Source organism: Dermacentor andersoni, chromosome 1, assembly GCF_023375885.2.
Source record: "Dermacentor andersoni chromosome 1, qqDerAnde1_hic_scaffold, whole genome shotgun sequence".
In the NCBI taxonomy this organism is placed as follows: Eukaryota; Metazoa; Arthropoda; class Arachnida; order Ixodida; family Ixodidae; genus Dermacentor; species Dermacentor andersoni.
The window spans coordinates 318,628,210-318,700,298 of NC_092814.1; the positions used below are offsets into that span (position 1 = coordinate 318,628,210).

The 72,089-nt window shown below is 46.1% G+C and overlaps 2 protein-coding genes across 2 annotated transcripts; both read left to right on the plus strand.

The window, feature by feature from the left end:
- The first annotated feature begins 14,371 nt into the window (after positions 1-14,371).
- On the plus strand, positions 14,372-25,232 carry LOC129380232 (uncharacterized). Its single transcript, XM_055063433.2, has 3 exons — positions 14,372-14,948; positions 17,830-18,072; positions 24,081-25,232. Exons 1-3 carry the CDS (start codon positions 14,527-14,529, stop codon positions 24,256-24,258), a joined length of 843 nt encoding a protein of 280 aa, XP_054919408.1. The 5' UTR covers positions 14,372-14,526; the 3' UTR covers positions 24,259-25,232.
- Positions 25,233-40,749: 15,517 nt separating this feature from the next.
- LOC126548036 (uncharacterized) lies at positions 40,750-48,891 on the plus strand. The gene is made up of 3 exons (XM_055063434.2): positions 40,750-41,209; positions 44,225-44,467; positions 48,738-48,891. Exons 1-3 carry the CDS (start codon positions 40,788-40,790, stop codon positions 48,889-48,891), a joined length of 819 nt encoding a protein of 272 aa, XP_054919409.1. The 5' UTR covers positions 40,750-40,787.
- Positions 48,892-72,089: the final 23,198 nt, after the last annotated feature.

Sequence of the window (72,089 nt, forward strand, 5' to 3'; positions counted from 1 at the left end):
ATCGTTTCATTGTTTTCGTCAATTGTTATCTCATCTGATATGTTACCCGGACTGGCCTTTTTAGTGAATAGAGGCAAATCTGCTAGATGGATTTTCCAATTGCGTGATCTTAATCGTACTGCAGGGAAATTAGAGCTTTTCTTAATGACGGCAGGCATATGGTCACTACCATAGGGATTATCGATAGCACTTCATTGAAAAACGCCAAAGACAGATGGACAGCACAGCGCCAGATCTAGGCACCTAATAGCACCGGTGCACAGGAGGCAATAGGCTGCAGCACCAGTGTTAAATGGCATATGTCGTTTGTTAAGATAAAATCTTCAATTGTTTTTCTCCCGCTGTCGATTATTTTGCTACCTCATAACGTGCTAGGTGCGTTAAAATCACCCGCTATTAAAAAAAGGTTCAGGGAGCTGGCTTAAAATTAACTTTAGATTTCTTACAGTAAATTGCGAATGCGGTGGAATGTATATCGAACAAATGGTGATGGTTTTGTTTGCTAAAGTGGCGACAGCAACGGGTTCTATGTGGCTGTTAATGGCAGCTTCTCTAGCTGCGATACCACCCTGCAGAACAATGGCTGCAGTACCCGAAACGCGGTTCGCCTGAGTACGGTCGCACCGTACGACAGTACAGCCTCTTAAAAAATTTTATGGTTTTCGCTTAGGTTTGTTTCCTGTAAGCACAATTCCGCAGGATAGAAGGTACAAAACATGCACTTGATGTCACCTACGTGTCGTAAGAGCCTCCTGAAATTCCCCTGCATAATAAAATCCATTTTGAAACTGAAACGTAAAAAATGACAATACGAGTGGATAAGAGATAAGAACGAAGTACGGTGACATAGATACGAAGAAGACTAAAAGAAAAGAGCGATAACCTTTAGGTTTTCGCTTTCTTATTTAACGTGGTTATGGGGAACTTGTCCCTGTTTACGCGCTTAAGTGAGAGCTTGTCCTTCGGCGTCGATAACACTGGCTTTTTGCATCGACTTCCATCGCTCTCTCTCTCTCTCTCTGAGGCGCTGGAGAAGTGAGAGTTGCGCGCTGAGACACGTGTCTCAGGCATTGGGGTTCGGTTGATTTTAGAGCACTGCGGGTCTGGTGTCTGCAGCGCCTTTGAAGATGATGGAGCAGCACTGGCTCCTTCCACCATGGAGGCGGCAGGGGTCACAGCGAAACCACTATGCGTGGGATCGGAGAACTCCTGAGGCCTCTGAGATCCGGCCCCCACCAGCGTCACAACGGCATTACTTCTTCGCGAAAGCTATAATAATCGTTTATTAGCTTCAAAGAACGAGATTTTTTCTTTAACATTTAGTGCAAACACTTTTTTTTCCAGCAGTGCACAGTCCACAACGTAATGTATTCGATAATATTAAAAAAATATATTCGAATTTTAGAATAACGACTACTCTATTCCATAACCCACTGCGCTGGAATAATATTCGATTGTCACCTAGTAACGACGGTTACAATGGCTTTATAGTCACTGTGATGAGCACTGGTCTGCATACTCACAACTGCAAACACGTGCTATGATTATGTCAAATCGATACATGTACGCCACTGGTTGGTCGGTTGGGCCGGATCGTTGTCGCATCGCAAGCAATATTCCTACAACGCGAAACGAGTAAATCACTCCCTTTTCCGTCCCGAAACATAAGAATTGAAATCACCCACATCGACACCACAGATAGTACCAACGCAATTGAGTAGCCATTTACCTTACGCCGCTACTAGACATTGAATTTGCTTTCTTGCTAACGGGGGTATAAGCCATTTCCAACCGGGGTATGAGCCATTGATGATGACTGTTTTCGACATGGCATTGTGTATGTAGCATGCGTGATTAAAAATACTGTAAAAGCTGTTCGCTTCACATTGCTGAGTGCTTGTAGCCTCTTGCTTATAGCGGTATGAGCCATTGCATTTTTTGCTTACTTACGGGCGTATGAGCCATTGATAATGATAGTTTTGTATGCGGACACGAAAATTCTATGGCATCATAGTTACATACAGCTCCGTTGTAATAAGAGACAGTGTGAGAAAAAAAAAAAAAAAGGTAAGTAGGAGCGTTATGAGCCGTACCCTGCGGAGGGTGTGGGTTCGGGCATAACAATCGGCAAGTTATTTTTAAGTGTTAGTTTTGCTTAGCTCATTTCTTAGTTTTAAGTCGTTGGCGCCGTCCGCACAAGCGTGCTGAACCCAGATATTGTGCAGTATGCAGTTTCCAGGGGTGTGTGCCACTGGTTATGGGCCGTCGTCGCCTCCCCGTGCTTGTGACGCCGTCATTTCCCCATCGGCGTCGTCACACCAAGTCGTCGCCGAGCTATATCACGTAATCATCGTAATGTAATTATTATACAGTTCATGTCACGCCGTCATCGTTACGCCATCGTCGTCCTACAACGTCGTCAAACAAGGCTCGTCACGCGCTTTTCTTCACATGATCGTCATCATACAGATGTCGTGATTCCAACATCATCGCACACTCGTCCTCATCCTATTATCACAACTCTTTAGTCGTTTAATCGACGTCATTCCTACATCATTTCATCGCTATGACGCTGTCGTCATTCAGTCACGAACATGCCAGCGTTATGCCATCGCTGTCATTTTGGCGTTGACATACATTCATTTTCATGCAGTCCTTGTCATATTTGCGTAGTGAAGACATCATGGCCCTTCCATTGTCGTCATAGCCGATTCGTCATGCGATTCTCGTCATACCGTCATCGTCATGTCTTCGTCGTCAAGGCAACATCGTCATACGCTCGGTCGTCATCCCATTATCATCATGCCGTCGTCGTCGTACTGTCCTCGTTATACTGTCTTCATTATTTCAGGATCGTCATACCACGGTTATTCCGTCGTCTTCATAGCGCCTTCGGATGAGCTAAAGTATCCGTTGAACTCCTTCGAGCGCTCGAGAATTAAATATGAGCTGAGTAGTTTAAACGAGATCGCTATGAAACATTATTTTTCACATTGAAACGTCATGAAATAAGCGAGACCTTCAAGTTCCCAAGCTATTTATGGATTACGAGAGAGGGAGCGAAAACGCCTGGCCCATACCGCAGCCTACCGCTTGAATATTCGCACTACACACTCTAACCGTACTACGTATTCTTTCGTCGACTTTGATTTTCCGTTGGCTTATAAATTCTGCACTCCAAGCAAAACAAGAAATATTTCCCCTGTGTTTTCTTAATTTGATTATCTGTTGATTCCATATGGGGTAGGGTACCTTCAAAGAGCAGAGGTCCTATGAAGGAAGGCTTGGAGTTCGGCCAAGCTTGTACTTTTCGTGAGGTCTGCAGACCGCGTCTCATACATGAACTAGTCGTATGGAAACATGATATTTAACCCCAGGGACGCGTCTAGTTTTATTGGCTAACATCACTTGCACGTCACCTCATGGGCGGACGGCAAAGACAGGCTCACGTGGTCAAATCGTGGGTAGCCTTCTTTCATTTTCTTATCGTTCCACGGAGTGCATATGCCGTGCAAAATTTATCAACAAGAAATATGTTTTGTAAGTTCTATTACAAGATGTGCGAAAGTTTCGCAAACATATTTTAAAAAAAGCGAACCCAACGGACGCGACATCAGCTGAAGACATCCAACACACTGACATCAAACGCACGTTCTCCACCAAAAACGACGTAGTATACGTGGACGCAGCCGCGCAATATTCCGAACGAGGATGCATAATGGCCATGGTCATCAACGCAAGCCTTTCCGAAATTACAAGCGGCTATATAAACTAAACAAGCGTGACTCAAGCTGAGGAGCTATCGCTCTAGCTACGGCGGATGGCTTCAGAACCGGCAAATAACTAAGCATTCCAACTGATTCACAAGACGCCTGCCGACATTTACTCAACAACAGAATAGGCCACCGCGCACTCCGTGTGCTCCTCGAGCTATGGGGCGGCGTAACACTCACCACAACACAGCCACAGCTGATCCAACACAACATCCTGTGGATGCGGGGGCATGCAGGAATAGCGGGGAATGAAGAGACGGACAGGGTGGCTCAACGGTATACAATCCGAGTACCCGAAAGATATACACTCGAAAGTGGACCTTCTGTTCCACATGAATAGTCGGATTTGTTGGCACACTACTGCAGGGGAACCAGGATAGGATATCCTCCCGCACATAAATAATTCACGAGGGCGGAGGTCACTGATTCCAGACAGCTCCAGACAGGAACCTTGCCCAACTTAAATGTACCCAGTTAAACGTGTACCTCGCCAGATGCGCAGCTAAATACCCGGAGGCCACCATATATCAGATCACAGGGGAATGCCAACATATGACAGCAGTCCCCAAAATCATAAATCCAAGTGGGGAGCAATAGAAGGCTCTGCTGGCCGGCGACTGCTCCTAGGGCCAAATTGGTCTTGTGCAGCGAGCACGCAGGACTGCCGAAACCGCTGGAGCACTGGGAAAAGGGTCCCACCCCTGCTAAACCCAATAAAGACGCTCAAAAAAGACCCTGAAAGACATCCACAAAAGACCCTGCAAATAGAAACCAATAAATGTTTGGAATGATGATCATGATGAAGCAGACGGCGGGCTCTCCTGCACAACGATGTGTGCGTAGTGCCCGCGTGGGCACTTCTTGCCTTCTGGACGGGGAATGATACAATTGAACAATACGAGAATAACACAGCAATACAAGTCACTAGAAAGAGGTGATACGCCTTCGTAGGTGCAGGCTGCAGGCGCTACGGGGAGTCTGCAGATAGACAGGGAGGAATTCACGTTGACATCTTGCATTATTTGACTGCCCTGACGATTTCGCCACTTTGAACGCGCTGTACCTCTGTATAACAGTATGTGTGACATCTCTTAGCTTTAGCTCGGGAGCCCTCATCGTGTCATTGCAAAAGCCATTATATAGACACTTCCAGGCACATTTCCGCAGACACCCTCGCCATGATATTCCGTATAAAGTGGAAGTTCCATAACGGCGTGGCCGCGAGCTGCATTTTATAGGTGCAAGTGAGAGCGTGCAAGGATTAGCCGAAGATGGTTGCTCGATCTCACTCGTTCAAGGGTGGAAGGCGGGCAGCAAGCGCGCCGTCTTGCATCGTGCGCAAGGCACCGGGAGAGCGGCGAAGGAAGGAGAAGGCACGTTCTCCTCTGGCGGCGTCTGCGTATGGCACGGCTTAGAGCGGTCGCCCCGGCGCTATCGTGAAGGCGACAGGCGGTCGGTACTGTACATAGTCGTAGGTGTGCCAATGGCTGATGGTTTCGTGTGCGCGGTGCTTGCCCTGCTTAGTACGCGCTGAAGTGAGAGACAGCACGAAAGTCAATTCGCTCGCTGCATATGCCGCTCTTCGGGACGCCAACATTTTGACAGCGAGTGTCCGCGGTCACCTAGTGAGATGCGTTCATGTTTACCTATGCGCGCATAAAACCATTCTTGTTAATTTAGTTTATACGCGAATGTTTACAAGTTTACGGCCGATAAAAGTACTTACTATTGCTACGGAACAGCCGCCACAGTGTGGCTGCACTGAGGAGGACGAAGACGACGTGTGTGCCGGTTTGATATAGCGTCGCCATTTTGGCCTCCGTGAGCTTACCTGTAAATAAATTGTAAATAGTATTCGACTTCAGCTTCACGTAACATTAATTTGGTGGAGGTGGACGTTCCCCGTACCCGTCATGGAGCTTCGCAGCGGTCGCAACGGCGACAATGCAACTTCGGCTCCTGCTGGCGGCACTTCAACTGCGTAAGCGTCTCCGCCTGCAGCCCCGACCTACGTCGCCGTTTCCCCACCTCGGGATCCTGGTGTTTTCAACGGAGTCGGCAGTCCTGATGTTGACGACTGGCTCCGCTTATACGAACGTGTCAGCACCAGTCACAGGTGGGATCCGACTGTTATGCTTGCCAACGTACTTTTCTACCTCGACGGAGCTCCATTGGCGTGGTTCCAGACTCACGAAGAGGAGATCTCGAGCTGGGATCTCTTCAAAGACAAGCTACGCGACCTTTTTGGCAATCCGTTTGGTCGACAAGTCAACGCCAAGAAAGCCCTTGCCACACGTGTGCAGACGTCGACCGAGTCCTACGTGTCGTACATTCTCGACGTGTTGGCCCTTTGTGCCAAGGCTGACCCGAACATGACTGAGGAGGATAAGGTTAATCACGTGCTCAAAGGCATTGCTGACGACGCCTTCAATTTACTGGTGTTTACGAACGTCACCAGCATCGATACCATCCTCAAGGAGTGCCGCCGTCTCGAGCATGCTAAAAGCCGCCGGGTATCCCAGCACATCACGCGACTTCCCAACACAGCTGCCACGTCATCCTGTGACGACATCTTCCACCAGCCGTCGCGATGTGACAACTTGACCCGTATCATTCGTCGTGAGGTCGAAGCACCACAACCGGCGGCCCCTTCATTCCCGTTACCTGAACCTTCTCCGGTGACAATCTCCTTGATCCAGGCCGTCGTCCGTCAAGAGTTGTCCAACGTCGGCGTGCAATCCATTCGTCCCGTACGCTCGGAACCTTTGTCTCCACGCACGTCCCCACCGCGCTCTTCTTACTCCTCTTATGGACAGCGCAACCCCTCGGAATGGCGAACCGTAGACGACAAGCCAATTTGTTTTAACTGCCGACGCATTGGACATGTCGCTCGCCACTACCGCAGCTGCTGGACTTCTCCGACGCGCGATTATCCTGATTACCCCCCTTGCCCCTATACCGCATCCTTTTCCTTCGCCCCTTCTATGCCCGCTCCATCACCTGACCCTGCGACACCTTTGCCACGACCCCGCTACTCCCGCTCGCCTTCTCCCTCCCGCCGCCTATCTCGCTCGCCCCCGTCACGCCGTGCTCCTTCTCCGACCTACTCGCCGCACCCCCGACCGGAAAACTAGACAGTGCAGCTTCCGGAGGTGAAGCTGCATTGACGACATTGGCGCAAAATCCTCGCTGCACCTTACCCACGCACAAGAATCTTTTGGACGTTCTCGTCGACAATGTTCCTGTGTGCGCGTTGATTGACACCGGGGCGCATGTGTCCATTATGAGTGCTGCTCTTCGCCGTCGGCTCAAGAAAGTTCTGACGCCTGCCCCGAACCGAGTTGTACAAGTCGCCGACGGAGGGACTGTCGCTATTGCTGGCATGTGTTCTGCCCGACTCACCATTGCTGAGAGACACACCGTCGTTCTCTTCACCGTCATCGAGCATTGCCCTCACGAACTCATTCTCGGTCTGGATTTTCATGCCCATCATTCTGCCCTCATTGACTGTTCCGCCGGCTCACTTCGCCTTGACTTTCCCCTCCTTGCCGACCCTGTGGACCCGCCTCCAAGCCATCTGAGCTGCATAGATTTTATTCGCCTACCACCTCACTCTGTGACCCACGTCGACTTTTCCTCTCCAGCTGTACCTGACGGCAATTACGTGGCCGCACCAATTCCGGCCGTTATGCTTACGCATGGTGTTACCGTGCCGCACACTGGGCTGAAAATTACTGGCAACCGCACCTGCCTTCCACTTGTCAATTTCGCGCTAACCGCGCAAGTTCTGCCTCAGGGGATCTCCTTGGCTATAATTCGCGCTTTGCAGGATGATGAGGTCGAGCCATTCACCGTGGAAGATCGTTACAGCTCAGCCCATACCGTGACGTCATCGCACGGTACTGATGTCGACATTAAGACGATGGTCTCCTCTGACCTTACACCTGCTCAAGCTGAAGCTCTTTGCCGCGTTATTGAAGGCTATCGCGACATTTTTGACTTTGACAACAGACCCTTAGGTCAAACGTCCGTCGTGACCCATCGCATAAATACTGGCGATGCGAACCCTATTCACCGACGTCCATACCGTGTTTCTACGTCAGAACGCGCTGTTATCCAACAGGAAGTCACAAAGATGCTTGCAAAGGACCTTATCGAGCCTTCCTGTAGTCCCTGGGCATCTCCCGTCGTACTTGTCAAAAAGAAGGATGGAACGTGGCGCTTTTGTGTAGATTATCGCCACCTGAACAAAATCACAAAAAAGGACGTGTACCCTTTGCCACGTATTGATGACGCTCTAGACTGCCTGTACGGTGCCACCTATTTTTCTTCTATCGACTTACGGTCCGACTACTGGCAGATATCCGTCGATGACATGGACCGAGAGAAGACTGCATTTGTTACCCCTGACGGCCTTTATCAGTTCAAGGTGATGCCTTTCGGTCTCTGTAACGCGCCCGCCACCTTCGAACGAATGATGGACTCTTTGCTTCAGGGGTTCAAGTGGTCCACCTGTTTGTGCTATCTGGAAGACGTTATAGTTTATTCGCCCACACTCGACACGCATCTAGACCGTCTTTCAGCGATTCTTGACGCGTTCCGCCGAGCCGGCCTCCAGTTGAACTCGTCAAAATGTCATTTCGCTCGCCGCCAAATCGCGGTCCTTGGACACCTCGTAGACGCCAGAGGCGTGCGACCCGATCCGGACAAAATTCGCGCCGTTACGAATTTTCCTGTTCCGAAGTCTACCAAGGACGTTCGTAGTTTCGTAGGGCTGTGCTCTTATTTCCGACGCTTTGTGAAGGATTTTGCGACCATCGCACGTCCCCTTACCGACCTCTTGAAGAAAGACGCCCCTTTTTCTTGGGGTCCTGACCATGCCTCATCTTTCTCGCAGCTGACTACTCTCCTTACCACGCCTCCGATTTTGGCCCACTTTGACCCGTCTGCCTCAACGGAAGTTCGAACTGATGCCAGTGGTCACGGCATAGGAGCAGTGTTAGCACAGCGCCAGCGTGGACATGATCGCGTTATAGCCTACGCCAGCCGACTCCTATCACCCGCCGAGCGCAATTATTCAATCACAGAGCGCGAGTGCCTGGCTCTTGTGTGGGCTGTTGCGAAATTTCGTCCATACTTGTACGGACGCCCCTTCTGTGTCATCACTGATCACCACGCTCTCTGCTGGCTATCCTCGCTCAAGGACCCCACGGGACGACTCGCTACTGGGCGTTACGCCTGCAAGACTATACCTTCTCCGTGGTATATAAGACGGGACGCTTGCACCAGGATGCCGATTGTTTGTCCCGCTACCCCGTCGACAAACCGGCTGATGCGGACGCCATCGCTTGCGTTTTCTCTGTGTCCCAGTTGCTTCAAATCGGCAACGAGCAACGGCGCGATCCTTCATTACGCGCCCTCATCGACCGTCTGGAGTCAACTCCTGGCGACGCCTCTCTCCGGATGTTTCTCCTTAAGGAGGGGACATTACACCGCCGTAATCTCGATCCACACGGCCTTGACCTTCTGCTCGTCATTCCATCGCACCTGCGTTTGACTGTCCTCCAGCAACTTCACGATGCTCCCTTAGCTGGACACTTGGGCGTATCACGCACATACGACCGTGTACGCCGTCGATTCTTTTGGCCGAGTCTCGCCCGCTCCGTGCGGCGCTACGTTGCCGCTTGTGAGCCCTGTCAGCGCCGGAAGAAGCCCTCCACACCTCCAGCTGGATATCTCCAGCCGATCGACATCCCACCGGAACCCTTTTTCCGTGTTGGTCTAGACCTGCTTGGACCGTTTCCTCTCTCGGGCTCCGGAAATAAATGGGTCGCCGTCGCTACCGATTATGCTACGCGGTACGCAATCACGAGAGCGCTCCCGACAAGTTGCGCTACTGAAGTCGCTGACTTTCTGCTCCATGACATCATTTTAGTGCACGGTGCTCCGCGCCAATTACTCACTGACTGTGGCCGCAGCTTTCTGTCGGCAGTCGTCGAGGACATACTCCGCTCCTGCTCGACAAAGCACAAGTTCAGCACGTCCTACCACCCCCAGACCTACGGCCTCACGGAGCGCCTCAATCGAACCATCACCGACATGCTTTCCAAGTACGTTGCGACCGACCACCACGACTGGGATCTTCACTTACCATATGTGACGTTCGCGTATAATTCATCGCGTCATGACACCGCCGGCTATTCACCGTTCTATCTCCTATATGGCCGAGAACCCGTGTTGCCCTTGGACACTTTGCTGCCCTCGGCCACACGTTCCACCACTGAATACGCCCGCGACGCGATCGCACACGCCGACCACGCGCGCCAGCTCGCCCGCACCCGTCTCGAGGCCTCACAGGAGCATCAGAGATGCCTCTATGATTGCCACCGTCGTGACGTGCACTTTTCTCCGGGTTCTCTGGTGCTTCTCTGGTCACCCGTTCGCCGTGTGGGCCTTTCCGAAAAGCTGCTGTCGCGCTACACAGGCCCTTACCGTGTGGTACGCCAAGTGACCGATGTCACGTATGAAATCATCCCCGCCGATCTCTCAGCGTCATCATCAGCTGCAAGTGACATCGTTCACGTGGCAAGACTAAAACCCTACCACACACCTTTCACCGCGGATGTGTAGATTAAGCACCGGGACGGTGCTTCTACAGCCGGGGGTGATGCTACGGAACAGCCGCCACAGTGTGGCTGCACTGAGGAGGACGAAGACGACGTGTGTGCCGGTTTGATATAGCGTCGCCATTTTGGCCTCCGTGAGCTTACCTGTAAATAAATTGTAAATAGTATTCGACTTCAGCTTCACGTAACACTATCTTCCCTCCGTATAGCAGCCTAATAATTTGCCATCGATATCGATGCTTCGCCTCGTGCGAAATTACCAGATTTCTTTTTACTCGGCAACCACAACAGTAATTTCGATGCGGTTTGTTGCATTTCAAAGAAAAAGACAACATCAAGTGCAGTAAATACATTTCTTACTTACTCCGCCAGTGTTTATATAATGTTTTTATAACCTTTACTTGAATATGCCTCAGCCATCTGGAGCCCACATCAGAAAGAAATGACTACAAGGTTAGAAAAAGTTCAACGTCGTGCCGCGCGCTTTATATGCTCAAAGTACCGCCGTTTAGATTCCATCACACTGATGTTGCCGTCTTGTGAACTGGAAATACTAGAGGTACGAAGACAAAAAATTCGTCTCAAAGTGTTTTTAGTATACTACATGGACATTTAAAAATCAAGAAAGATGAGTATGCGCAACTTCCAGGAAAACGAAGCAGTTGTGTTAATCACCAATATGTTTTACGCCCATACTACGCCCGCTTGCCTTTTTTCCCTACGGTTAATGAATTTTGGGACGCGATACTAAGCTTTGTGGCTAATGCCAATGATGTTTGTCAATTTGAAAAATTGTGAAACATTTATTTTTGTGATTCCGCTGCCGCTTGATGACCTGTATATTTGGTGTGCCTGTATTTAAAGCCCTCCCTGTAAGAACCCTCAGCAGAGGGTTGACATTATGAAGAAATAAATAAATATATAAATAATAATGTTCTATATCTTCAAAATACCAGAAAGCCAAGCGCCATGTTTACAACTCTGTAATTCAGTATTGAAAAACAATATTACCAATCACTAAACTTCACCTAATAATACGCATAGACCAGATAAACGTGATATGTGACACACCTTTCCCAACTATACCACTATTTTTATTATGAATTTCACAAGACACTTGTAAACATTGTAATAATTTCACGTAGACTCTGTTTTCATATATCACGTTTGCCCGCTTTATACGCTCTAAGAAATGCACTTGATAGAAGCGCGTTGTCTGTTCTTGCTGTAGAATTATGGGCGACATTGCTCCGATTCATAAAAGCGGGCCCCGTGACAATGTCATAAACTATAGACCTATATCCTTAACATCTGTGTGTTGCAAAACCCTGGTGCACATAATTTACACGAACATCTTTTCCCACCTTCAAAACAACAGTTTCTTTGTTCGTTACCAACACGGGTTTACTGCTGGTCACTCATGCGTAACTCAGTTAGCGGAATTTACCCATGACATATTCACATCATTTGACAAAGGTTTACAAACAGACTGCATACTATTAGATTTCCAGAAAGCGTTTGACAAAGTGTCCCATGTTTTCTTACTTCATAAGCTTTCACTTCTTGGTTTACCAGAAAAAATACTTTATTGGCTCAAGAACTACTTGACAGGTCGTTTACAAAGAGTGGTACTTAATGGCACAGAATCAGAATATGCATGCGTATCTTCTGGCGTTCCGCAGGGTTCCGTCTTAGGTCCTCTTTTATTTCTTATAAATATAAATGACATTGGCACAGGAATCACCTCGAAAATCCGGCTGTACGCAGACGATTGCGTCCTTTACAGAGAAATTAATAATGGTTCCGACCGCGTAGCATTACAGACAGACCTAAATAAGATTTCTTCATGGTGTGACAGGTGGCTTACGTCCCTCAACATCTCAAAATGTAAGCATATTTGTTTCACCCGCAAGCGGCAACCAATCCGTACACAGTATTACTTGAACGGCTCCCCTTTATCAGAAACACGCGAAGCTAAATACTTAGGTGTCACATTTTCCGCCGATCTGACATGGAATCGTCACATTCAAAGCATCACTTTAAAAGCAGGGCGAGTACTTAATTTTATCAAACGGAACTTTAGGCACGCGCCACTAGATGTCAAGAGAACACTTTACCTAAGCAACGTTCGCCCGATTCTCGAATACGCGTCTGTTGTGTGGGACCCGCATACACAAATTCTTGTGAATAGCTTAGAAGGGATACAGAAACGTGTGGCCCGTTTCATAACCTGCATTTACTCCTTTCCAAGCAGCATCACAGAAATAAATCGGCACATATATTTGGAAGATCTTTCACTACGCCGCGTTGTTTCCCGCCTCTCTTTCCTTCGAGATATCGTCTTCAATCGCACACCACTAAACAAAGAGACTTATCTACAACCACCAACATACATATCCGGGCGCCGCGACCACTTAAGATAAAAGAAATATGCGCGCGCACAACAACATACCAAAACTCCTTTTTTTCCCCGTACAATACACGAATGGAACCTGCTGCCTCCTGAGCTAATTGAAGTTGCTTCTGATGTCTCATTCCCCACTGCTCTCCAAGCATATATTTGCAGATAAAAATGCACTCGCCATTTGAAATCTTCTTTCATGTTTATGTTTTGCAATGTTGGCTAGCGTGCTGTGACAATGAGTGTATCTTCTTACCTGGGCGAAACTTGTTCTTTGTGCTGTCTCATGCGATCCCTCAGAATGTAGCATGTATGATTGGTATTGTACCCATGGTCTGAAGTGTTTAACCTTTTAAGAGTGTGCATTCTCTTAGTTTATATTGATTCTCTGTCCTCCCTACTGTAATTCGCAATGGGCGAAGTAGGTACGCAAATAAATAAATAAATAAATAGATGTGTAAAATTTGCGTGTGTATATTTTTTGGACACACCCGTTCTCATCAATCATGTTTAGAAATATGCACAGCCATAATTTGATATTGTGCTTCCCGAACTAGATAGCCTGAAACTTTATCTAATAAATACAACAAGTATTGCCCAAATCTAAACAGCGGTTGTCTCATAAAAGTATTTCAGCGTTTGACATGCCTTTCAATACGGAAATCCCAATAGTCAACATGCGTTGTGTCGACCCCCTCCCCCCCTTTTTTTTTACTGACTGCCGGTTTTATAAATGGTTTTATAATGTTTAACAGTCTCGGAAGAGAACAGCAATTTGCAATAGGTAGCTAGGCACTGGAAGTGGTAAGGGAATACATCTAGTTAGGACAGGTAGTGACTGCGGATCCGGACCATGAGACTGAAATAATCAGAAGAATAAGAATGGGCTGGGGTGCGTTTGGCAGGCATTCTAAGATCATGAACAGAAGGTTGCCATTATCCCTCAAGAGAAAAGTTTATAACAGCTGTCTATTACCAGAACTCACGTACGGGGCAGAAACCAGGAGGCTTACGAAAAGGGTTCTACTTAAATATAGGACGACGCAACGAGCTATGGAAAGAAGAATGATGGGTGTAACGTTAAGGGATAAGAAAAGAGCAGATTGGGTGAGGGAACAAACGCGAGTTAATGACATCTTAGTTCAAATCAAGAAAAAGAAATGGGCATGGGCAGGACATGTAATGAGGCGGGAAGATAACCGATGGTCGTTAAGGGTTACGTACTGGATTCCAAGGGAAGGGAAGCGTAGCAGGGGGCGGCAGAAGGTTAGGTGGGCGGATGAGATTAAGAAGTTTGTAGGGAGGACGTGGCCACAATTAGTACATCACCGGGTTTGTTGGAGAAGTATGGGAGAGGCCTTTGCCCTGCAGTGGGCGTAACCAGGTTGTTGTTGATGATGATGATATTGACGATGATGATGACGCTGATGATGATGGTGGTGGTGGTGGTTTTATAAACTCTTATTTCAGCTAATTTCACTCATGGCTAGAGGTCGCAAGTGGGCCAAAATAGAATGTATCAGCAAAACGCCATGACTCGCTAAGCAACGTTCTGAAATGGAAGAGAGGAAAAAGAAGAACGACACGGAGGCCACGCCCTCGCGCGCTGGCACGCGAGGCCCACGCGCAAAGGAGAATCTCTCTCCCGCTTTCGAACACGCAGCTCATCGTGGCGGACGCGCTTGGAACGATCGCAGAAAGGAACGGCATCGTCCTACTACCTGTCATGGGGATCGGTGCACCTGGCGGCATGGAAATCCACCGTATCCTCCAAGGCTCCCTGTCAACCATCTCGGAAGAGACGCCATCCCGCAAGACGCCTTCCTCGTTTGCACTCGCCGCACTTCCAGATGCGGCCAAGGATGACGTGTCTTACGTGTTCGGCAACTTGGCCATCCAGGACGTCCTCCCAGACAATCGGGACCTTGTGCTCAAGCCGTGGTCCAAGGTCGACGAACGCAATTGCGGCAGCCTCACAGGACATTACAGCAGGCTGTTCCCGAGGACCGAGTGGTACCCGCTCGTTGATATGGGCGTCAAGGACACCGTGGCTCAGTGTGACACCATGCAACTACCATGGACCGTGCAAAGAGCCTGGCACCAGATGGTGGTAGCCTCGAGGGTCACCGTTCGCCTTCTAATATACAGGTAACGAATAATTCGGTATTTTCTAATTCATATATCAGGACCACTGCGAACATCCACAGTGGACAAATTTTATTTTCTTTCTATAGTGTTGTCAAAATCCAATGGACGGATTGTTTTGCCTCGCAAAAAAAAAAAAAAAAAAAGACGGCGTGTAACTTGTTGAGGAGTACACAGTAGCACAAATTAGTAATACCTCTGATATAGCAATTGGCTATGTAGCGCATTATTCAGCTTGTATTGCGCAATAACACGATCGATGGGCGAGATTGTACACGTTGTAACACGTTAAGCTAACAGACGGTTTTTGTATGGTTGGAATGAATTCACTTTCATAACAGTACGCTTAATATTAGAACATTTACGATATTTAAAGAAATCAAATGCGTCGGATGCCGCACACATTGCACACTTGCGCAATGTTTAAATGCCCAAATGATTATTAAGCGAATTCATTATATGTCCCTTTAAATTAGTCTCTCGCACGATTAGCCGACACATCTATGTGCGGTTATTCAGCATCTGCAACTATGCGTTGATCGTGGTCAATTTCGGAGGAAGAGTATGCAACTTCCACCAATGTTGCTGCTTTGACACGTCTGTTGCTGATTAGCCGTAACGTTGGCGTGCGTTCTATCGTCTGCGTTTTCACCAGCATTGGTTGCTTATTGACTTTGGTGTTGTGCTTTAAGCACGAGGTAGTCGAATCAAATCCCGGACGCGGCAGCCGAATTTCAGTGGGGGCGAAATGCGAAAACGCCCATGTACTGTGCATTGGGTGCTCTGTAAAAATCTCCAGGTGGTTGAAATTAATCTGTAGACTGTAGAATTAATCTGTATATCTGCAGTTTCTTGCACTACGCCGTGCCTTATAATCAGATCGGAATTATGGCGCGTAAAACCGCAGAATTTCATTTTATCCTCGATGCATTGCCGCTGGTAAAACGCCATATGCATCGCGAAATTCACGACGATGCGTAGCTGCTTCAAGTTACATTGCTTTATATAATTCGAGGTGTCTACGCTATTGTCTCTGCTGGAATCCTTCATTTCGAAAGTGAGGAGATCCAATCGAAATTCATTGGAACGGAGAGTATTTGTTGCTTTGCATGCAATATATCGGGAATTTCATTTTTGTTGCATTTTAATGAAACACGTTAGAATCTCCGGACTCTCTGAGGACGATTCTTAAATTAAGTAGTCCATGTTAAGTTCAACAATAGCAATTACAACGAAAAAAAAAAGAACGATATCGCAGTTAGGTAAGCTTATGTAAACGCTGATAAAATAAAGTGGATAAAGATTATATTTTAGAAACCGCTCTGTAAAACAACGCTAATTTGTGGGTTGGACTAATGCAAACGAATAGTAAATACTGGAACAACTTAAGATAAGCTATAAATTCCCAGGGCAGATTTATCCGTTTCAGGTAACCGTGATAACAGGAACGGCATACAAAAAAATGGAGAAATCTTTTTGCTGCAGAGTTAAGAATTCGTTAACTTTGTGCAAAATTTTTACGAACGCATTTGAAATATTTTTGTACACGCGTTTACGCTTCAAATGAACATGTGGGCTCACTCAGTCCGTCATATTCCACTATATGCCGTAAATATAGCCAATTTCATCGCTTAATCCTCACGTCCCAAGGCCAAGCAAGGAGTTACGATCCAGGGCATCGAATGGATTTGTGCGAATTCGGCAATGTCTCGCATCGGCACTTGTCTGGGAGAAGGAAGATAAAGCCTGCGGAAAGGGCAATTATTGCTATTCTTCTACAAAAAGACTGGAGAAGGAACGAAGAACACGATATGTGCCAAAGAGAACCCCTCCGCAAATTGGGAGTTTCTTATCACCTACGCGTGAATATATCGTCTATCATTATTATTTATCCATTCGTTCCTTCGTAGGGTTGCTTTCCAAGCTGATTTCAACTCTCCTCACAGCTAGATGACATCACTTGTTTGGATAGAATTGTTTCAGGAAGGGTTCCAGCCTATGGGCCAAGAAATTAGCACGGTTGCATAGAATAATAATAATAATAATAATAATAATAATAATAATAATAATAATAATAATAATAATAATAATAATAATAATAATAATAATAGTAATAATAATAATAATAGCCACGAGAACAACATATGCAACAACATTTTTGGGTGCGTGCTAAATTGGACCTCCTGTTTATATACAATGCCGCCGTCTGCTACCATAAAAATTGCGTAAGAATCAAAACGGCAATTAAATAACTAAGAAACGCGCATTGAGACATTTTTTTATCCCAAAGGGTAGCTTTCCCGACACCACACTAAGTCACATAGAGAAAAGCGGGGAATAAAAGTATGAAGTTGAGGTTTTTGCCCGTTTATGAAGAGAATGCCAAAATTGAACACAACAAAAGTGCTCGATTTCTTTATTGTTCGTTTTCTTTTTGGTTGGAATGAAGGCGTGCCTGAATAAATCAAGTCGAATAAAAGAACGCTAACCTTGAGTACCGCTCCTTGAGCACTTTTCGATCGTGCCTTAAAAACAAGTTTTAAACACAAGGGAAAAGACCAATTCCTGGAACTCACAGAATAACGTTTTTGCAATCCATAAAACCTTTTCGGTATGGTTAGGATGAGTTATAATAAATTATGGTGTATCTTAAAACATGGCAGTTGGATTTTCATAACTAACATTACTGTGCGTATTCAGCACAATGTTTCTTGCTAACCGGATGGGTGATCACATCGTTAGTGTTTTGATTCGGAAGGCGCTGGTTACTTAGTATAAATCAGCACACGTTTCGTGAGACGAGCTGCAGCGTTCCTCGGAGCCTTGCTTGACGAATGTGCAGTTCAACGTCAGTGTTCAGAGTCGTCATGTGTTGTCAACGCAGTGCGCAACATCCGAGTATGCTTGGAGCGGAGGCGGCCGCGACCATGAGTGGCCGGTTCGTCGAATGCGACCACGTGCCTTCTGCCGAGTACCGCCTCGACGTCTTCGGCTGCAGGCTACGCATCCACCCACGTGACACGCTGCCGTGCGCGTCGACGATGCTGAACGCCTTCAAGGCTGAGAGCAACGGCGACACGTACGGCGTGGCTGGACCGAGCAGCTGCATTTGGAGGCTACACGCGAGGTAGGCCAAACACCAGTCCAGCTAAAACACCGCAGTCAATGTGCGGCCTCTTTTATTAGTATCCCATTTACGCCATCTTATCTCGTAAGAGACGCCGTGATTGTAGGTCACATATATGCTCGTGTAAGTCAAGGTGTCACGATGGACTACTGCCTAGGTCTGTTTGAGGTAATCATGTAGCGTAATCTCTCAACGTGAAATATACGTTCAGCGAAGGGATTGTAGCAGTTTCCTCAAATACCGATGTGGGAGCTTGTAGAGGGGCACGTAGCCTGTTCGTTAGTACCCTGTTCTGGGCAATTTGGCCTTACAGTCAAAGCTGTTAGGAGATAGAAAGATAATGTATAAATATACGGAATGTGAAGAGCAAATTTCTCGTTCGCATAATCAGCCTTTTCTTTCAATCACATCAAACTTGATATCTTAGAAAAAAAAGATACAAGAAAAAAAAGCTGCGCCAAGTCTACAACTTAAACGATATATAGACGATATATTTGTAAAGGCTGCATGTATTGAGTCATAAAGCGGACAGCACCATTGCTAACCTTTCGTGAATTCATGTGTGGCTTCTCTATGGACACCTGACCCATATACATCTACCATGAAAAAGGCACAATATAACAGGGGTAATAGATGCGTGAAAGTTCGTACGAAATTACGTGTTATAGATAAAAGGCTTGCTTTTATCTATGACGTGCAGGATGAGAAATAGAAGTACGACACACTCGCCGTAATTGCTTAGTGGCTACGGTGATGGGCTGCTAAGCATGAGGAAGCAGGATCGAATCCCTGTCACGGCGGACGAATTTCGACGGGGGCGAAATGGGAAAACACCCGTGTACTTAGATTAGGTGCACATTAAAGAAACCCTCGCGGTCCAAACTTCCGGAGTGCTCCACTAGGGCGCGCCTTATAATCAGGTCGTTGTTTTGGCACGTAAACCCCCATAAATTATTTTATTTTAGAAATACCGTAAGCATACAACTGATATGTAAATATTTGGAAAAGAAAGAAACAAGCAGGCCAACTTAAGAATGAAGCGATGGAGAAAGTGTTGCAGCGCGTTGTCGGTCCGCTTTTGCCTCGAAATCTGTAGTCTTCCGTGAGACCAGTAGCTAGACCATGTGGTGGTCAAGGATGGTCTTACAAAGATAGTATCGCCCTGTGGAGGCTACGAGTCACTGTCACTGTGTCCTCAAAGGAGCGAAAGAATAGCAAAGTTGTTAGCCACCCGACTGTAGAACGAAGCGATGAAGGAACCGCAAGCATGTTTCTCAGCCTAGGCGATGTGCCTTGGCTGACATCCGGTTCCCGATGTCAACAGCCACATGCACAGCGTATAATGTGGCTGCACTGAAGACATTAGAAAGTGGAAGAAAACGCGCCACGCAGGAGAACGCGTCACAAAGTGATTAGGTTCTCTTATACGAGGCATATATTGCGCAACTGATTTGCCCCGTCATTAGTCTTGAGAAAATCCAGAATCTCAGCTGAGTGACCAGTCCCTCGTGCAGATATATACATCTGGATGCCGATGGAAAAGTGAGCCCTGACTCATACTCTGCGCCCCCCGAAGCGTCGAGGGCGCTTCGAAACTCAAGTATTCAAAACGAAATGACACTGTATGTCCCGTTTAAAGCCCTGCCGCAAAGAAGTTTCAACTTGGTTACTTTGATTTTAAATGGCTAGCACCAGGCTATCATAGCAGTGTTGGCAAAGATTACCTGGTAAATTCCACGTTTCTTTTTTTTTTTTGTATTAGATCCCACAAGTAGCCGCCAATCCCAAACCACGGCCAGCGATATTTCAATTGTGCCCGGGTGATGCCTAAACTCTGAGATTTTGCCAAAGAGTCAAGCGAGTGCGGTCTCAGTGATTTGAGGTCTGCGCCATTACAGCGAGTAAGAGGCGTTCTTGTCGGTTTCGCTGTGGAAAAGGCTTAGTTTTCTTGATACAAACAGGCCTAATTGTATTTCAAATATACTATTTTGAACGAACAATGGTTTTAACCGCGCTTGTCTAAACAAGGGTATTTTTACAGTCCGAAGTTTTGATGCGGTTGTTCTTCAAATGAAATGGCAAATTAGTAAGTCGTTAAGGTAAAATAATGTATCGTTCGTCTAAGAGGCAGTGAAGTCGGATGAATCCTTTTGTGAAAGGAATGCCTAGCACAAATTTGTTATTTCTTACATTTTGCTTGTCTTCGCTTCAGTTGGTCCTGACCTACCCAAAGATCACGGGGCGCAATATCGTGAAAATATTCCAAATAATTATATTCCATTTCTGCAATCAGGCCTCGACGATTGCTCGAAATTTTTTCGGGCCACCCCCACTTCGATTGTCTGTCACGTGATATGTCAGGAAGACTCTTCAACCCATATGACGTATTATGATTGATTAGACCGAACAAACGAAAAATACCCATTTCGGATTCTGCGCCTTTTTCACCATCAGCCGTCCGCTATTAGTCAAATGTGTTTGGAATGTGCCCACTTCGTCTGCTGGTCCCGAAATGTCACAAAACCACAAAAATTCGCCACTGCAAAGTGACGTAACAAAATTAAATTTTTTTCGAAATAGCTGGAGACTCACCGGTTGCGAAATGAATAAATGATGGCTCCCCGCCGATTGTTTCGGCACTGGATGCTCGGACCTGCAGTGGAGAATTGATTTACATGTGTATAATATGTCTTGAGTGGCAGATGATGCTTTCGAGCCAATTCGGCACCCACGTGCGTGACTAAAATTGTACGGAAAAGGGATTGCCGAGAAAATTCATTTCCTCCTGTATCTGTGAATGCAGAATGAAATTAAAGAGTTCAGTCCAAACTTGGCAATACGAGTTTTCTAGTGCACTCATTAGTTTGCGTTTACGCATGTTAATTACGAAGAAATTCCGTCTTGTTGGCGACCCTGTGATCCGCATGCTTTTTCCACGGGTACGCGACATTGCTCTACCACCTTTATTATCCTTAGGGTTCGTTTAAGCGGCATTTTTACCCTCCCATAGCATGTTCCCACATTCTTCTACCACAAAGCGAAAGCTAAGCAAAACGAAGCGGATCAATCGCCGACGCCGGCTCTGCCACCACGTCCGGTTCTATACTTTCACGGCGGTAGTTCGGCCCCACTGAAACACTCTCCACTTCTATGTACTCCTCTGCACTAGTCCGCTAATTAGACAAGAAAAATGTGCCATGGTTGGCTATGCTATTCCCTCCAGAAGCAAACCAATGTGACGTCCTATAACTACGAGAGCTTTCCATTGACCTCTGTAAACAACACCACGGGTCACCGAACTATGCTTGTGTCGACGGTTACGTAAATATGACGTCAAGAGATTGGAATAAAAACACATTGGAATAGATTTACTTTATTGGGCCCCCGTTTGCTATTTCACTTCTCTGAAGCAATTATAGAGGCCTGTATAAGCGGCGTTCGAGCAACGTATGTTGCTTGCTCTCAGTGGCGGGGCAAAATTCCGCGTTTTAGGTGCATTGCGGGCATGAAATGGCAAAGTAGCTTTTCTTTGTCTTTATGTTTTTACATACGTAGCACAAAGACGCATGTATGTACCTAGGTATGTTGTCGAAGGAACACACTCTTACAATGAACGCGAATAATTATTAAATATGCAACAGATTGCTACGACTTTTCCAAAGCAATATATTAAACAATATTTCAACAGCAACACTGTAAAAAAAATAATAGAAGTGAGGTTTGAGTTTTTGTTTCCATGCTCTGGTGCGAGACTGTAGAACTAAGTCGTGTCTGTCTGAAAAAAAAATAAATACCGTGGAAGTAAAGACCTACCCGCTTCACATGCAGCGATAGGAGCGTGCGATTAAACCACTGGGCCTCTGCTTCCGACGGTGCAACAATAAGCTTTGGATTAAGAAGGTGCCATGGGAGATTGTACGACTGTGTTTCCAGAATCGCTTTCGAGAACAGCGCTACGATGAGTGCGGAGAGTTGAGCCAGGCATCAATCAAAAGATCTTTTCGGACTACATAGAACTTATACTACATTGACAAGGAAGGTGTACAATCAGTGCATTTTACCAGTGCTGACTTATGGGGCAGAGATTCCCAAGCTGACAAAGAAACTTGAGGACAAGTTGAGGACCGCGCAAAGAGCGATGGAACGAAGATTGCTAGGCATAACGTCAAGAGACAGAAAGAGAGCGGTTTGGATCGGAGAGCAAACGGGTATTTACGATATTCTAATTGACATCAAGAGTAAGGAATGGAGCTGGGCAGGTCATGTAATGCGAAGTTTAGATAACCGTTTTACCATTAGGGTTTCAGAACAGGTACTAAGAAAAGACAAACGCAGTCGAGGACGACAGAAGACTAGGTCGAGCGATGAAATTAGGAAATTCGCGGGCGCTAATTGGAATCGCTTGGCGCAGGACAGGGGTAGTTGGAGATCGCAGGGAGAGGCATTCGTCCTGCAGTGGACATAAAAAGGCTGATGATGCTGCTGATTATGATTATTATGGTGGTGATGATGATGATGATGATGATGATGATGATGATGTACCCTCTATATCGACAGGTGCCTTAGTTTTATTAGTGACTGTTTTTGCCTAAAAAATCGAGGCAAGTGTTTCGTCATTTCCATAGGCTTCCAAAGCTGGATCTTTAACGCCTGTGAGAACGAAATTCCTGCTTCAGACAGCCTAATCGCTGCATTTCTCTCGTTTGGCTTGTTTTATAGAACGTCTCTGTCACCTGCCTTTTGCAATATTCGCCCTGTGCCTTCAGGTATTGATGAAAAACCTGCTCGTTCTAAAGAAAACGCACAAGCTTCGCCCAGCGGCCGTTTGGGGCGCTAGCTGTTACGTGTCCAGATGAGCTGCCTATATAAGAAAGCTACGCGATTAAGAAAAATTCATCCAGGTTCGCGGATCAAAACCAGTACCAACGCCTTTCCGGTGTGGTCTTTCAACCATCTGAGATAACGAGGGGGCCAGCTTAAGTACACGCAGCCTGAAGACTGATCAAGCGACAAACCGAAACACGTGGATTCGGGTGGATGACAATTTTCCTTTTGCTGAACCTTCCTCCACCTTGCGCGCTTCTGTAGAACTGATTTCCGATGTTTTCTATCAGCGCGCTTATACATGTCGATTAATTCACCTTCCTGCTTCCATCTGCTAACTTACTCTTTTAACTCAGACGGTAGAAAGACCGCCAATGAAAGGCGTTAGTCACGAGGTCGATCTCTCCGGACCAGGACGAACTTTTCATAAGCTGAGAAGTTTTGTTTCAGAAAAATGCTAAAGGGTCTCCTTTAAAGCGTCATACTTTAGTTAAACTTAAAATGAACAGTGAAAACTAGCTATCAGAAAGCGAAATTTAATTTAGCTACCAATTTTTTTTAATTCTGAAAAAATTCGGAATTTCAGGTCGATGACAATTTTCTCTTTCATGAGCCTTCCTCCATCTTGCGCGCTTCCGACAATTGAGTTTCCATGTCCGAAAAGCTCTTCAACGCCTATTTCTCTTCCATTGCTAATACGCTATACATATCGCAGAAAGCATTAGACATTGTGTTTTATTTCACCGTTAAGGGTTAGGTGAGGGAGTGGTTGAAGTAATTCGAATAGTATACGACCTCGTCTATGTTTTCGTACGCTGCTGTTGTGTATTACAAGCCCTGTCTCTTCTTCTACAGGCACGCTCTCTAAAGATTCTTCAGCAGATAACGATTCCTTTGGCAGACCTCCTTCATATAGACAAACCTTCTTTCCTAGATGTGTAAAACAGAAATGTTCTGAAGAGATTGAAAGTATCGTAGCTACTTTGAAGTCTATTCGGTTAATTGCGCAGAACACATCATTAGCAGCTTCACACGAGCTCAAACCATCAAAATGTTCTTTTCCTGGATAGAGTATACGTTCACTTGCTGTAACAAATTTTAAAATTTTTCGTTTGCTAAGAGGACATTGACTCTCCTCGTGGCTGAGTCACAAACAATTGGCATCGTTTTCCTTCTTCCATCAGGTTCGGCCCGAACGGAGCAGACGGCAGCACGACAATCCCGACAGCAGGGTCCATCGCCCACGTGTGGCTGCCGTCTGCTCGGCTGCACCTCGTCGCAGCTGCAGCGACACAACAGCCACAAGCTCTGCAGGCGGCCTTACTGCCACATCAGCTGCGCGTATCCAAGCTGAGTCGCTGACCGTGCGTTCTCTCCTGACCACGTGACCAGCGACTTCAAAGTGCATTCGTATGGCTGGCACGATGGCCACACCAGACGTACGGTAGAGCAGTGCCGGCTGCCCTGCGTTCACCCGATGGCCACATTGCGCAGGGTTTGGCGAGGACGTCCTCGGCAACCGCTGCGAGCTAGTCGCCGTGTCGCTATCCCGCGACGATAGTGCAACGAAACTGTGGCGCTGCTTGCCGGTAGTGGGTGCACTTCTTTTTCGTAACTTTTTACATTTCTTTCAGTGTATTTGTGCGAAATTAGTGTTGTCACATGTATTTAAAATACAGTTTTTTGCGATCGAAATATGTTGCTATGTTGATTCCTTGAGCGTGGTATTTGTGGGCGATGGTAATAGGCGAAATTGAATGAACCATGGCACTCTATTTCTCACTGTCGTTCTGATTTTTTTTTTTTTTATGGCTATACCGTTCAAAAGCTACGACGTGATCTCGACAAGGCTGCTTTGTTACATGGTGGCCAGAGCAGACAAGTGGTTATGTTCGTGTGCTCAGCTGTCATATCCTGCAATGTAATCGCATCCACGGAAGCACAGGGCTCTCTGGAATTGCATGCCGCTGTGCTCGAAACGTAGTCCTTCTAAAGGGGCCAGGATTCAGCCTTCCCTTTTTAAGGATTGCTTGGGGGATACCCGCAAGATACGAACACATACTCTCATGCATACAGAGAAATATGTTCGAATCGCTCATACCTAAGAGGGACTTGCGGACGGCAACTTCTGACGAGGTAATGGTTGCGAAGATGAAGTAGAAGCACGAGAACATGATTACCCATGTTATTATTATTATTATTATTATTATTATTATTATTATTATTATTATTATTATTATTATTATTATTATTATTATTATTATTATTATTATTATTATTATTATTATTATTATTATTATTATCACAAGTTTCGCCCCTGCTTAAGTTTTCCTTTAACTCTGGTAGCTCACAAACGCATTATCCGTTCTGATAAGAACACAAAGCGCAAAGGAAACTTTTCCCTCGGCTTGTACCAATATCTTCCAAACTAGCACTGGTCGTTCGTAGATGTGACAACTAATGTTGGTCTAATTGGTTTACGAAGGCCATCAAAGTTGGCTTGCGCATATTTGTACCGACAAAACGGCTCAAAATTATTCACTTGTTTTGTAAAGTACTATAAACGACAATAAATTTGAAAGACCGCGCACACAGAAAAGCGAGGCATATAAAGCCTAGATATGTAGAAGCTTGTATTTAGGCGCTTTGATTACCTTTGCAATTGGTGAATAAATTCATCCACATTGAACATGCTGAAGCCAGCAACAGAGGTAAATCAAGATATTTCTGGAACAACGTGTGCTCTCACTGTTGAAAAAAGAGAGCTCAAGACGTATGTAGTGATGATGAAAATGCCCATGTCTCGAACACTGCTGATGCCTTTGCGAGACATTTATGTTCTGTATTTGGTCCAAATATGCTCCGACATTAAGTAACCTTCATTCTCACTCTGGTACCGTGTGTTCGCGTGTAACGGATGTTACCTGAATGGAAGTAACATATGTCTGCTCCGATACGGGATAATACTTTCGCTAGAAGTCATTGTTTCGTAGCGATTAAATAGTCTACGAACAATTTTTAAGACCGTTTGGGTGAAGCCTAATTAAAAAGGATTTGACAATACTCGCCCTGTAGTGCTGAGAAGGAATGAGATCTTGTATATACAGCGTATCCACTTACAGTACAGACGATTATCCTAAGCAAAGCTGAACGCACGCACCTAGCATTTTCCGTCGTGTTTTTCCCGATTCTTGTTAAAACAACACTTCTTAGGCATGTCGATGGTAATGTAACGCCAATAATAAGATGCGGACCTTTTTCAAATCATATGGGCAGACGGGCAGTGACGCGATTTTGGAGAGCACGAGAAATTGTAGACAATTTGATCCAACAAGCGAATTGGCTCATCTTACGCACGAAAGCTACTGCGTGCACTATTGGACGTTTCACAAGCCTGACGGCCAAGGCGAGGTGCGTTAATTGGATCGGCTCCATTCGATGACGTAGGGTCGCAGACATCAGGTAGTGCTTCGACGTTTTCTTCTTCCAGGTGGTATTGGTAGAACCCAAGTAATCGCGAAATTGGTGAATGAACGCTCTGCCGCTCTTCGCTCGCGGTACCCATATATATATATATATATATATATATATATATATATATATATATATATATATAATTGGGGGGAGGGCGGGAGTGGGACAGGCGAAGTGAGAAGGCGAGGAAGCGCTACTACACACGACAGCAGTTACGGGCAAACTAATAAGTTTAGGTTCAAGGTCCGGTACCGTTTCTCCTATTTCTGAAAACTAAACACCACGCAAATATGTCAATACACGGCATACTAACGCAAAGCCGGAATAAAGTACTGTGGCATAAAGGCGAAAGTACGGAAACGGTCGCACGTGAAATCAACACTTCTGTGCCCGCCTTTGCAGCTGTGCGCCTATGACATTGTGCAAGATCGCGGGTTCCATCCCGAACGTGGCAGCCGCATTCCACGGGCGTGATAGACAAATACGGCCGCGCACTTAGATTTGAGGCCACATTAAAGACTCTAGGGGGTCAGAATTACTTCAGTGTTCGCCACTGAGTCGTGCCTCATAATCCGATTATGGTTGTGGCAAGTAAAGCCAATAATTCAAATACAATTTAAAATTTATCCCTCGATGCTATTTTTCGTGTGAGGCAATGACGATGCTAACCTTCTCGGAGGTTATGAACACTGGCGCACAACAACGCCTCAAGCAAACACCTCTCCGTGCATGTTCTGTGCAAGACGCGGACAAACAGCACTGGTGCCCGCAAAGTAACGTTTAACAAGTCACCCATCTCGTGTTAGACTGAACGTCGAAGAAATTACGCTTAAGCGTAAAAATTACCGCTAATTACCGTCAATTGAAGCATCGAGCACAGAAACCTTCGCTTACATTGATTCCCACAGTGCCTGCGATGTGCACAATTTTTTTAACTTGTGTTAAACTGTGCCAGCAGGTGAGCTCGACACCATTTCTTCCCTTAATGTAATTAACCGTGCGCGTAGCTCGGAGCATGTATCCGTGATTTCGTTCAGTTGTAATAGATGACATGCAAGGGAACACAAGAACTCGTCAGTCTCAGGCACAGTCTTTTGGATATGCTCGTCATTTCGATAATCAGAGCTCTTAAACCACCCATAAATATTTTGCACTTGCGCTTACTGCTGTCTCGTAAATTCGGCTGATACTGCATTGAGGTCGTCGTGGCGGTGGTGGGAGGGGGGAGATGAAAACAATTTTTTTTTTCTTTTTTGAAGGAAAGGGGCAGAGGGATAGAAGGGGGAGGCTGCTACGCATGATAGTCCCTCGCCGCCTTCTCAATTTGCCCACGATATCGCGCCTGGAGCATCGCAAGGCAGCCTCCCCGTGCTCTTCGCTGCCTATTAATTTACGGAGGAACAAGGGTGGGGGGGGGGGGTGCTTAGAGTACCCCCACATGATGTGATTAAATTTGGCTTTGGTTGTGCAGCAAAATTTACAGCTAGATGTGTGGTAGAGAGTGGTGTCGATGAGGTGGAAGGAGAGGGCAAGGTGTGAGTGCAGCTGTCGCCACACCACCTCGCACCTGCGCGAGCATTTGTTTATTAGCTGCGGGAACATTAAACGCTCCAGGCGGTAGCGGCTACAGATTTCGCGAAAAGTTGGAAGGCGATACCGCGCAGTTAACGTATCCTCTGTCACAGCGGAGTCTGGCTCATCTAATGCCTGCGCCCGGACCGTAAATTCTCGGGCACTGGCGTGAGCCGCTTCGCTTCTGGCAAGACCAGCGTACGCGGCTGTTCAAATTGTTATATTCGCATTCCATGAAACGAAGTGCGCCATTGCAGTCGTATACACTTCAACATGTGTCATCGGATTGGTGGGAGTGGCGATAAAGCAATTGGAAAGTTTGTCACGTCAAGGGAACTTCTCATTTTATTTGTCCTGTAAGATGTCACAAGTTCACTGCATCAAAGGGAACTAAACCAACTCCCTCACAGTAGTTTAACGAAGCGTTCAGCATAAATTATTTATCACCAAATACGTCACTGCACTTTTCGTAGTATGAACTGACTGTTTTTATCAACGAAGCGTGCTGCCTTTATCGCGCATTGGAATCAGCTATAGGACTTTTTTGCAACAGGCGAAAATTTTCAGTATTCCAGATTTTTTCACAAACTTAAGAACTTCAAGTATCTCTTCCATAAGACAACTTGGGATCAACCCAGGTAGCAGAAAATCGAGGGGCAAATAAACGCGTGGCTAGCTTTGAGCATTGGGTCATATAAGCCGTGTGGGATATTTTGGTATGGAATATTTTAGAGCGCAGCTCTTTGGCGTCCGTTCCTGGGTTTCGCGTCGTCGTCGGCGTTGTCGTCGGCCTCGTAACCAGCTCCGCCCCCCTTTCATCCCCCCAGCGCTAGCAGCGACCGACTGATACCGCTGGATGCCGCTGACGCCGGTAGAGAGTCAAGATAACGTGACTGCATAGAACACCGTCGCCGCCATGCAGAAAGAGGAGGAAAGGGTCCCCCCCCCCCTGTTCTTGTGTGGCGGATAGGGTGCTCTTCAGTTGCCGACGCGCCGGTTATTTCACGTAGGCCCCGGCACGTCGACGAATACGTGACCACCTTCCCACGGCTAGACCTGGTTCTTAGCGCTGCGGAAGCGAGGGTATCATATTGTTTGTGTCGGCATCGGCGGCGTTGTCCCTGAAACCAACTCCGCAGCTGGGGTTGACTCACTATCGGCGTCAGCGGCATCAGTCAGTCGCTGCTATCTCTTCCCTCCTCCCTTTATCGTGTTGTCCGCTTGCTGCGCGCGCTTCTGCCCCCATCGTTTGCCGCTGGGTGTACACGCCGCCCCCCTCCCCCCTCTTCCTGCGAGTCTCCGGTTGTCAAAGCGCCGGCTCGAACTTAATTCCTTTCTTCGCTCCTCCTCCAATGCAACCCCTGTGCGGTGGCAATCAGAGAGCCAGATCGGTGGCGGCGGATCTGTATATGTGCACCGCCCGAGCCGAAATTGCCGCTGCCGTTCGCCCTGTGCGGTGGCAATCAGAGAGCCAGATCGGTGGCGGCGGATCTGTATATGTGCACCGCCCGAGCCGAAATTGCCGCTGCCGTTCGCCACTGCGAAATTATCTGCCAGTTCTTTCTGAGCCATGAGCGAGACGACCGATGGAAGTCCTCCGTCTGCTGCTGCTGCTGCTGCTGCTGCTAAACGAGCTGCCAGAGCAGAGGCCCAGCGCCGTCGCCGTCAGAATCCAGAGGTGCGTGCCGCCGAAGCAGAAGCTTACCGTCGCCGCCGTCGAGATGATCCAGGAGTACGCGTCGCCGAAGCAGAGGCTAAGCGCCGCCGCCGAGAAGACCCTGCCGTTCGCGCCGCCGAAGCGGAGGCTCATCGCCGCCGTCGAGAGCAACCAGCAGTAAGCGAGGCTGAAGCAGAAGCTCATCGCCGCCGCCGAGAAGACCCTGCAGTTCGCGCCGCCGAAGCGGAGGCTCATCGCCGCCGTCGAGAGCAACCAGCAGTAAGCGAGGCTGAATCAGAAGCTCATCGCCGCCGCCGAGAAGACCCTGCCGTTCGCACCGCCGAAGCGGAGGCTCATCGCCGCCGTCGAGAGCAACCAGCAGTAAGCGAGGCTGAAGCAGAAGCTCATCGCCGTCGCAGAGAAGACTCTACCGTTCGCGCGGCCGAGGCCGAGGCCAAACGCAAACAAAGGCTCGCAAACAGTCAGGGTGAAACAGCTTATTTGCTGCGCTCAAATTTCGCATTAGGAAGTAACGTAATCGTCGGTAATTTTTTTTTTTAACTTTCGCAGACCAGGTCTTATAGCGACAGCGTTACACTACTTTAGTAATGAACTGTAGTCCTTCGGTCACTTCGATTTTCCCAATGGTTTCCCATTCAACGAAACCGACTTGTGACGAAAGCTTCGCAAACTTGCGTTGATCTTGTGTTGTGCTCCTGCATTTAACATCGGTGTTGGGCTATAGCAATTGATACGTTTTCCAATCCATCTCCGATTACCTCCCCGAAAGTGGAAGATTTTCTTGTAATTGTGTTGATATATTATGCTGTCCCTACCATATTTCCTTGATTTATTTCTCATGAATATAAATACGCAGATTCAAAGAGACAGATTACAACAATTTTACCCAGTTGCGATATTTAGAATCTGCCTCTTTCAATCTACCGGCAGAAATTATTCCCGTAGCCGCATTTCTATCGAGGTCAAAGGAATTTTCCAGCGCGCATTACCAACGAAACCTGACATAATCACTGTATGGAACAGCGAACACGAATCTTGTCACGGTAACTAGTGCGTACATACTATAGCTAGAACACGCAGAACACGAATATTCCCCCAATAAAACACTAGTCTACAGGAGTATCGCCTCTCAGGCCAAATTTATTCCCGGCTTCCTTGGAGTTGCTCCATCTCCTTGGAGCAACTCCAAGGAGATGCGCTATCTTGGGTAGGGTGCGAAAAAAAGCGGTAGCTGATATATACATTTTTTTCTTACGCCGAAGATATTAGCCTCTAGTTCTTCGGGATTTTTCGTGACGGTGTCCCCACGGGAAAAAAAGAATTTCACCGATGATTACAATACTCCCTAATGCGAAATTTGAGCGCAGCTCTATGCACGAAAGTAGTATGCTTGTGAATATTTTGTATTACAGTTATAAACGTACAGCGATTATGTTAGCAAGATAACGCTGTGGGCAGTGTGGCTACCGTGGACCATCTGTCTCAAGCGGCACATTACAAATGGATGCCTTCTCGATGACGTCATAGGTGAACAGTCAACGGCGCGCTCCTCTGGCGTGATAGCGTTGCGGTCGTCTCAGCTGAGCCGGTCGTGTGCGGCACTACGATTTTCTTCTCATGATTTCACCATACCCTCCTCCACCTCTTTCCGCTTTATGGTTCGGCTGCACCTCCTCATCCGCGTTCCTCATCGCGCTCTATGCGCTATCGCCATCTTTCATCCCCCTGCTGCGGTTACTCCGAGCACGCCGACACTCAACGCAGGAACAGGCACCTTAGAGCTGCGCTCTAAAGAAACCTTAGCGATTGGAGCTAGAAGCGCGTACAAGCTTTAATATCCCGCATACGACATACAACACAACATTGATGATAAACAACGTATTGATGATAAGGCGCTCCTACCAACAATGCGAAACACGTAGCGCTCCCCGCATTCGTTTCCCTTAAAGCGTTCTCTTGCGCAAGCTGCCACAGAGAGGGTAGCTTTCGACGTGGTGTGTGACGTCACTATCCTTTCATATATAATAGAACCGGCCTTGCAACTTATCTCATTGTTGTCCCTCAATCGCTATGGGTAGGCAATGGATAGTTAAGACTCCCGATGAGCAGCGCGAATATGCGGACTGCCAAACGGAAAGAAACGGCAATACGACCTACGGCAGCCCGCTGCCGCTACTCGTATTGACCCTATGGCTGAATAATGCGCAGCAGGATGAACCGAGCAATGAAGCATTCCATACCCTCCTGAGGCCTTGCAGTGGTGGGGGTTTTGAACAGCTCTGCTGGATTTCCCCTTTCGCAGGGCCGGAATGGAGAGTCATTTCTTTTATTGTTGCGATAGGAACTATAATATGGACGATCCAGTCACATTTCTTCTCGGCCTGGATGTTCTGTATGCACGCCAAGTGTGACAAGAAAGAGCCGTCACAGTGCGGCGAGATATGCTGCGAGGGCATGGCTGCGGGTGCGAGGGCAAGTTCGCGAATGTGAGGTGAGAAAGATGGTGTCTTGATGTTCGCCGTCTTCCTGCGCGCCTATTAACGCGACACGGTTAAGGAGCACGTGTCTCAGAAAAGGCGGTGTCTGCGGCGTCGGTCGTGAGCGAAAAATCACGGAAGGAAATTCATAAATAAAAGCAACTTGCAAGATGGGAATCGAACCAGGGTCGCCGGTGTGAGACGGAGACGCTACAACTCAGCCATGAGTTCGATGGTTCAAAGCGTGACGAAAACGCCTCAAGTGAATGCCGTGTTGCCCGTAGAAATTTATACTGCGGTGTATATCGGTAATTATGAGCATGTAAATTACAGAAGCCGCAGTTAAATGAGTAGCGAAGTACGTTTTCACTACATTTCTTCGGCGCTTGGCGCACACTCAGAGCCATCTTACGGCAAGCACAGAAGACCCCCTCCTCGCAATGTGCGGCGCTGCCCCGACAGATGGCGCGCCACTCGCCTGCTTCTCCCCTTCGTCTCGTTTGAGCGCACTGGGGCCGTGCGGGAACAGGTGCGAGGATGTCTCAATACCCTCTCTCCCCTTCCAACTTCCAGCGTGCGTTACTCGAACCCTCGTGTTTAGGCGACGCGGCTCCTCTTTCCGCTCACAGCGTGATTCCTAGGTGCAGCGTCCGATGCGGGACGCCTCTGACGGGATCGCTGCGCCGTAGCGCGTCTGGGGGGAAAGCGTCCCCTGCGATGTGTGCCGTGCTGCTAGCGAGGAGTCATGTGTCTGCGTGGTGCTCCCAAGCGAGATAGAGGACGATCCCATCGAGGTAATGCATTACAGCGGGGAGTTCCAAAGTGAAGTGCGAGCCGAAATCGTTCGAGCGTCGGAGATCGCGTAATCCAGGTTTCCCAGGTGGGGTGAAACCAGAGGACGCAGGAAGCGTTGTCTCGCCGCTACCGGCGCACCTTATCACGCCGGCGTTGTGGCAGTGTGTGCTGCGAATACGCTGGTGTGTTTAGGAGCATCACTATCGTCGGCTTATCTTTGTCCCTATGGGCGTCCCACCATGACTGTTTGGTAAGTTAGAAAATTATTCAAGTAGGTTATTGTTGCGATAGTTGACGGGCGGAGGCAAGGCCCCTCCCGTAGTGAACGAGACAGTCGTTCCAGCCGAAGAACGCCTGGTTTATTTCACGCTCGGAAATATAAAGAAAAGATAAGGGTAGAGGGAAGGTGTGACAGAAAGAGTGCGCACATGCGCACTGAAGGAAATAGCTTGCTTGTAATGTTCATGGGTTACCGCAGTTATATTGTCTATAAAACTACAAACCTTTATTGGTGTGATTTTTGTTTTTATATCAATAGCGATGCTTCGCCTAAACTGCGGCTTTTGATGAGTAATATTTAAAGTGAACGGTGTAACTAAATAGAGAAGACTCGCCTCACCTTCAATACTGCTCAAGATAGAACGCAGGGTCCAAAATAAAAATCACGCAGTCAAGCGGGTTCGAACCTCTGCGGTGAGACCACAATGTAATTCTAGTCCATGGCCTTAACCGCTCGGGCATGACTCCCTTTATATATATTACGTGGGAGCAAAGATTATAGAAAACCAAATCGCTACAGAAATTTAAGAATTGAAAATACATTCAGCTGTCAGGCAAGCACGTCCAAGTGTCCAATGAAAACATCCAAGCACTCGGTCATTCATTTGTGAATATGCTGTTTACGTTGGTAGTGTGTGTCCTGCAAAAGGAACATCGGCCATGACTGCCACTGTCAGTCATCAGGCACGCTGTTCTCAATCTTGAGTACAAAATCAGTTGCAGGTTGTCGTTGTTCTTTTGCTTTCGCGAGTTGACATCACAAGTGCGATCATGGGTTCACATCACCTTATACTCCAAACCTTCTTGTGGATAAAATTCGAAACGAAAATTCTTGGGTTTCACATGCTTCTACGGCGTTGTTATTGTGAAGCACACCGCAGTGGGTGAGTTCAGATTTATTTTCATCGCCCGAAGTTCTTTAACGTGCACCGAATTCTGAGGACACGAGCGTCTTTGCTGCAAATGTAAACGGATATCATCGAATGTGATCTCCAGGTTTCCGCTGGGTGAGTGACGCCTTGCTTGCTTAGTTATTAAGCAAATATATACTTGAATTTGTACGAATTATTAGACAAAGGGAGATGCACAAATATTAACCACAGGGAGGAGATGATAGTCTGGCCTATCATTTGGCATGCTTCTCCAGGTGCAGAATGTTAATTACGATGTACACAGTGATCACATATACAAACAAGCAGAACATACAGCCCCAAACACAAACGCATATTCAATAAAGATATGTACAGCGTTTTGTGAAGGCTTGTGCGCCCCCAGTAGACCAGCAGCGCTTTCATGGCGCGTAACGCGCATCTAGTGCGTTGCCACGGACCGCGAATGTGCTGCAGTTCCAAAGTCAAGTGGCATCGCAGGTATGCAGCGCCGCATGCAAAGACGGTCGCTCTGATCAGTCAAACCACTCCGGCAGCGAACAAAACTAGCGCTTCGCTAAGTGCGCTGGTTTCGCTTGTGCGCGACGAAGTATGTTAACCATCCTCCTTAAGTATCTTAAATGTTCCTCCTTGAACAGGCACGAGCAGTACCGACGCCTGCACCATTGTGCCAACGAGGCTGTCCAACGAGCGCCCACGACGATTTTTCCATAAACAGAGCAGTTTCTTCGCCTAGGCTTTAAATAGCGCCAGCAATTTCTCTTCATCCATACGAGCCTCGGTAGTTTTGTGTAGACATTCACTCCGCAGTTGAGTACAAGCCCCATGCTACCAAGATCATATCTGTTTGTTGGATGGTTAATTACCGACGAATGCTTCCAGGATATCATTTAGTGTTATTTACAGCATGCATCCTCCAATTTCCAGCATCTTCGTGCCAGTGTGTACGCAGGTGACAAAAGATCTTTGCAAAACTTATTACAATAATATAGGACAAGGAAAAAAGAAAGATTCCTAATGCGTGCGCAAATGCTGCTCCTGTGCATAAGATGCGGGTGAATCCGGCTGTCAAGGGAAAAAAACAAAAAGAGAAACAAAAGGGTATTGAGAGCATTTTTTTCCAACACCTTTTCCAACACCTTTCTTTTCCAACACCTGTTTCCAACCTATTCAGACACGGCAGCGAGTCATAACAGCGGCGTATGAAAGGGTGAATTTATGGCTATTCCCCTTTGACAAAGAATGCCAAAATTGAACACAAAACCGAAGTTCTGGAAACGGTGGTAGAAGAAAGTGCCAAGAGCGCGAAGAAAGCGTGTCGCATTCGACATGCCCATTACATTGTACAGGAGATGTATTATGTTCGGATACTTCTATTTATATTTTGTACTTTCTTTCATTGGTTCGAATAATTTCGTCCATGACTGAAGAAAATCTAAGAAAACAATCATAACATACAATCGCTCTTGAGCACTTTCCGGTCGCGGCTTAACATCAAGTTTGTAACAGAACGTAACATATGTACTTTTGACACACACGAAATATCTTTTTCGAAAATCTCTTAATATTCAGTGTATTTGCTTTTTCATATTTTGCTACACGGCGGTTGCACTTGCAAAACTAAGATTACTGCATTCTGCACATCGTCATTTCTTAACATATTGGCAAGGTAAAATACAACAGTTCAGCAGCGAGAAGTCCAGGATCTATTTTTGGTTTTACTTTCCAGAATGGATGAGGACATCGTCAGTACTTTCACTCGGTAGGCGCTCTGAGGATAAAGCAGGGAACCTTTCACCTGAACAGCTGCAGCGTACGGCGAAGCTTTGCATGACGAATGTGCGCTTCAAAGGCAGCGTTTAATGTCGCCATGTGTTGTTAACGCACTTCATAGGTTCCGATTACACATACACAGCAGTGATAGAACCACTGCTGGTGACTGCACGACTTCCATTCGCAAATACGGGTTTAGTAAGATGTAGCTTGTTGCTGGTTGCTCAGTGATACTACCTATAGATGGAAGCGTTGTGTTTGTTATGCCTTTTTACGCTGCCACTGATGCGCATCTATCTGCTGCTCCATTACCCTGGATCCCAGCATGGCTTGGTACTCAGCAAAACCTAATTGATCAGCTGTATTTGTTTGTAGTCACTATGTTTGACATATCCCCTAACAGGGGTTCACATTCCGATTTCCCGTGTAGAGTATTCAGTGTGCTTAACGTATTAGTGTATATGACTGGGTTTTCGTGTTTCTCAGCGATGATCTTTTCAACTACAGAAGATATTACGTATACTTCGGCTGTGTAGACAGAGGCATGCTGTAGTAATCGAATGCTTGTGTCCCGATTTTCCATTACGGCACCCCCACCCACGTGTTCTTTTGTTTTAGAGGCATTTTGACATTTGTCCTGATGAGCGCGGAACTTTTGTATGATGTGTTCGTGCGGGGTGTCATTTTTCTTTAGAGGTACGAATGCCCAATCACTTAAATGTATGCATTCGCACCACGGGGTAGTCGTCGGGGTCTTTTAGCAACTTTAAGGAGCACATGAGGAATGTGATAAACACTACAGTATTCTTCCTATCGCAGAAGAAGGGGTCTGATCATGTTCAGTTTATTTGTGTTGTGTAAGCGTGAGTTGCACTGTGTCACGATGTTGTAGCATATGCGTAGTGGTGAGGACTGCATTCTGCGCATGGAGGAAAAAGCAGCTCTATGCGCTGCTGTAAAGGATGTTCATTACAGTAAACGTATAAGCTCTGGGCAGGAGATGTTCTGTAAGTACCACTTGCCAATGGTAGTCCTAGGTTATGACGTAGTGTGCGTGGACGCAGCCGCACAAAATCCCGAACGAGGATTCAGAATGGCCATGGCCATCAACGCAAGCCTTTCCGAAAGCACAAGCGGCTCAATGAGCTGAAGAAGCGTGACTCAGGCTGTGGAGCCGACGCTCTAGCTGCGGCGGAGGTAGTGAGAACCGGCAAATCGCTAACCATTCCAACTGATTCACAAGACGCGTGCGGACATTTCCTGAACAGCAGAATAGGCCACCGCGCACTCCGTGTACTCCTCGAGCTTAGAGGCGGCGTAACACTCCATACAACACAGCCACAGCTGATGCAACACAATATCCTGTGGGTGCAGGGACATGCAAGAATGCCGGGGAACGATGAGACGGGTAGGGTAGCTCAACGTTATACAATCCGATTACCAGAAGGATATGCACTCGAAATTGGACCTCCTGTTTCAAGTGAAAACTCAGATTTGTTGGCACACTACGGCAGGGGTACCAGGATACGATATCCTCCCCCTCAAAAATCCCTCACGAGGCCGGTGGTCAATGATTCGAGACAGCTCCACACAGGAACCTTGCCCAACTTAAATCTACTCAGTAAAACGTGTACCCCACCAGATGCACAGCTAAATACCGGGAGCCCAAAATGTACCAGATCTCACGGGAATGCCAACATATGACAACAGTCCCCAAAATCATAAATCCAAGTGGGGAGCAATGGCAGGCACTGCTGGCCGGCGACCGCTGCTGTAAGACCAAATTGGTCTCGTGCAGCGAGCACGCAGGGCAGCTGAAACCGCTGGAGCCCTGGACAAAGGGTCTCGCCCCTGCTAAACCCAGTAAAGAATGTCAAGAAAGACCCTGACAGATTGCCACAAAAGACCCTGTAAATCGGAACCAATAAATGTTTTGGATGATGATCGTGATGATGATGATGATGATGATAAAGAGACGGCGTGCTCTCCTGCACAACGATGTGTGCGTAGTGCCCGCGTGGGCACTTCTTGCCTTCTGGACGGGGAATGATACAAGTAAACAATGCGAGAACGATACAACAATACAAGTCACTAGAAAGAGGTGATACGCCTACGAAGGTGCAGGCTGCAGGAGCTTAGCGGAGTCTGCAGATTGTCCCAGAGGCATTCAAGTTGACATCTTGCATTGCTTGACTGCCCTGATGATTTCGCACCTTTGAACGCGCTCTACCTCTAATGTATGTATGTATGTGTGGCATGCCTAAGCTTTAGCTCGGAAGCTCTCATCGTTTCATTGAGAAAGCAATTATACACTCTATGAAAAAAAGGACGAAAAAGGGTACGAAAAAGATGTCTATCAATGACTTCCGCGTTTAATGTGTATCCCTCTCTTATGGTGTGCGCACGAAGGACATGGATCTTCACATTGCAGCTTTTAAGTTTCCCGCAATTTTCTCACGAAGAGGCAAGGTGCTGCTATGCATGTAGTTCAATAGACAGTGCACGAACTTCGAACTATTCACGATTTATAAACAATACCGTTTTCGCCGCATAGCTCCATAACACGGACGAAAACAGCGAAGTGCATGGGGAGTAACTGTTGTCGTTCGTCCACCCGTTGCTCTCTTTCCGACCAGGGACTAAACACTTACTCTCCGAAATTTGCACACGGAACCCACATTCATGCAGTTAGTCCTTTGAGGGACGAAAGCGCCCTTTTTAGGTCTAACGGCCCCGTTACTCCCGTTTTCTACGGGATTTTTCTTAGAGTGTATAGACACTTCCAGGCATATTTCCGCCGTCACCGTCGCCATGATATTCCGTATAAAGTCAAGGTGCGATAACAGCGTGGCCGCGAGCTGCATGCTATAGGTGCGAGTGAGAGTGTGCGAGGATTAGCCAAAGATGGTGGCTGTATCTAGCTAGTTCAAGGGTGGAAGGCGGGGAGCAAGCGCGCCGTCTTCCATCGTGCGCTAGGCACCGGGAGGGAGGCGAATATAGAAGGCACGTTCTCCTCTGGCGGCGTCTGCGTATGGCACGGCTTAGCGCGGTCACGCCGGCCTTATCGTGAAGGCGGCAGGCGGTCGGTTCATAGTCGTAGGTGGGCCGTTGGCCGATAGTTTCGTGTGCATGGTGGTTTCCCTGCTTAGTACGCGTTGAAGTGAGAGACAGCACTAGAGTCAATTCACTCGCTGCATATGCCGCTATTCGTGACGCCAGCATTATGACTCCGCGGTCATCTCGTGAGATGTGTTCAAGTTTACCTGTGCGCGCATAAAACCATCCTTGTTAATTTAGTTTATACGCGAATGTTTACAAGTTTACGGCGGATAAACGTACTATCTTCCCTCCGAATAGCAGCCTAAGAATTTGCTATCGATATCGATGCTTCGCCTCGTGCGAAACTACCAGATTTCTTTTTACACGGCAACCACAACAGTAATTTCGATGCGGTTTGTTGCATTTCAAAGAAAAACGCAATATCAATTGCAGAAAATACATTTCTTACTTACTCCGCCAGTGTTCTTAAAATGTTCTTATAACCTTTACTTGAATATGCCTCACTCATCTGGAGCCCTCATCAGAAAGAAATGACTACAAGGTTGGAAAACGTTCAACGTCGTGCCGCGCGCTTCATATGCTTAAAGTATCGCCGTTTAGATTCCATCACACCGATGTTGCAGTCTTGTGAACTAGAAATACTAGAAGTATGCAGACAAAAAAAATCTTCTCAAAGTGTTTTTAGTATACTTCATGGATATTTAAAATCAACAAATATGAGTATGTGCAACTTCCAGGAAAACGAAGCAGTTGTGTTAATCACCAATATGTTTTACGCCCATACTAAGCGCGCTTTCCTTTTTTCCCTACCGTGATTGAACTTTGGGACGCGATACTGAGCTTTGTGGCGAAAGCCAATGATGTTTGTCAATTTCAAAAATTGTGAAACATGTATTTTTGTGATTCCGCTGCCGCTTGATGCACCTGTGTATATGGTCTGCCTGAATTTAAAGCCCTACCTGCAAGAACCCTCAGCAGAGGGTTGACTGTATGAAGAAATAAATAAATAGATAAATAATAATGTTCTATGTTTTCAAAATACAAGAAAGCTAACCGCCATGTTTACAACTCTGTAATTCAGTATTGAAAAACAATATTACCAATCACTAAACTACACCTTATAATACGCATAGAGCAGATAAACGTGATATATGACAAACCTTTCTGAACTATACCACTATTTTTATTATGAATTTCGCAAGACACTTGTAAACATTGTAATAATTTCACGTAGACTCTGTTTTCATATATCACGTTTCCCGCTTTATGTGCTCTAAGAAATGCACTTGATAGAAGTGCATTGTCTGTTCTTGCTGGAGAATTATAGATGTGTAAAATTTGCGTGTGTATATTTTTTGGACACAGCCGTTCTTATCAATAATTTTTAGACATATGCACAGCCATAATTTGATATTGTGCTTCCCGAACTAGATAGCCTGTAACTTCATCTTTTAAATACAACAACTTTTGCCCAAATCTCTACGGCGGTTGTCTCATAAATGTATTTCAGCGTTTTACATGTCTTTCAGTACGAAATTCGAATAACCAGCAAATGCGCCATTGTGTCGTCCCCCCCCCCCCCCCCCCCAACATTTATTTTTTTACTGGCTGCTGGTTTTACACACTGTTAATTCAGCTGATTTCACTCATCGTCAGAGCTCGCGAGTGGGCCAAAATAGAATCCATCAGCAAAGCGCCATGACTCGCTAAGCAACGTTCTGAAACTGAAGAGAGGAAAAAGAAGAACGACACGGAATCCACGCCCTCGCGCGCTGGCACGCGAGACCCACGCGACAAAGGAGAATCTGCCTCGCGCTTTCGAACACGCAGCTAATCGTGGCGGACGCACTTAGAACCATCCCAGGAAGGAACGGCATCACCCTGCTACCTGTCATGGGGATCGGTGTACCTGACTGCATCGAAATTCACCATCTCCTCCAAGGCTCCCTGTCAACCATCTCGGAAGAGACGCCATCCCGCAAGACGCCTTCCTCGATTGCACTCGCTGCAATTCGAGATGGGGCCAAGGATGACGTGTACTACGCGTTCAGTAACTTGGCCATCAAGGATGTCCTCCCCGACAATCGGGACCTTGTGCTCAAGCCGTGGTCCAAGGTCGACGAACGCACTTGCAGCAGCCACACAGGACAACCCAGGAGGTTGTCACCGAGGGCCGAGTGGTACCCGCTCGTTGACATGGGCGTCAAGGACACCGTCGCTCAGTGTAAGACCATGCAAGTATCAGGGACTGTGCAAGGAGCCTGGCACCAGACGGTGGTAGCCTCGAGGTTCACCGTGCGCCTACTATTACACAGGTAACGATCAATTCGGTGTTTTCTATATCATATATCAGGACCACCGCGAACATCCTCAGTGGACAGACAAATTTTATTTTATTTCTATACTGTTGTCAAAATCCCATTGACGGGTTGTTTTGCCTCGCAAAGAAAACAAAGACAGCGTGTAACTTGTTGAGTAGTAGAGAGTAGTACAAATCAGGAATACCTGTCATATAGCAATTGGCCATGAAGCGCATTATTCAGCTGGTATTGCGTAACAACACGATCGATGGGCGGGATTGTACACGTTGTAACACGTTAAGCTAACAGACGGTTCTTGTATGGTTGTAACGAATTCCCTTTCATAAGAGTACGCCTGATATTAGAACATTTACGATATTTAAAGGAATCAAATGCGTCAGCAGCTGCACACATTCCACACTTGCGTTTATCTTCCAGTGGAGCGCAATGTTTAAATGCCCGGATGATTATTAAGCAAATTCATTATATGCCACTTTATTAAAATTTAATAATAATAAAATATTAGAGGATTTAATTAAAGAACTATGTGCGGTTATTCAGCATCTGCAACTATGCGTTGATCGTCATCAGTTTCCGAGGAAGAGTATGCAACTTCCACGAATTGTGTGGCTTTGACACGTCTATTCCTTATTAACCTTAACTTTGACGTGCGTTCTATCCGCTACGCTTACACCAGCCGTGGTTGCTGAGCGGCTTTGGCACTGTGCTTTTAAGCACGAGGTAGTGGAATCAAATCCCGGACGCGGTGGGTGAATTTGAATTGGGGCGAAATGCAAAAACGCCCACGTACCATGCATTGGGCCCTCGGTAATGATCTTCAGGTGGTTGAAATTAATCCATAGACTGTAGAATTATTCTGTATATCTTGCAGTTTCTTGCACTACGCCGTGCTTTATAATCAGATCGGAATTATTGGGCGTAAAACCACAGAATTTCATTTTATCCTCGATGCATTGCCGCTGGTAAAACGTCACATGCCTCGCAAACTTCACGACGATGCGTGGCTGCTTCACGTTACCTTGCTTTCTATAATTCGAGGTGTCTACGCTATTGTCCCTGCTGAAATCCTCCATTCCATAATTGTAAGAATTACTAGAGGAGATCCTATCGAAATTCATTGGAACGGAGATTATTTGTTGCTTTGCATGCAATTTATCGGGAATTTGATTTTTGTTGCATTTTAATGAAAAGCTTTAGAATCTCCGGACTCTCTGAGGAGGATTCCTCAATTAAGTAGTCAATGTTAAATTAAGGAAAATCAATTACAACTCTAACTCCCCCACTCCCCCCCCCCCCCCCCAAAAAAAAAGAATAAAAAACGATGTCGCAGTTCGTTAAAGTTACGTAAACGCTGATAAACATAAAGCGGATAAAGATTACCTTTTATAAACCGCTCTCTATAATACCGCTAATTTGTGAGCTGGACTAATGCAAAATAATCGTAAATACTGGAACAACTTAAGCTATAAATTGACAGGGCACAATTCTCCGTTTCAGGTACCTGTGCTAACGGGAACAGCATACAAAAAAGGGAGAAATTTTTTTTCCTGCAGTCAAGAAATCGTAAATTTTGTGCTAAACATTTTTATGAACGCATTTTAAATAGTTTTAAAACTTGTTTACGCTTCAAATTAACATGCGGGCACACTAAGTCAGTCGTATTCCGCTATATGCCGTAAATACAGCCAATTTCATCGCTTAATCCTCACGTCCCAAGGCCAAGCAAGGAGTTACGATTCCGGGCATCGAATGGACTCGTGCGAATTCGGCAATGTCTCGCATCGGCACTAGACTGGCAGAAGGAATATTAATGCGCCGAAAGGGCGATTATGGCTAATCTTTTACAAAAAGCCTGGAGAAGGAGCGAAGAACACGATATGTGCCAAAGGAAACACGTCCGCAAATTGGGAGGTTTGTATCATCTACGCGTGAATATATGGACTATCATTTTTATTTATTCCTTCGTTGCTTCGTAGGTTTGCTTTCCCAGCTGATTTCAACTCTCCTCAAAGCTAGACGACATCACTTCGTCGGATAGTATTGCTTCAGGAAGGCTTCCAGCCTATGGGCAAAGAAATTAGCACGGTTGCATCGAATAATAATAATAATAATAATAATAATAATAATAATAATAATAATAATAATAATAATAATAATAATAATAGCCACGAGAACAACATATGCAACAACATTTTTGGGTACGTGCTAAATTGGAGCTCCTGTTTATATACAATGCCGCTGGCTGCTACCATACAAACAGCGTAAGAATCAAAACGGCAAATAAATAATTAAGAAACATGCATTGAGACATTTTTTGTCACAAGGGGTAGCTCTTCCGACACCACACAGTCACATAGAGAAAAGCGGGGTATCAAAGTATGAAGTTGAGGTTTTTGCCCGTTTATGAAGAGAATGCCAAAATCGAACACAACAAGAGTGCTTGAAACTACAGCAGCAAAAACTGACAGTAAAGCGAGTGGTGCATTAGCTAGTGATCACAGTGCACCTGGGAAGTATTGTGTCAGGACACTTTTTTTTTATTTTTTGTATATTTCTTTATTTGTTGAAATGAAGTCGTGCCTGAATAAATAAAGTCGAATAGAAAAACGCTAAAATTGAGTACCGCTCTTTGAGCACTTTTCGGTCGTGCCTTAAAAACAAGTTTTAAACACAAGGAAAAATAACAATTGCTGGAACTCACAGAATAATGCTTTCGCAATCCATAAAACATTTTCCGTATGGTTAGGATGAGTTATAATAAATTATGGTGTATCTTAATACATGGCAGTTGGATTTCCATAACCAACATTACTATGTGTATTCAGCACAATGTTTCTTGCTTCCCGGATGGGTGATGACGTCGTTAGTGTTTCCATTCAGAAGGCGCTGTTTACTTAGAATAAAGCAGGGCACATTTCGTGAGACGAGCTGCAGCGTTCCTCGAAGACTTGCTTAACGAATGTGCAGTTCAACAGCAGTGTTCATTGTTGTCATGTATTGTCAACGCAGTGCGCGAGATGCGACCACGCGTGGAGCGGAAGCGGCCGCGACCATGAGTGGCCAGTTCGTCGAGTGCGACCACGTGCCTTCTGCCGAGTACCGCCTCGACGTCTTCGGCTGCAGGCTACGCATCCACCCACGTGACACGCTGCCGTGCGCGTCGACGATGCTGAACGCCTTCAAGGCTGAGAGCAACGGCGACACGTACGGCGTGGCTGGACCGAGCAGCTGCATTTGGAGGCTACACGCGAGGTAGGCCAAACACCAGTCCAGCTAAAACACCGCAGTCAATGTGCGCCCTCTTTTATTAGTATCCCATTTACGCCATCTTATCTCGTAAGAGACGCCGTGATTGTAGGTCACATATAGGCTCGTGTAAGTCAAGGTGTCACGATTAACTACTGCCTAGGCCTGTTTGAGGTAATCATGTAGCGTAATCTTTCAACGTTAAATATACGTTCACGAAGGGATTGTAGCAGTTTCGTCAAATACCGATGTGGGAGCTTGTAGAGGGGCACGTAGCCTGTTCGTTAGTACCCTGTTCTGGGCAATTTGGCCTTACAGTCAAAGCTGTTAGGAGATGGAAAGATAATGTATAAATATACGGAATGTGAAGAGCAAATTTCTCGTTCGCATAATCAGCCTTTTCATTCAGTCACATAAAACTTGATATCTTAGAAAAAGAAGTTACAGGAAAAAAAGCTGCACCAAGTCTGCAACTTAAACGATATATAGAGGATATATTTGTAAAGGCTGCATGTATTCGGTCATAAAGCGGACAGCACCATTGCCAACTTTTCGTGAATTCTTGTGTGGCTTCTCTATGGACACCTGACCCAAATACACCTACCATGAAAAGGCACAATATAACAGGAGTAATAGATGCGCGAAAGTTCGTACGAAATTACGTGTTATAGATAAAAGGCTTGCTTTTATCTATAACGTGCAGGATGAGAAATAGAATTACGACATACTCGCCGTAATTGCTTAGTGGCTACGGTGATGGGCTGCTAAGCATGAGAAAGCAGGATCGAATCCCTGCCACGGCGGACGAATTTCGACGGGTGGCGAAATGGGAAAACACCCGTGTACTTAGATTTAGGTGCACATTAAAGAAACCCTCGCGGTCCAAACTTCCGGAGTGCTCCACTAGGGCGTGCCTCAAAATCAGGTCGTTGTTCTGGCACGTAAACCCCCTTAAATTATTTTAATTTTAGAAATTCCGTAAGCATACAACTGATATGTAAATATTTGGAAAATAAAAACACAAGCACGCCAACTTAAGAAGGAAGCGATGGAGAAAGTGTTGCAGCGCGTTGTCGGTCCGCCGTGGATATAATACGCGAAAGCCCAAAGTCGCTGTTGCCACTTTTGCCTCGAAATCTGTAGTCTTCCGTGAGACCAGTCGCTAGACCATGTGGTTGTCAAGGATGGTCTTACAAAGATAGTAACGCCTTGTGGAGGGTACGAGTCAGTTTCACTGTTTCCTCAAAGGAGCGAAAGAATAGCAAAGTTGTTAGCCACCCGACTGTAGAACGAAGCGATGAAGGAACCGCAAACGTGTTTCTCAGCCTAGGCGATGTGCCTTGGCTGACATCGGGTTCCCGATGTCAACAGCCACATGCACATCGTACCCTGTGGGTGCACTGAAGACAGTAGAAAGTGGAAGAAAACGCGCCACAGAGAACGCGACACAGAGTCACTAGGTTCTCTTATGGGAGGCATATATTGCGCAACTGATTTGCCCCTTCATTAGACTTGAGAAAAATCCAGAAACTCAGCTGAGTGACCACTACCTCGTGCGGATATATACATATGGATGCCGATGGAAAAGTGAGCCCTGACTCGCATACCATACCGCCCGAATCGTGGAGGTCGCTTCGAAACTGAAGTATTCAAAACCACATGACACGCTATATCCCGTTTAAAGTCCAGCTGCAACGAAGTTTCATCTTGGCTACGTTGATTCTAAATGAGCAGCACCAGCCTATCATAGCATTAGCAGAATGCGTTGTAGGGCAAGTTGGTTCATTGTATTTTCTCAAGGAAGAAGACGGGACAGGCGCAACCGACGGGCCGGACAGGACATTGTGCCTGTCCCGTGTTCTTCCTTGTGATCGTCTACAAACCGCATCCAATCTTTCCAAATATCATAGCAGTGTTGGCGAAGATTGGTTGGTAATTGTCTGCGTTTTTTTTTTTTCGTATTAAAGCCCGCTAATGGCATTTAATCAGACGGCGCGCGCAGCAAATCCCAAACCACGGCCTGCGAAAATTCTCGTGGGCCCGGGTGATGCCTAATCTCTCATGTTTTGGCAAAGGGTCAAGCGAGCTCGTTCTCAGTGATTTGCGGTCTGCGCCATTTCAACGTGCGAGAGGCGTTTTTGTCGGTGTCGGTGTCGAAAAGGCTTATTTTTCTTGACACAAACAGGCCTGCTTGTATTTCAAATGTAATATTTTGAACATAGGTTGCTCTTTCCCGCGCTTTTTCAAACTAGTTTATTTTTACGGTCCGAAGTTATGATGCGGCTGTTCCTCAAATGAAGTGGCAGATTATTAAGTCGTTAAGGTACAATAATGTATGGTTCATCTAAGAGCCAGGGATCTTTCTTACAAATCCGATTAATCCTTTTGTGAAAAGAATGCCTAGCACTAATTTGTTCTTTTTTACATTTTGCTTGCCTTCGCTTCATTTGGCCTTGACCTGCCGAAACATCCGGATGCGCAATAACGCATAACTATTCCAAATTATTCCATTCCATTTCTGCAATCAGGCGTCCACGATTGGTCAGAATTTTTTCGGGCCACCCCCACTTCGCTTGTCAACCCATATGACGTATTATGATTGATTAGACCGAACAAAAGAAAAATACCCATATGAGATTCTGGGCCTTTTTCGCCATCAGCCGTCCGCTATTGGTCAAATGTGTGAAATTAGGAAATTCGCAGGCGCTAATTGGAATCGGTTGGCGCAGGAAAGGGGTAACGGAGATCGCAGGGAGATCCCTTCGCCTTGCAGTGAATATAATAAGGCTGATGATGAAGATGATTGCGATTATGATGATGATGATGATGACGACAATTTACCGACTATATCGACAGCTGCCCTAGTTTTATTACAGTGACAGTTTTTGTCCAGAAAATCGAGCCAAACATTTCGTCATTTCCATATGCTTCCAAGGTTGGATCTCTAACCCCTGTGGGAACAAAATTCCAGCTTTCCACAGGCTAATCACTGCATTTATCTCATTTGGCTTGTTTGCTAGAACGTCTCTGTCAGCTGCCTTTTCTAATATTCACCCTGTACCTTCAGGTATCCAAGAAAAACCTGCTCGTTCTCAAGAAAACGCGCAACCTTCGCCCAGCGGCTGCATGGGACGCTAGCTGTTACGTGACCAGATGTGCTGCCTATAAAAGAAACTTTCGCAATTGAAGAAATATTCGTCCAGGTTCGTGGATTAAAGCCAGTACCGACGCCTTTCCGTTGTGGCCTCTCCACCATCTGGGATAACGAGGGATCCAGATTAAGTGCACGCAGCATGTAGGCTAATCCATCGACAAATCGAAACACATATATTCGGGTGGATGACAGTTTTCCCTTTCCTGAACCTTCCTCCACCTTGCGTGCTTCAGTAGAACTGATTTCCGATGTTCAGTGACCACGTGCTTGGAGATGTCGATTATTTCACCTTCCTGCTGCGATCTGCTAACTTCCTCGTTAACTGAGACGGTAGAAAGACCGCCACTGAAAGGCGTTGATCACGAGATCGATCGCTCCAGAGTAGGACGAATTTTTCATAAGCTGAAGTTTTGTTTCTGAAAAATGGTGAAGGGTCTCCTTTAAAGCGTCATACTACAGTTGAACTTAAAAGAAACAGTGAAAACGAGATTTGAAAAAGTGAATTCTTATTTAGCTTCCACTTTTCTAAATTCTGAAAAAAATGCGAAATTTCGGGTGGATGACAATTTTCTCTTTCATGAGCCTTCCTCCACCTTGAGTGCTTCCGACAAATGAGTTTCCATGTCCGCAATGGTCTATAACGCCTATTTCACTTCCACTGCAAATACGTTATACATATCTCAGAAAGCATAGCGTTTGATTTCACCGTTTACGGTTAGGGGACAGAGTGGTTGAAGTAAATCGAATAGTATGCGTACTCAACCATGTTGGCGTATGCTGCTGTTGTGCATTGCAAGCCCCGTCTCTTCTTCTACAGTTACGCTCTATAAAGCTTCCTCAGCACATAACTATTCCTTTGGCAGACCTCCTTCATATAGACAAACCTTCTGTTCTGAAGAGATTGAAAGGATCATAGCTACTTTGAAGTATATTCGGTTAATTGCGCAGAACTCATCATTAGCAGCTTCAAACGAGCTCAAACCAGGAAAATATTGTTTACCTCGATAGAGTATTCGTTCACCTGCTGTAACAATTCTTTAAATTTTTCGTTTGCTAAGGGGACATTGACTCTCCTCGTGGCTGAGTCACAAACAATTGGCATCGTTTTCCTTCTTCCATCAGGTTCGCCCCGAACAGAGTAGACGGCAGTACGACAATCACGACAGGAGTCGCCCGTCGTCTCCTGCATCGCCGCTCGTTTGTCTGCCGTCTGCTCGGCTGCACCTCGTCACAGCTGCAGCGGCACAACAGCCCCAAGCTCTGCAGGCGGCCTTAACGCCACGTCCGCTGCTCTTATCCAAGCTGAGTCGCTGACCGTGCGTTCTCTGCTGACCACGTGACCAGCGACTTCAAAGTGCACTGCGTTCGCTGGCACTATGGCCACACTAGACGTATGGCAGCGCACTGCCGGCTGCACTGCGTTCACCGGATGGCCACGTTGCGCAGGGTTTGGCGAGGACGTCCTCGGCAACCGCTGCGAGCTAGTCGCCGTGTCGCTATCCTGCGACGATAGTGCAACGAAACTGGGGCGCCGCTTGCCGGGAGTGGGTGCACATTTCTTTCGTAACATTTTATATTTTTTTCAATGTATTTGTGCGCAATTAGAGTTGTGATATGTGTTTAAAATACAGATTTTCGCGATCGAAATATGTTGCTATGTTGATCCCTTGAGCATGGTATCTGTGGGCAATGGTAATGAGCAAAATTGAATGAGCCCTCCACTCTATTTCTTACGGTCATTCAGTTTTTTTGTTCTTGTCATAACTATTGCGTTTCAGAGGGACGACGTCATCTCGACAATCCTGCCTCGCGACAATGTGGCCTGACCAGACAAATGATTCTTTTCGTGTGCTCTGCTGTAGTATTCTGCAACGTAATCTAATCCACGGTATAGGGCTTGCTGGAATTGGACGGCGCGTTGCTCGAAATCAAGTCCTTGTAAAGCTGCCAGGATTCATCCTTCCTTTTTAAGGATTGTTTGGGGGACAGCCGCCAATTCGAGCAGACAGTCAAATACGCATAAATGTGTTCGCATCACTCACATCTAAGAGGGACTTTCGGACTAAATTCTGGCGCGTTAATGGTTATGAGGATGAAGTAAAAGCTCAAGGGAATGATTACCCGGATTCTTCTTCTTCTTCTTCTTCTTCTTCTTATTATTATTATTATTATTATTATTATTATTATTATTATTATTAATGCAAGTTCCACCCCTCTTTAAGTGTTCCTTTAACTCTGGTAGCTCACAAACGCAGTATCCGTTCCGATAACAATGCGAGGGGCAGCGTGAAGTTTTCCCTCAGCGACTATACGAAGGCTTGTACACTATCTTGAAAACATTTATTGGTCGTTTGTAGATGTGACAGCTGAGGTTGATTCAATTAGACTACGAAGGTCATGAAAGTTGACTTGCGCATATCCGTACCTACAAAACAGCTCAAAATTCCTGACTGGCTTTGTAAAGTACTAAAAACGACAATAAATCTGAAAGACCGCGCACACAGAAAAGCGCGCCAAACAGGCCTAGATATCTAGAAACTTGAATTTAGGCGCTGTCATTACCTTTGCAATTTTATTCTAACAATGATCACTTAATCCACATTGAACGTGTTAAATCCCGCAAGAGAGGTAAATCAAAATATTTCTGGAGCTACGTCGCTCTCACTGTTAAAAAAGAGCGCCCCAGATGTAAGTATTGATGAGGAAAAGGGCGATGTCTCGAACACTGCTGATGCCTTTGCACAACATGTCTGTTCTGTATTTGGTCTAAATGTGTTTCTACATCAATTAACCTTCATTCTCACTATGGTACCGTGGGTGCCTGTGTAAAGGATGTTACCTGCATGTAAGTAACGTATTTCTGCTGGACACACGATAATACTTTCGCTAGGCGTCATTCTTTGGTACCGGTTAAATTCTCTGCGAACAACATATTATTCAAGACCATTCGGATCAATCCTGACTAAAAAAGATTTTGACAATACTCCTCCTGTACTGCTCAGAAGGAATGCCATGATTTTCTGGTATTTAGAGCGTATCCACTTAGAGCACAGACGATTATCCTAAATGAATGTGGAACACGCGCACCTAGCATTTTGCGTCATGCTTTCCCCGATTATAGAGAATAGACACTTCGTAGGCATGCCGATGGTAATATAACGCCATTAATAAAATGCGGACCTCTTTCAAACCATATGGGGGGATGGGCAGTGACGCGATTTTGGAGAGCACGAGAAATTGCAGACTTCATCCAAAAAACGAATCGACTACACTGACGCTGGAAGGCGACTACACACACATTTCAACGCGCACACCATTCAACAAAATCTACTGGGTTCACTGTTTGACGAGACACGACAATAGATACACGATTGCAATGGCAAGCAAACACAATGTTCCCGTGCCAGGGCGCACAGTTTGACAAGCCTGACGGCCAAGGTGAGGTGCGTTATTTCGATTGGCTCCATTCGATGACGTAGGGTCGCAGACATCAGGCAGTGCTTCGACGTTAACTTCTTCCAGGTAGTGTTCGTAGAACCGACCCACTCGCGAAATGAGTGAATGACAGCGTTGCCACTCTTCGCCCGCGGTACCCATATATATATATATATATATATATATATATATATATATATATATATATATATATGGGGGGGGCGGTAGAGGGACAAGGCGAAGTGAGAAGACGAGGAAGCGCTACTGCTACACACGACAACAGTTGCGGGCAAACTGGTTAGTTGAGGTTCAAGGTCCGGTACGGTTTCTCCAATTTCTGAAAACTAAACACCATGCAAATACGTCAAGCGGACAAATGATACACGGCGTACTGACGCAAAGTCGGAATAAAGTACTATGGCAAAAAGGCGAAAGTACGGAAACGGTCGCACGTGAAATCGACACTTCTGTGCCCGCCTCCGCAGTTGTACGCCTATGGTATTGAGCGAGATCGCGGGTTCCATTCCGACCGCAGCATCCGCATTTGCACGCAGGTGATATATAAATACGCTCGAACACTAATGTTTAAGGGCACATTAAAGATTCTAGGGGGTCAGAATCACTTCAGAGTTTGCCACTAATCCGATTATGGCAAACTCCGATAATCCAACTAATAATAATCATCATCATCATCAGCCTGGTTACGCCCACTGCAGCGCAAAGGCCTCTCCCATACTTCTCCAACAACCCCGGTCATGTACTAATTGTGGCCATGTCGTCCCTGCAAACTTCTTAATCTCATCCGCCCACCTAACTTTCTGCCGCCCCCTGCTACGCTTCCCTTCCCTTGGAATCCAGTCCGTAACCCTTAATGACCATCGGTTAAATTCCCTCCGCATTAAATGTCCTGCCCATGCCCATTTCTTTTCCTTGATTTCAACTAAGATGTCATTAACTCGCGTTTGTTCCCTCACCCATTCTGCTCTTTTCTTATCTCTTAACGTTACACCCATCATTATTCTTTCCATAGCTCGTTGCGTCGTCCTCAATTTAAGTGGAACCCTTTTCGTAAGCCTCCAGGTTTCTGCCCCGTAGGTGAGTACTGGTAAGACACAGCTATTATATACTTTTCTTTTAAGGGATAATGGCAACCTGCTGTTCATGACCTGAGAATGCCTGCCAAACGCAGCCCAGCCCATTCTTATTCTTCTGATTATTTCCGTCTCATGATTCGGATCCGCGGTCACTACCTGCCCTAAGTAGATGTATTCCCTTACCACTTCCAGTGCCTCGCTACCTATTGTAAATTGCTGTTCTCGTCCGAGACTGTTAAACATTACCTTAGTTTTCTGCAGATAAATTTTTAGAACCACTCTTCTGCTTTGCCTCTCCAGGTCAGTGAGCATGCATTGCAATTGGTCGCCTGAGTTACTAAGCAAGGCAATATCATCAGCGAATCGCAAGTTACTAAGGTATTCTCCATCAACTTTTATCCCCAATTCTTCACAATCCAGGTCTCTCAATACCTCCTGTAAACACGCTGTGAATAGCATTGGAGAGATCGTATCTCCCTGCCTGACGCCTTTCTTTATGGGGATTTTGTTGCTTTCTTTATGGAGGACTATGGTGGCTGTGGAACCGCTATATATATCTTTCAGTATTTTTACATACGGCTCGTCTACACCCTGATTCCGTAATGCCTCCATAACTGCTGAGGTTTCGACAGAATCAAACGCTTTCTCGTAATCAATGAAGGCTATATATAGGGGTTCGTTATATTCCGCACATTTCTCTATCACCTGATTGATAGTGTGAATATGGTCTATTGTTGAGTAGCCTTTACGGAATCCTGCCTGGTCCTTTGGTTGACAGAAGTCTAAGGTGTTCCTGATTCTGTTTGCGCTTACCTTCGTAAATATTTGTAGGCAACGGACAGTAAGCTGATTGGTCTATAATTTTTCAAGTCCTTGACCTCCCCTTTCTTATGGATTAGGATTATGTTAGCGTTCTTCCAAGATTCCAGTACGCTCGAGGTCATGAGGCATTGCGTATACAGGGTGGCCAGTTTCTCTAGAACAATCTCCCCACATCCTTCAACAAATCTGCTGTTACCTGATCCTCCCCAGCGGCCTTCCCCCTTTGCATAGCTCCCAAGGCTTTCTTTACTTCTTCCGGCGTTACCTGTGGGATTTCGAATTGCTCTAGACTATTCTCTCTTCCAATATCGACGTGGGTGTCACTGGTACTGTACAAATCACTATAGAACTCCTCAGCCGCTTGAACTATCTCATCCATATTAGTAATGATATTGCCGGCTTTGTCTCTTAACGCATACATCTGATTCTTGCCAATTCCTAGTTTCTTCTCTACTGCTTTTAGGCTTCCTCCGTTCCTGAGAGCATGTTCAATTCTATCCATATTATACTTCCTTATGTCAGCTGTCTTACGCTTGTTGATTAACTTCGAAAGTTCCGCCAGTTCTATTCCCGCTGTAGGGTTAGAGGCTTTCATACATTGGCGTTTCTTGATCAGATCTTTCGTCTCCTGCGATAGCTTACTGGTATCCTGTCTAACGGAGTTACCACCGACTTCTATTGCACAATCCTTAATGATGTCCACAAGATTGTCGTTCATTGCTTCAACACTAAGGTCCTCTTCCTGAGTTCTGTTCTACCTGTTCTGTAGCTTGATCTCGAATTCCTCTATTTTCCCTCTTACCGCTAACTTATTGATCGGCTTCTTATGTACCAGTTTCTTCCTTTCCTTCCTCAGGTCTAGGCTAATTCGAGTTCTTACCATCCTATGGTCATTGCAGCGCACCTTGCTGAGCATATCCACATCTTGTGTGATGCCAGGGTTAGCGCAGAGTATGAGGTCTATTTCATTTCTAGTCTCGCCGTTCGGGCTACTCCACGTCCACTTTCGGCTATTCCGCTTGCGGAAGAAGGTATTAATTATCCGCATATTATTCTGCTCCGCAAACTCTACTAATAACTCTGCCCTGCTATTCCTAGTGCCTATGCCATATTCCCCCACTGCCTTGTCTCCAGCCTGCTTCTTGCCTACCTTGGCATTGAATTCGCCCATCAGTATAGTGTATTTTGTTTTCACTCTACCTATCGCCGATTCCACGTCTTCATAGAAGCTTTCGACTTCCTGATCATCATGACTGGATGTAGGGGCGTAGACCTGTACAACCTTCATTTTGTACCTCTTATTAAGTTTCACAACAAGACCTGCCACCCTCTCGTTAATGCTATAGAATTCCTGTATTTTACCAGCTATATTCTTATTAATCAGGAATCCGACTCCTAGTTCTTGTCTCTCCGCTAAACCCCGGTAGCACAGGCCATGCCCGCCTTTTAGCACTGTATATGCTTCTTTCGGCCTCCTAACTTCACTGAGCCCTATTATATCCCAGTTACTGCCCTCTAATTCCTCCAATAGCACTGCTAGACTCGCCTCACTAGATAACGTTCCAGCGTTAAACGTTGCCAGGTTCATATTCCAATGAACTCAAAATAATCCGATTGTGGTTTTGGCACGTACAGCTCTATAATTTAAACACAGTTTAACACTTCAGCCACGAGGCTATTTTCCGTGTGAGCAGTGACAATGCTAAACTTCTCGGAGGTTATGAAGAATAATGGCGCACAACAACGCCTCAAGCAAACACCTCTCCGTGCATGTTCTCTGCAGTACGCAGACAAACAGCACTGGTGCCCGCAAGGAAACGTTTAACAACAAGTCACCCATCTCGTGTTAGGCTGAACGTCGAAGAAATTACGCTTAACCGTAAAGATTACCGCTAATTATCGTCAATCAAAGCATCCGGCACAGAAACCTTCGCTTACATCGATTCCCACAGTGCGTGCGACCTGTACAATTTTTTTAACTTGTGTTCAAACTGTGCCAGCAGGTCAGCTGGATATCGTTTCTTCACTTTACGTAAGCCTGTGCATAGCTCGGAGCATGCATCGATGATTTCTTTCAGTTGTAATTCATGACATTCAAGGGAACAAAACACTCGCTATCGTTTCAGGCACACACTTTTGCGTATGCTCGTCATTTCGAAAAGGAGAGCTCTTAATCCACCTATATATGTCTTGTACTTGCGCTTATTGCTCTCTCGTAAGTGGGGCTTATACTGCATTCACGTCGTCGGGGCGTTGGTGGGAGGGGGGGGATGACAACTATTTTTTTTTCTTTTTTGAAGTAAAGGCGCAGAGGGATAGAAGGGGGAGGCTGCTACGCATGATTGCCTCTCGCAACCTTCTCAACGAGCCCAAGATATCGCGCGCGGAGCATCGCAAGGCAGCCTCCCCCTGCTCTTCGCTGCCTATTAATTTACGGAGGAACAAGGGTGAAAGGTTCTTCGGGTATCCCCACATGATGCGATTAAAATTGGCTTTGGTTGTGGAGCAAAATTTACAGCTAGATGAAGGGTAGAGAGAGGAGTCGGTGAGGTGAAGGAGAGGGCAAGGTGTGAGCGGCGCTGTCGCCACAGCACCTCGCACCTGCGCGAGCATTTGTTTATTAGCTGCGGGAAGATTAAACGTTCTAGGCGGTAGCAGCTACAGATGTCGTGAAAAGCCGGAAGGCGATACCGCGCAGTCTGGCTCATCTAATGCCTGCGCCCGGACCGTAAATCATCGGGCGCAGGCATGAACCGCTTCGCTTCGCATGAACGCGAAGCTCCAAAGGGAAAAGAAATGGCAATACGACCAACGGCGGCCTGCTGCCGCTGATCGTATCGCCCCTGTTGCTGAATAATGCGCCGCAGGAAGAACTGAGCAATAAAGCATTCCATACCCTCCTGAGCACATGCATTGGTGGTGGTTTCTAACAGCTTAGCTGGATTTCCACTTTCGCCAAGCCGGAATGGAGAGGCAATTCTTATTATTGTTGCGATAGGAATTATACATGGATACTCCTGTCGCATTTCAACTCCGCCTTGATGTTCTGTATAAAGTCCATGTGCGACAAGAATGAGCGGTCACAGTGCGGGTGCGGCGAGATATGCTGCGATGGTATGGCTGGGGGTGCGAGGGCAAGTTCGCGAATGTGAGTTGAGAATGATGGTGAGATGATGTTCGCCGTCTTCCTGCGCGCCATATTTTGAAGTCACGTGACGGCGCGCAAAAGTGGAGGAGGCCAGTCCGCGTGGGCTTCTTCTCTATTTAGCGCATAGGCGTCCTGCGCGCTGCAGGTTACAAGTGATTACAGCGGGGAGTTCCAAAGCTAAGGGCGAGGCGAAATTGTTCTAGCGTTGGAGGTCACGTAGTCCAGGTTTCCGAGACGGGGTGAAGCCAGAGGCCGCAGGAACCGTTCGCTCGCCACTACCGGCGCACCTTATCAGGCCGGCGTTGTGGCAGTGTGTGCTGCGAATAAGCTGGCGTGTTTAGGAGCATCACTATCGTCGGCTTATCTTTGTCCTTATGGGCGTCCCACCATGACTGTTTGGCAAGTTAGAAAATGAGTTTATATTGTCTATAAAACTAGGAACCTTTATTCGTGGGATTATTGTTTTTATATCGCAAGTGATGCTTCGCCTAAACTGCGGCATTTCATGAGTAATATTTAAAGTGAAAAGTACAACTAAATGGACAAGACCCGCTTCACCTTCAAAACTGCTCAAGATAGAACGCAGGGTGCAAGATAAAAATCACGCAGTCAACCGGATTTGAACGTCTGCGGGCGACGCCAATGGATTTCTAGTCCATCATCTTCACCGCTCGGGCACGACTGCCTTTATTTATATTACGTGGGTGCAACGATTATAGAAAACCAAATCGCTACGGAAAGTTAAGAATTGAAAATACATCCAGCTGTTAGGCAAGCACGTCCAAGTGTCCAATAAAAATATCCAAGCACTCGGTCATTCATTTCGGAATATGCTGTTTACGTTGGTAGTGTGTGTGCTGCAAAAGGAACATCGGCCATGACTGCCACTGTCGGTCATCAGCCACGCTGTTGTCAATCTTCAGTACAAAATCAGTTGCAGGTTGTCGTTGTTCTTTTGCTTTCGCGAGTTGACATCACAAGTGCGATCATGCTTTGACATGACCTTATACTACAAACCCTCTTGTGGATGAAATTCGCAACAAAAATTCTTGGGTTTTACATGTTTATACGGCGATCTTATTATGAAGCACACCACAGTGGGTGAGTTCAGATTAATTTTCATGTCTCGAAGTTCTTTAACGTGCACCTAAATCTGAGGACACGAGCGTCTTTGCTGCAAATGTAAACGGATCTCATCGAATGTGATCTGCATGTTTCGGGTGGGTGAGTGACGCCTTGCTTGCTTAGTTATTAAGGAAATATTTACTAGAAATTGTACGAATTATTAGAGAAAGCGAGATGTACAAATATTAACCACCTTGAGGAGATGATAGTCTGGCCCATCATCTGGAATGCTTCTCCAGGTGCAGGATGATAATTACGATGTACACAGTGATCACATATACAAACAAGCAGAGCATACAGTCCCAAACACAAACGTATATTCCATAAAGAAATGTACAGCGTTTTGTGAAGGCTTGTGCGCGGCCAGCAGACCAGCAGCGCTTGCATGGCGCGTAACCCGCATCTAGTGCGTTGCCAAGGCCCGCGAATGGGCTGCAGTTCCAAACACAAGTGGCATCGCAGATGTGCAGTGCCGGCTGCAAAGACCAGCGAAAAAAACTAACGCTTCTCTAAGGGCACTGGTTACACTTGTGCGCGACAAAGTATGTTAAACATCCTGCTTGAGTATATTTATTTCAAGTAGTAGCTTAGCGCAAAAAAACCACAGACACAAGGAAGACAGACCTTCCTTGTGTCTGTGGTTTTCTTGCGCTAAGCTACTACTTCAAATATGGACGACCAACTAGGCCAACAGTCAACTCTTCTGAGTATATTTAATGTTCCTCTTTGAGCAGGCGGGTGCAGTACCGACGTCTGCACCATTGTGCCAACGAGGCTGTCCTTCAGTGGCTTAGGCAAGTGACATGTTGGTGCAAAGGAGAACAAAAAGCTGCCAAACCCCACAGCCATCGACCAGCGCTCACGTACGACGACACTCAGGTCTCCTGTTTGCGATGACAACGTCACTGCATGCAAATGGTAGTCAATACGGGAGGCAATGTTACTCCCCACGTTTGTATAGCCTTCTAGCAAGACGCACACTTAGCAGCAGTTGTGGCTCCCGTTCGCGTTCTGCTGAACGGCGACCTGCTGACGAGCGGTAGCGTCCACGATGGCGGAGGCGAATGGCTGCTGGCCCCAGTGGTCCTTCTGCCAAGGCACGAACAGAAAGTCTCGGATCCATACAGCTTCTCAGTCGTGGTGGAAGTGAAGCGTGATCAAGTTGACAACGTAAGCGGCATCCGTGATCGAGTGCGGGCAGAGGAATGACGTCCGCGACAGCGCCGTTTCCGGACGTGGCGCAGTTCAATCAATGATGACCAAGATGATGATCATTTCATTGATGTCCGCATGACCGCATATAAAGCGCTTATTCTCCCATCATTAGATTATGCAGCCATAATCTGGGACCCCTTCACTAGGACTAATATTAACAAGATTGAAAGCGTACAGAAAAAGGGGGTGCGATTCATATATAACAGCTTTGGACGTTCTTCTGTTTCTGTCCTTTTAACCAGAGCAAACTTGCCACAAATAACGCAAAGAAACCGGTCATCTAGGCTTAAATTTATGTATCAGATTGTAAAGGGGCACTATAAATTAGACACTTCAGACGTAATAACCTTTTCATCCGGGTATGCCACTAGACAGACACCAATTAACAATTGCTCCGTTTCGCACACGTAACAACTCCTTTAAATACTCTTTCTTTCCGCGGACAATAACTGAATGGAACCAGCTTACTAACACCCAAGTTCAACAGCCTTCACTTACCTTGTTTACATCGTGCCTAACTTAGTAGTTACCGTATGCCTTCTATTTCAGTTTATATTAGTTTATTTACTCTTATGTATCTATGTATTTGTCGGTTGCCTTTTTTTTTTTTGTGACCTTTTCAACATTTGTACCCTCCTGCCAAAATCCCCAAAGTGGGATTGCAGTATCAATAAATAAATAAAATAAAATAAATATCGCACATGCCCACCACGGGGGATTTGTCAATAAGTGGCTGATACATCTAAAATAGCATAAGATCATGTCAAGACTATATAAGTGCTAAGGAATAGAAACAGCAGCGCTTTGGAACGTCCTTTTCGTCCTCGTCGTTTCATTAACAAATAGCGGGTGCGAAGAGTTTGACTGCGTCGAAGCTATTGGCCACCAAATGGCTTGAATTATTCAAATGATGACTTAAAAATATATTTAATGTGATTATGGGGGTTTAGTTGTTTAAGCACTGCTTTCGATGGTCTTCATAGAAATCTATTCTCAATTGAACTTCTCACCGATAAGCCTATGTGTAATCTGTAGACGAAGAAAACGAAATGTCCGTGGATTTCGGTGCCAAAATACGAAAGGTATAGTGCGAGGTATGGCATGCTTTCCAGTACTTCTGGCAGAGTGATCTAACTGATCGAATAATGGATTTATTTGGGTTTCTTTCGGAGAGCTTGCGATATGAAAAGCTTTTTGTTGTCATTCTCTGAGTAACTTTGTTTTCAGTATTCCTGTTGCTCCTGTACAATTACAGCTTCTCTTTGAAAAACAACTAGTTTTCTTTATTCAAAAAAAACAATGACATGTTGCTTGTTATCATCATTATGAAGGATTAGGGCAAGTTGAGTGCGCATTTCTACCGGGGGGTACAAGGAATTCCAAAAGATGTTTGCTACAGGGCTGGTACCACAACTAAGGCGATCACACCTGTTCCTTTTTCATTCAGGTCTACTACTTCTCCTCACTTTGGTGTTGTCTCTGTATTCTTTTTATGACTCCTTCATGTATCTGGCACAAGACCAGCTGACTAATTTCATCCAATACCAACGTGCTTCCATACTTTGCTTCCCCCGTTACATACCGAGTGTGAAATTAGCAAATAGAGATAACGTGATCTCTGAAGTTCATTGTCCTTGCTAGCGCGAAAAGATATGAATATAGTACCAAGACATATTCTATGCTTCTGCACTTATGTCAAGAAAAGACGTGTTTGAGGAACTCTTATGCAGCTTCGAATGAACCAAAAAGAAAAGGACTTAAGCATTTCGTGTGCCTATTCACAAACAAACAAAACTGTGTTTACATGGACGTTAGCCGTTCACTGGTCGCTTTGCATTGTTTCTAGCTGTTATTCACCTGAGGGTATGTAGCACATCCCCTCACTCCCTCGCTTTCCTTCCTACTTTCCTCCAGAAATGGCGCGCGAGATTGATCCGCGATCGTCAGTTGTGCCCTTGCGCGCTGTCGCGAAATGCGCACGTGCTGTCGGGGCACAACGCCGCCCACCCCCCTCCCTCCCTCCCATCCCCTCATGGCCTTTCGCGCGACGGAAGACAGCGCGTTTGCTCTCCGCTTTGTGCCTTCGCGCGAGCCTTGTTGAGCCGGGACCGCCGGTTTCAGTCGCGTGCTTTCACTCACACATACAGCACACGACGCGCTGCTACGGTGTTGTCGCCTTTAGACTTCATACCGAACATCGCGGCAACGGCAACGGGGACGCCGACCGAAATAATGCGCCTGGAGTGTCCATATAATTCGCATCGCTATAAAAAAAATCCTAGGGAAAGAGAAATAGAATGCCATAGGCGCCCACGACGATCTTTCCATAAACAGAGCAGTTTCTTCGCCTACGCCTTAAATAGCGCCAACAATTTCTCTTCATCCATACGAGCCTCGGTAGTTTTGGGTATACATTGACTCCGCAGTTGAGTTCAAGCCCCATGCTATCGAGATGATATCAGTTTGTTGGACGGTAATTATCGACGAATGTTCCAGGCTATCATTTAGTGTTAGTTACAGCATGCTTCTTCCAATTTCCAGCACGCTCGTTCCAGTGTGTACGCAGATGACAAAAAATGTTTGGAAAACTTAGTATAATAACATAGAACACGGAAAAAAGAACGATTTCTAATGCGTGCGCAAATGCTGCTCCTGTGCATACGATCGGGTGAATTTTGCTGCCGTGTGAATGGCGTAAGAATATCTAGCGAAAAAAAAATAAAACAAAGTTGCATTCAGAGAATTTTTTCCCAACACGGCACCTTTTCCGACACCGCACTGAGTCCTAACAGCGGGGTATGAAAGGGTGAATTTAAGGATATTGACCCTTTGACAAAGAATGCCAAAATTGAACACAAAACCGAAGTTCTGGGAACAGTGGTACAAGAAAGTGCGTGGCATTCGATATACTTATCACATTGTACAGGAGATGTATTATGTTCGGATACCTTTTTTATATTTTGTACTTTCTTTCATTGGTTCGAATAAAGTCGTCCATGACTGAAGAAAATGGAAGAAAACAATCATAACATATAATCGCTCTTGAACACTTTGCGGTTGCGGCTTAACATCAAGTTTGTAACAGAATTTAATATATGTACTTTTGACACACACGAAATATCATTTTTCCAAAATCTCTTAATATTCAGTGTAGTTGCTTATTCATATTTTCCTACACGGCGGTTGCACTTGCAAAACTAGGATTACTGCATTCTGCACATCGTACTTTCTTAACATATAGGCATGGTAAAATACAACAGTTCAACAGCGAGAACTGCAGGATTTATGTTTAGTTTTACCTCCCAGAATGGATGATGACATCGTCAGTACTTTGACTCGGAAGGCGGTCTGAGGATAAAGCAGGGAACGTTTCACCTGAACAGCTGCAGCGTGCCACGAATCCTTGCTTGACGAATGTGCGCTTCAAAGGCAGCGTTTCTTATAAGGCCATGTGTTGTTAACGCACTTTATAGGTGCCGACTACACATGGCGTGGAGCTAGCCCGAGCATGAATCACCCGATTGTGGAGTGAGGCGCCGGGCCTTCGCCCGAGTACAGCCTCCGCATCTTGGGCTGCAACTCGCACATGAACCAGCGCGACACGCTCGCGTGTTCGTTGACGATGCTGAACTACATCAAGGCTGAGGGCAACAGTGACACAGACGGCGTGGCCACACCGAGCAGCTGGCTTTGGAGGCTGCACGCGAGGTAAGAGTGACCCCTTTAAAGCAAAAACATGGAAGGCCAGCATTGTCTCATTTAGTGACATTTCATTTTGTGGGATCGCTGTGGAAAGAGAGATTATGTAATGAGTCCCCGTATTTAATCGCACTCCATACACATCCGGATGAGCAGCGTATAAGCGGCAGTGTGCTATTCCTTGAGCAGAGAGGCTCTGGATGCTACCCCAAATTCACTAACAAAGTTCAGACTTGCGGAGAGCGTTGTAGGATGCGTTTTAGCGTTCAATCCGTGCGTACTTAGGCTTTACAGCAAAAGCTGCTAAGGGAATGTCAGTGTATGAATCTACCGCCACTAAAGAGCGAATGTCTGGTTCCATTATTCCTGATTTTCTTTCACTCGCATAGAACTTGAAATTTAAAAGAGAAAAAAAAAATACCGAATCAAGCTTACAACACTGTACTGAGTAATATACTACAAACGACACATTTCTATAACCTACCTATATATGGGGTCATAAAATCGGTACAGCAAAATCGATAATTTTTCGTAAATACGGAGGCGCAGAGGAAAGGAAGAAGGCGCGGGCTTCTTAACTGCTCCCTTTTCTACGGGCACCTTAAGTATCCAGTCATGGAAAAGGCACAAAATGAGTTATTAGTTAGTTAGTTAATAAGTTAGCTAGTTAGTTAGTTAGTAGGTAATTAGTTTGTTAGTTGGTCGGTCAGTCAGTCAATCAGTTAGTTAGTTAGTTTGTTAGTTAGTTAGTTAGTTAGTTAGTTAGCGTTTAATGGTGCTAAGACTACTCAGGTCACGCTTTGCCAGTCACAACAGAATAGAAAACGCAACGATAAAACAGATAAACCAGCCTTACATTATTCATTTATGTAAATAAGCAGTTGTCTCTAAAAAGTCAGACAAGTTAGTAAATGGCAGTAGCGGCTCGTCTGCCAGTAATAGGGCAGGATGTAAACGTATATGTAAATAATATAGGTTGTGTAAAAGATTCCGTCTGTGTGTTATAAACTATGGACATGTCGTAAAAAGTGAATCACTGTAAGAGGTTCATGGAATTTTTCGCAAGTCCGCGGGTTTTCTTTTCGAAGCAGAAAATTTTGTGTAAGATGTGTGTGTCCAACCCAAAGTTGACAAAGATCACCTGATACAACCATTGCTGGTGACTGCACGACTTCCACTCGCCAACTAGGCGTTTAGTAAGAAGTACCTTGTTGCATATACAATGGTCCCATTTGTGTGCCCATTTTGACCTCAGGGCCTTCCTAATCGCAGTGATACTATGTATACATGGAAGCGTTGCGTTCGTTATGCCTTTGGACGCTGCAATTGATGCGCATCTATCCGCTTCTCCATTACCCTGTATCCCAACATGGCTTAGTACTCAGCAAAACCTAATTGATTTCCTGTATCTGTTTGTAGTCACTATGTTTAATATATCCCGAACAGGGGTTCACATACGGATTTAACGTGGGCAGACTTCAGTGTGCTTAACGAATTATTGTAAATGACCGTGTTTTCGTGTTTGTCATGCGATGATCTTTCTCACTACACAAGATATTACGTAGACTTCGGCTGCGTAGACAGAGGCATGCTGTTGTACTCGAATACTTGTGTCCCAATTTTCCGTTACGGCGCCCACACCCACGTGTTCTTTTGTTTTCGAGGCATCAGTGTAAAATTCCATGTAATTTTGATATTTGGCCTGATTATCGCGCAATGCTTGTATGATGTGTTCGTGCGGTGTGTGATTTTTCTTTAGAGGTACCAATGCGCTATCATTTAAATGTATGAATTCTTACGAAGGGGGTAGTCGTCGTGGCCCTTTAGCAACCTTAAGGAGCACATGAGGATTGTCATAGACACGACAGTATTCCTTCGGTCGCAGAAGAAGAGGTCTGATCATGTTCAGTTTATTTGTGTAGTGTAAGCGTGAGTTGCACTGTGCGACCAGGTTGTAGCATGTGTGTTGTGGTAAGGATTGCATTTTGAGAATGTAGGTACAAGTTAGTAGCGCTCTGAGATGATGTAAAGGAGGTTCATAAAAGTAAACTTATAAGCGCTGGACACGTGATGTTCTGCAAGCACGACTAGCCAGTCGTAGTCCTAGGTTATGAACTGGATCAAGTCGTCGGATGGGAGACTGTCAGGCTGAATCATATATGATGCTACCGTATGCTACGTACCAAAGTGTGGTAGATGCGTAGCAGGCATTAACGATAAGAGCCCCAGCGATTCCGGGACAGGACTTTGATGACGTTTGCATTAATTTTAAGGCTATTTATGTGAGCAAGAAAGTTTAACATGTTATTAAACAAGACACTCAGAAACTTGTGTTGTAGTTTTATGATAGTGGGGCTTCCTGTACCTTAAGGATGGGATCGTGTGCTGAGCCTCCGTTTTGTAAAAAGACAACACCAATAGTTTTTTTCATTTGAGAAGCTAAAACAATTTTTTCGATGCCCACTGCGTGATTTGGTTTAATGAAATTTGAAATTGCCGTTCGCAGGTTGCCAAGTTCGAGGCACGACACGATACTTGCAGATCATCAACATATTATGAATGCATTACAGAGGATGGAATTACATTATTGACCTAGTTCATTTTTACCAGAAACTGTGTTGCGCTAAATACGCATTCCTGTGGCACACCATTTTCCTGAATGAATACGCGTGAGATGACCGTTCCTAAACCCACTTGAAATGTTCGGTCGGACATGAAATCGGCTAGACCTTTGAGCATTCTACCGCGGATCCCCAAATTGGCTAAGTCGTTCAAGATACCAAACGTCCATGCTGTGTCGTACGCCTTTTCTATATCGGAGAAAACAGTTAGAAAGTGCTGCTTGTGCAGAGAGGCCGCACGTATCTCGTCTTCTTGCCGGTCTAAGTGATCTATTGTACAGTAACCTTTCTTGTAGCCGCACTGATGGTTATTGAGCAGGTTCTGGGTTTCAAGGACGTCTGTAAATGTTATCTTTATAATGACTTCACAACACTTCGCGATGCAGCCTGTGAGTGCTATGGGTTTGTAGTTAGTTGATGTTGTAGGATACTTTTCAGCTTTCAAGAAAGCGTTTATGAGATATTTGTTCCACGCATTCGGCATTTTTCCCGTCTCCCAAATTATGTAAAAAAAAAAACGAAGGAAGGTTTCCACCGCTTTATATCAAAGGTGAGCGAGCATTTCGTAATGCACTGTGTCCGGACCAGGTGCTGTTTTTTTTTGCCTGTACTGAGTGTTCTGTTGATTTCCGTAAGCGTTAAGCGGACATTATACAATATCACTCTTAACTTCTCGTGGTCGGAAGCTTTAGTTTTTCTGCTGATTGCTTGTATCTTTGAAATGTAGCAGAATAATTTAGTTATCTTGAGATGTCATGGAAATGCTGGCCTAATACGTCTGCTTGTCCTTTAAATCTGTTTGCGTGCCTGGGGTTGAGAGTATGGGGATAGAGTAAGGACCGTAGTCGCCTGTAAACTTACGAAGCTGATCCCGCATTCTTCTGGACGTTATTGAGCTATTTAGGGATGATACATTGTTTTTGCAGGACAGCCTTTCGGCTTGTCTGGGTGTGTACCTGGCGTTCGCTTTTGCTTTTATGAAAGAGAGTAGGTTATCTTGGTTTGGGTGTCACCGAAAGATACCCCGTGCTTTGATTTGTATTTCTTTTTTTTAGATTTTTTACTCTAATTCATCCACCAGAATTTTAATTTTTTTTTCCTGATAAGCCGGAGGATTACGGGTTTGTCTGTTCTGCGGCAGCAAGTGTAAAGGCAGTAATCGTTTCATTGTTTTCGTCTATTGTTATCTCATCTGATATGTTATCCGGACTGGCCTTTTCAGTGAATAGAGGCAAATCTGCTAGATGGAGTTTCCAATGGGGTGATCTTAATGGTATTGCAAGAAAATTAGAGATTTTCTTAATGATATTAGGCATATGGTCACTACCATAGGGATTATCGATAGCACTTCATTGAAAAACGCCAAAGAGAGATGGACAGCACAGCGCCAGATCTAGACACCTCATAGCACCGGTGCACAGGAAGCAATAGGCTGCAGCAGCAGTGTTTAAAATGCATATGTCGTTTGTTAAGATAAAATCTTCAATTGTTTTTCTCCTGGTATCGGTTATATTGCTACTTCATAAGTGCTAGGTGCGTTAAAATCACCCGCTATTAAAAAAAGGTTCAGGGAGCTGGCTTAAAATTAACTTTAGATCTCTTACAGTAAATTGCGAATGTGGTGGAATGTATATTGAACAAATGGTGATGCTTTTATTTGCTAAAGCGGTGACAGAAAGGGGTTCTATGTGACTGTTAATGGCTGTTGCTTCTCTAGCTGTGATACCACACTGCAGAACAATGGCTGCAGCACCCGAAACGCGGTTCGCCTGAGTACGGTCGCACGGTACGACAGTACAGCCTTTTAAAAAATTTTATGTTTTTCGCTTAGGTTTGTTTCCTGTAAGCACAATTCCGCAGGATAGAAGGTACAAAACATGCACTTGATGTAACCTACGTGTCGTAAAAGCCTCCTGAAATTCTCCTGCATAATAAAATCCATTTTGAAACTCAAACGTAAAAAATGGCAATACGAGTGGATAAGAGATAAGAACGAAGTACGGTGACATAGATACGAAGAAGACTAAAAGAAAAGAGCGATAACCTTTAGGTTATCGCTTTCTTATTTAACGTGGTTATGGGGAACTTGTCCCTGCTTACGCCCTTAAGAGACAGCTTGTCCTTCGGCGTGGATAACACCGGGTTTTTCGTCGTCTTCCATCGCTCTCTCTCTGACGCGCTCGAGAACCGAGAGTTGCGCGCTGAGACACGTGTCTCAGGCATTGGCGTTCGGTTGATTTTGGGGCCCTGCGGGTCTGGTGTCTAGAGCGCCTTTGAAGACGATGGAGCAGCACTGGCTCCTTCCACCATGGAGGCGGCAGGGGTCACAGCGGAACCACTATGCGTGGGCTCGGAGAACTCCTGAGGCCTCTGAGATACGGGCCCCACCAGCGTCACATCGGCATTACTTCTTCGCGAAAGCTATAATAATCGTTTATTAGCTTCAAAGAACGAGATTTTTTCTTTAACATTTAGTGCAAACACTTTTTTTCCAGCAGTGTACAGTCCACAACGTAAAGTATTCGATAACATTAAAAAAATGTTCGAATCTTAGAATAACGACTACTCTATTCGAGAACCCACTGCGCTGGAATAATATTCGATTGTCACCTAGTAACGATGGTCACAATGGCTTTATAGTCACTGTGATGTGCACTGGTCTGCATACTCACAACTGCAAACACGGTGCTATGATTATGTCAAATCGATGCATGTACGCCACTGGTTGGTCGGTTGGGCCGGATCGTTGTCGCATCGCAAGAAATATTCCTACAACACGAAACGGATAAATCACTCCCTTTTCCGTCCCGAAACATACACATTGAAATCACCCACATCGACCCCACAGATAGTACCAACGCAATTGAGTAGCCACTTACCTTACGCGGCCATTGAATTTGCTTGTTTGCTAACGCGCGTATAAGCCATTTCCAACCGGTGTATGAGCCATTGATGACAGTTTTTTTCGACATGCCATTGTGTATGTTGCATGCGTGATTAGAAATAATGTAAAAACTGTTCGCTTCACTTTGCTGAGTGCTTGTAGCCTCTGGCTCATAGCGGTATGAGCCATTGCATTTTTTGCTTACTTACGGGCATATGAGCCATTGATGATGATAGTTTTGTATGCGGACACGAAAATTCTATGGCATCATAGTTACATACAGCTCCGTTGCAATAAGAGACAGTGTGAGATAAAAAAGAGGGTCAGTAGGAGCGTTATGAGCCGTACCCATGCTCTCTGCAGAGGGTGTGGGTTCGGGCATAACAATCGGCAATTTATTTTTAAGTGTTAGTTTTGCTTAGCTCGTTTCTCAGTTTTGGGTCGTTCTCGCCGTCCGCACAAGCGCGCCGAACCCAGAGATCGTGCAATCTGCAGTTTCCAGGGATGTGTGCCACTGGTTATGGGCCGTCGTCGCCTCCCCGTGCTTGTGACGCCGTCATTTCCCCATCGGCGTCGTCACACCAAGTCGTCGCCAAGCTATCTCACGTAATGGTCGTCATCCACTGCTTATACAGTTGATGTCACGCGGTCATCATCACGTAATCGTCGTCTTAAAACGTCGTCAAACAAGGCTCGTCACGCGGTCTTCTTCACATGATCGTCATCATATAGATGCCGCGATGACATCCTCGTCATACACTGGTCGTCATTATATTGTCACACCTCTTTAGTCGTTCAAGCGATGACATTCCTTCATCACTTCGTCGCAATGACGCCGTCGTCATTCGGTCGCGAACATGCCAGCGTTATGACATCGCCGTCATTTCGTCGTTGACATACATTGATTGTCATGCAGTCCTCGTTATATCTGCGTAGTGAAGACACCATCGCCCTTCCATTGTCGTCATAGCCGATTCGTCATCCGATTCTCGTCATACCGTCATCGTTATGTCGTTGTCGTCAAGGCAACATCGTCATACGCTCGGTCGTCATCCCATTATCACCATGCCATCGTCGTCGTACTGTCCTTGTTATACTGTCTTCATTATTTCAGAATCGTCATGCCACGGTTATTCCGTCGTCTTCATAGCGCCTTCGGATGCGCTAAAGTATCCGTTGAACTCCTTCAAGCGCTCGAGAATTAAATATGAGCTGAGTAGTTTAAACGAGATTGCTATGAAAAATTATTTTTCACATTGAAACGTCATGAAATAAGCGAGACCTTCAGGTTCCCAGGTAATTTATGGATTACGACAGAGGGAGCGAAAACGCCTGGCCCATACCGCAGCCTACCGCTTGAATATTCGCACTACACGCTCTAACCGTACTACGTGTTTTTTCGTCGACTTTGATTTTCCGTTGGCTTATAAATTCTGCACTCCAAGTAAAAGAAGAAATATTTCCACTGTGTTTTCTTAATTTGATTATCTGTTGATTCCATATGGGGTAGGGTACCTTCAAAGAGCAGAGGTTCTTTGAAGGAAGGCTTGGAGTTCGGCCAAGCTTGTACTTTTCGTGAGATCTGCCGACCGCGTCTCATAAATGAACTAGTCGTATGCAGACATGATATTTCACCCCAGGGACGCGTCTAGTTTTATTGGCTAACATCAATTGCATGTCACCTCATGGGCGGACGGCAAAGACAGGCTCACGTGGTCAAATCGTGGGGAGCCTTCTTTCATTTCTTTATCGTTCCACGGACTGCATATGCCGTGCAAAATTTCTCAACAAGAAATATGTTTGTAAGTTCTGTTAGAAGATCTGCGAAAGTTTCGCGAACATACATTAAAATAAGGGAACCCAAAGGACGCGACAGCAGCTGAAGACACCCAACGCATTGACATCAAACGCACGTTCTCCACCAAAAACGACGTAGTATACGTGGACGCAGCCGCACAATATTCCGAAAGAGGATGCATAATGGCCATGGTCATCAACGCAAGCCTTTCCGAAATTACAAGCGGCTATATAAACTAAACAAGCGTGACTCAAGCTGAGGAGCTATCGCTCTAGCTGCGGCGGATGGCTTCAGAACCGGCAAATAACTAAGCATTCCAACTGATTCACAAGACGCCTGCCGACATCATTCCTGAGTACTACGCATAATTTTATCAGCGGCCACCACCGCTATTTATCTACGGAAGCCAGCGCTCTAGTAATGGAACTTCAAGCCATCCATGACGCTGTGCAAGATGCGACATCTAAGCTGCCTACCATCAAGCAACTAGATATCTTCACTGACTCTTTAGCGGCTATTCAGGAACTCAAGAAGGTTGATAAGGCGATGGAAATCTGCGAGAGAATACACACTATGAATAGTAAGACAGCTACTTGCGTCAAGGTACACTGGATTCAAGGCCATTCAGCAAACCCTCACAACATTGCTGCTGACCAGCAGGCACACTGTCCTCCTAATCCTGATCCTCCACCTATTCCCCTCCCACCCCAACCCCGTAACTCGCTGCGAGCCCGTAAAAATGTTCTCCGGCAGGACACACGCGCTCTTATCCCACCGTGTGTCTGCTCCCTCCCCCTTCATCTTACTAGGGCGGAGGAAGTTGTGCTTAGGAGGCTTCGGGCCGGGGTGGCCCTTACACCGGCTGTTGTCTCAAGGTGGAACTGGTCGCATTTACCACTGGGTGCTACGTGTCCATACTGCTCCATTCCTGTGGTGGAATCAGATGCATACCACCTAATATGGACATGTACGGGTTTACAATCGGAACGCTCGCGTCTCCTACTGCAAGCCGGCCTCCGCTACAGTGTGACAACCAGCTATGACCGCTGGATACATGACAACAGATTCCACAAAACACTGCTTCAATTCATACACAACACAGGCCTCACAGCACACATATAATACACATATACGCTCCAAGAATTATGCCTTAAGGGCAAGCCTTTATCGCAATAAAAAAAAAACGATATTTCCTGAACAGCAGAATAGGCCACCGCGCACTCCGTGTGCTCCTCGAGCTATGGGGCGGCGTAACACTCCACACAGCACAGCCACAGCCGATCCAACACAACATCCTGTGGGTGCGGGGGCATACAGAAATAGCGGGGAATGAAGAGACGGACACGGTGGCTCAGCGGTATGCAATCCGAGTACCCGAAAGATATACACTCGAAAGTGGACCTTCTGTTCCAAATGAATAGTGGGATTTGTTGGCACACTACTGCAGGGGAACCAGGATACGATATCCTCCCGCACATAAATCGCTCACGAGGGCGGAGGTCATTGATTCCAGACAGCTCCAGACAGGAACCTTGCGCAACTTAAATGTACCCAGTTAAACGTGTACCTCGCCAGATGCGCAGCTAAATACCCGGAGGCCACCATATATCAGATCACACGGGAATACCAACATATGACAGCAGTCCCCAAAATCATAAATCCAAGTGGGGAGCAATAGCAGGCTCTGCTGGCCGGCGACCGCTCCTAGGGTCTTGTGCAGCGAGCACGCAGGACTGCTGAAACCACTGGAGCCCTGGACAAAGGGTCCCACCCCTGCTAAACCCAGTAAGGGGCCTGAAGAAAGGCCCTGACAGACTGCCACAAAAGACCCTGCAAATAGAAACCAATAAATGTTTTGGATGATGATAATGATTATGATCATGATGAAGCAGACGGCGAACTCTCCTGCACAACGATGTGTGCGAAGTACCCGCGTGGGCACTTCTTGCATTCTGGACGGGGAATGATAGAATTGAACAATACGAAAATGATACAACGATACACGTCACTAGAAAGAGGTGATACGCCTTCGTAGGTGCAGGCTGCAGGCGCTTCGCGGAGTCGGGAAATCAAGTGGCATTCACGTTGACATCTTGACTGACTGCCCTGGCGATTTCGCACCTTTGAACGCACTGTACCTCTGTATAAAAGTTTGTGTGGCATGCCTTAGCTTTAGCTCGGGGGCCCTCATCGTGTCATTGCAAAAGCCATTATATAGACACTTCCAGGCACATTTCCGCCGTCACCCTCACCATGATATTCCGTATAAAGTGCAATTTCCATAACGGCGTGGCCGCGAGCTCCATGTTATAGGTGCGAGCGAGAGCGTGCGAGGATTAGCCGAAAATGGTTGCTCGATCTCACTCGTTCAAGGGTGGAAGGCGGGGAGCAAGCGCGCCGTTTTGCATCGTGCGCAAGGCACCGGGAGAGCGGCGAAGGGAGGAGAAGGAACGTTCTCCTCTGGCGGCGTCTGCGTATGGCACGGCTTAGAGCGGTCGCCCCGGCGCTATCGTGAAGGCGACAGGTGGTCGGTAAATAGTCGTAGGTGTGCCATTGGCTGATGGTTTCGTGTGCGCGGTGCTTGCCCTGCTTAGTACGCGTTGAAGTGAGAGCCAGCACGAAAGTCAATTCGC

Coding starts and splice junctions, on each gene's coding strand:
- LOC129380232 (XM_055063433.2), top strand. CDS start 14,527: ATGGGGATCGGTGCACCTGGCGGCATGGAAATCCACCGTATCCTCCAA. Junction 14,949..17,829: donor GTTCGCCTTCTAATATACAG/GTAACGAATAAT, acceptor TTGTCAACGCAG/TGCGCAACATCCGAGTATGC. Junction 18,073..24,080: donor ATTTGGAGGCTACACGCGAG/GTAGGCCAAACA, acceptor TTCTTCCATCAG/GTTCGGCCCGAACGGAGCAG.
- LOC126548036 (XM_055063434.2), top strand. CDS start 40,788: ATGGGGATCGGTGTACCTGACTGCATCGAAATTCACCATCTCCTCCAA. Junction 41,210..44,224: donor GTGCGCCTACTATTACACAG/GTAACGATCAAT, acceptor TTGTCAACGCAG/TGCGCGAGATGCGACCACGC. Junction 44,468..48,737: donor ATTTGGAGGCTACACGCGAG/GTAGGCCAAACA, acceptor TTCTTCCATCAG/GTTCGCCCCGAACAGAGTAG.